The following is a 72,089-nucleotide window of genomic DNA, read 5'->3' on the forward strand; positions in this document are numbered from 1 at the left end:
GGGTGGTTGATCATGGAAGGAAAGAAAGTGGAGGAGACACTTGAACATGAGGATGAGTCAGCGAGGGGAAGCTCTGGGTAGAAGTGGGCGGAGTCCATTCAGGCTGCAGTGGAGGCCAATGGAAAAGAAAAGGGACATGAACCAATTTGACATTAGGCTAGAGCAAGATGGACAAGACAGGGCAGGTTTCCACCCTGGTGAGGATGACGTCAGAGGGGAAGAATCGGCTTCCAGCATTACAGCATGAGCGCTAGGGGAATGTGTGCAGAAGGAGGGCTTCTCAGTTTTACCTCAGGCTTTGGAGGAGACTTTCTCAGGAGCATTTGGGTTGAATCATGACTGTGGACAAGGAGAGTTGGCCAGCACATGAGGAGGGAAGATCGTCCTAGGAATAGGGCATGGCATACGCAGAGGCCTGGAGACTTGAAACAACGTGATGAAAACAAGGTGTTATCAATGTAAATATCACATGTGAGTGAAGGAGCGACTGGTGGCCAGGCTAGAGCTATGTTTGGGAGCTCTGCTTTATTTAGATGATGCCAGAACTCTCCTTTTAAAAAGCAGGGAGTCCCAGTTAATAAAAGCCAAGCTGGTTCTATGATTTGGGCTTGGGTGAGCTCCAAAAACACTTCCACCTTTTATATTTCCAGTCTCTAGTAGATGCTCAATAAAAATTTATTGAGCAAATAAAGTATGAATGATCCTCAGTCTTTCCTGTTGCCAAGCTTTGCTCATCAATAGGAATTGGATGTGTCCTTCAAAGTCTGGGCCATCAGCCTCCAGCAGCCTTCCCCTGCTTCAGACTTTCTGCTTCAGCTTTTAGTAGGAGAGAAGGCCTTGCACATTTTTCACATTTATGTTTCTTCTCTTCCCAATAAGATTGTAACCTCTTAGTGGTCAGGGATCATATTTTATGTAAAATAATATACCTGCAAGTATACAGCCCCTTAGGTACATGAAATTTAGTGAAAATACTGAAATGTCCCACCTGATAGACACCCTCAGCTGGACATAGGCCAATAGGTGGATTCTCAAATCTCTGGGAATTCCCCAGAGCAAGCCATTATGCAAAATGAAGATGAGGGAGCACTGAGAGTCAAAATAGGGGTGCCTCTCCATATGTTGCAAGAACTTCTTAGTGAAGGCTTTGAAAAATGCCACGCCCTAGATAAAGCTGAGTGTGGTTGGTTTTTGAAATCTGGGCTTTGGAAAGCCAGAAAGTCTATGAATGCTAAAAAATATTTTTTTTAAATTAGAGAGAGAGAGAGACAGACAGACACACAGAGAGAATTTTGAGTGTTCAAAATTGGAAAGCTGTATTTCTGTCCATGTTGCCTTCCAAGCTTCCTCCTAGTGTCAATGGAGGGTAGATTATGTTGAGTTAAAAAATAGCTCCCACATTCCAGCCACTGAGAACAACAAAGAGTCATTTTTGCTCATGCCCGCCTGACACAGGTGCACAGGGCCTTCGGTTTATCACTGTGACTGAGGGACCCAGGCTGATGGAGTAGCTACCATGTTGAGTTGCTGGTTACCATGGCAGCACAACCCACACGACCCCATCCAATCACAAGGGAATTAGGAAATGCGATGCTGTCTTGCTCCTGGAACTGGGGACAGCCAGAAACAATTAGAGAGCCATACTATCAGATCCTAATGACCAGGACACCAGGCAAAGACAGAGTTCCAAGCAATAAGCACGGGTGTTTTCTGTGTTCCATTTTCAGGTCCAGGCAGATTCCTAGGGATGTTAATAGCCTCTGCCAAGTACCTCCACCATAGGCCTGGATCGCTTGCCAAAAAGGGAAGCCTTTGCTGTTTGTGAGAGTCGGTGTGTCACCCAGTGTGTGACTCATCCGTTCTTGGTCCCTGTGCCCCTCCCAGGGCAGGAGCTTCTCCCAGGCAGGACTGGTCTGTCAGGCTGTGCGGTCCCTGCATACAGGGCTGGCTGCCTGTGCCAGGGCAGTGCCCATCCGGACTACTTCAGCATGGAGATCTGCCATTTGGGGCAGGATTGACTGCTTGGTGATACAGGAACCCAGCCTGCTGATTTGTGGTGAGATATGACAAAGGAAAGGCACTGACCCCCTGACTCCAGCTGCCAGGGATTGAGGCAGAGTTGCTGGTGACTTGTTGTTGGCCACAGTGAGTAGTCCCACGCCTTCCTTCTCCTGATGATGTTCTTTGGAGAAGAACTTCAGAAATGAGAAGCCAATTATGATTCTACAGTTGCAATGCTTTGTAGCTTGGGGTTTAAGAACATATAAAGAATTAAAAATATTAAACAAGGATTTGGTAACTTGGAGGCACTTTATAGAATGTAATCAGTGCACTGTGCTGCTAAAATATTTTTGTTTTCATTGATTACTCTCTGCTCCTCTGACCCTAGCTCCTCTGAGTCCAGGAGATTGGAATCCTTGAAGGAATTTTTTTGTGTGTGTGTGTGATCATCTAAAAATGATGTGCCAATAAGCAGGTTAATGAACTCTTTGTACAATAATGTTTCTCTCTTATCAAACTTTGGAATATTTTGTCTACAATTTTGAGTTATTATCAAAGACAGAACCAGACTTACAGTCTCCTTAAACACAGAGGGATATTTTTACACTTTCACACACACACACACACACACACACACACACACACACACACACACCAAAAACAAAACAAAACAAACAAACAAAAATACCTTGAATTTTTCTGTAACTACTATTCTATGGCATTAAGAATTCTTGATCCTATACATTATTTTTCAAAGATTGCTTTTTCTCTAAAGAAATGTAGTTTGGAGACATTATTCTTGGTTCATAAGCATGGCTGTATTGTGTCATTCTTTGTACTGGGAAGAGAATGCCCAAATGTCTATATTTTCATATTATTCTTTAAAATACTGTTGTAATTGATACTTAACTCTATTCCTTCCTTTCCTGAAGGATTATTTGTTGTATGTGAATTTTGAAAGTCTGGCTTTGTTTTAAAAGTCTTTATTCTTTGAATTTTGATACAATATGCTTTCCTCCCTAAACTAAACTTAAAGATAAAAGAGCGAGACTTCAATTAATCTCACATTATTTTTGGTTTACTGAATTCCCCCTTTCAAAGTTCACTCAGACTCTTATAGTTTGGGAAAACTGACTTATTTGTAGCTCAGGGACATGATTTCTAGTATATTCCTGGGAAAATTATTAGCCTTAAAATACTGTAAAACTTGTATTTTGTATCTTTGAGGATTGTATTCTAAGATCACACAGCCCCAAATCCCTTTTTGAGAATATTTGCATAATATAGAGTTACTGCATCATTGTATTTTTGCAAAATGAATGAACATTTGTAAACAGAAACCAAGACTCTTCTGCAAAGATAATGAGACCAGCTGCAAGCCTGGTCTCCCCAAAACTGGACTTGGGAGCAAGGACACAGGGGCTGAGGGTAGAATTATTTCCCCTGGGCCCAGATGATAAGGGGGTGCAGGGTCTACGGAGAATATTTCTAAATATCTATACTAATAAGAGGGTAGTATGCTCAGACAGCCATCCTGACGTTCTTCTGGACAAAGTCACAGCAGCTGTCTGAGGCTCAGGCAAACTTCCAATGGAGGCTGCTGCTGCCCAGTGCTGACCCAAGGCTCAGGCAAGCTGTGAATGGCTGCTGCCATTGCAAGGGCCCAAGGCTCAGGCAATGAGGGCTGGGCCAAGTCTTAGGCAAACCACAGTGGCTGCGAAGCCGAGGCTCAGGCAGCCTCGCAGCAGGCAGTGGCAGCAGCAGAGGCATGATAGGGGCATCGCCTTCTACTGATCGCCAGGTTGCCTCACACAAAGGAAGGTCAGACTGTGGCTTCGGCCCACTCCCCTAAGCTGTCAATAGGACATCCCCTGAGGGCTCCCTGACTCTGAGAGGGGGCAGGCTGGGCTGAAGAACCCCCCCACCCCCACCCCACAACAGTGCACAAATTTTTGTGCACCAGGCCTCTAGTAGCTAAATAAATAGAAGCAACTAAAACTCTGCCTGCCTTTTATTATCAGCATGCTGATTCTAAACTACATTATCAGCAGCAAAACATATCTTGTCACTTGGACAGAGCACGCCTGTGGCCCTGCCCCCTCCCTTTTTGATACAGCGCCTGTGTTGCTGGGATTTGTAGCTAAGCATGTTGTCTCATTATCTTTAATCCTATTTTCTTGGGACCTCATGTGTTTGTTTCTTTGTGTGTATTTGTTTTAATGTATTTCTCTTAACATATTCTCCATCTTTTAAGCCAATAAACCCCCTGGTTTTATTTTTGTTTAAGGGTTAGGCTATAGAATCTTCTTGCTTGTGTATATCATTTCTGAATCTGTTGATTTCCATGAACAAGATGGTACATCACACTAATTTAAGCCCCAAACATTATTTTATTATCATGATTTCAGGGTATGCACTATAGGAACCTGCGTGTCACAGGATCTCTTTTTATGTCTGTCCTGGGTGTATCTGCTTCATTTCGTACTGTCTGTCCTGTCTGTATTTGGGTTGTTTCCCATTACATATTACAGCATCTGGGGCTGTTTTCAATTCTGCAAGTTAATATCACCTGGGGAGTTTTTTAAAAAGCCCATTCATCCCTAGTCAGAATTAGGGGTATATAGATGTTCACTGCACTCTTTCAACTTTTCAGTAGTAATGAATCTAGTCAAAATACAAAGATTTAGGGGAAAATTTTAGTGTCTGGGCCTTACCACCAGTGGGCCTAGAGTAAAGTCCAGACTGGTCATTTTTTATAAAGATTTCCTAGGAATCCTCACGTGCAAGGTTGGAAATTGCTGCTATGCAATGCTGTCCTTGTCAGCTTTTCTAGAAGAGAGTGGGTCCTTTATCTTTTTGTTGTCAAAATTTAGGGGGCCCAGCTTGGGTCAGCTTCCTTCACCTAAGCCAGTCAGCAATGGCTGAGTGCGTTCTGTGCACTCAGCCATTGCTGACTGGCTTAGGTGAAGGAAGCTGACCCAAGCTGGGCCCCCTAAATTTTGACAACAAAAAGATAAAGGACCCCATACCCCATCTACACTTATTTTCCAGATAAGTGTAGATGGGGTATGGGGACAGCTAGGTAATAATAATGATGATAATAATAATAGGTGTTCAATGAATTCCTCCAACAGAAATGCACATTGAGTCCTGAACTCCTAAATTGGAGGACATCTGGCCAAAATTTAGGTGAACTCCTAAATTGGAGGACATCTGGCCAAAATAGCCAGAGCCATCTTACCATAGCAATCTTTTAAATCATGTCATTGTTTGAAAAGAATGGAATGGTGGAGAATTATTCTTTGTCAGTTTGAAAGTTGTGTATAGCAAAATACAAATTAAATATATTTGATAACAAAAATAAAAAGTTTGCCCCTTTCTACATGGGCCTTACAAATTGTTATGCATTAAATAATATATGTTAATAAATACCATTAAGTAAGGGCATTCCTGGGCCTAATGTAGCAGATATACATTTAATTCCATAACACATCTGGTCTTTAAAATTTCTCATATCCATAAAGAAATTCTCTGGATCAGTTAGGCTCTGAGTTACTCTACTTCCTACTCCCACAGTCTTGCAGGAGATTCTATTGCTGTCTTGCCTTTGAAGGGGCTGCCTCATGCCAAGGGTCTGGCAATAATTCTGAAAGTCCTATGCAGTCTAAAATGTCTTGTACTGGAAAAGAATGGCACTCTTCCTTCTGTACAAGCTTGGGCAAAGAGCCTTTTGTGATGGTCCCTAATGCCCAGGACCTCAAATTTCCAGTCCTCCTTGAGTCATCCACAGGAGGTCCTGTCACCTCTAGGGCATTGGGTTACCAATGACCATGATGTCTCTGTGCGTTAGTTGGATGATTTTGGTGGGGAAAACGAAATGCATAAAACTGATGCACAAGGGCTGAATGGTGTTTCCAGCTGGTTCTGAAAAGAGAATGGGGCTTCATGAAGCAAAAACTGGACTTCGGGAGAGAGAAAGACTCTGTGATTTCTGAAGGAATCAGAGCAGGAAGAGAGCGGAAAAAGAGTGCATGAAGATGGATGAGTTTTCCAGGCCCCTGGGAAGTGGCAGAGACTAGGCATGGTCCAGACAGTCTTTGCTTATTGAGGTGTTAAAGAATTGCTGTGATCTCTGTGGACCTGGTTAGTAGAGAGGAGACTGGGGCACAGATGTTCCAGTGTGGGCCAAGTGGGGCCAAGCCCTGAAGCCCAAAGGCCAGCATTGATTGTCTATCTCAGCAGGAACTAGCATAGAGGGAGGCCTATCTTTGCATGCCTCTCTCCTAGTGTTGATGTCAGAATATCATCATTCCTGAAGAGAATGGAAGACGAGAAGAAAGAGGAAATGCTGAATTGATCAAAAGAGACCTAGTTTAAATTGACGTCAATGGTCAATGAGTTACCTTGCATGAGAAAAATTACTATCATTGGATCAAATAAGGGCTCTAGTGCAAATTTAACTGTTAGAGTGCTAAAAAGTTACATCTGTTTCATGATTGTTAAATGTGTACTGCTACACATAGGGTCTTTGTGTACTTGTCCCAAGTATAGGCTAGAGCCAATTCTTCCTGCACAGATTGATCTAGAGGCCAGCTTCATCTGGCCAGTGTGGCTCAATGGTTGAGCACTGACTTATGAACCAGGAGGTCATGGTTGATTCCCGTTCAGGACACATGCCCAAGTTGTGGGCACGATCTCCAGTGAGGGTTGTGCAAGAGGCAGCCAATCAATGGTCCTCTCTCATCATTGATGTTTCTACCTCTCCCACTCCCTTCCTCTATGAAATAAATAAAAATATACCATATATATATATATATATATATATATATATATATATATATATATATATATAAAGAAGACCAGCTCTCCTCCAAACTGCTGGTTGTGCCTAAGAACCTTGTCTCTCTCACCCCAACCCTGGGTGTCTTGATCTCTATGACTGCAGTCCTCCTAGAATCTCATGTCGTAAAAATCATTTTAAAACCTATATGGTATAGAAGTCTCTCCCTGCCCAAGAACCAAATTGCAAAGTGTTTTTGGCTTAGACACATTGACACCTTGGCCATTCACTTATTCATTTAACATTTAGAATGAGAGTAAATTAACAATGTTTTCACACATTCAAAGATTAAGAAAATTTGCCATCAAGAAGTCTTCACTAAAAGAAGTTTGAAAGGATACAGCCCAATAAGAAGTAAAGTGAATATAGGGAGAAGGTATGAACTACAAGAAAGAATGTGAAATGTAAGGACCCCAAGGACAAATGGTGTCCTTTTTCCATTGATCTGGATGGAAAATTTCTTTCAAGTTTAAGCAATAGATAGTTCCTTGTTTTTATATTGTTTTTATTTTTTTGTTTTTTGAATATCAACTTGGGGGTATTTTTCTTTTTCTATTTATATTAGGAAATAATTATTAATGGCTCTTTCATATATATGAGTGATGAATAATTATTTTCACATATGTAACATAAATGAGAGAATGTCAAATGAGACAAAGTTCACAAAAATATCATAAACTATTTCAAAAGTAATCTGGAACTTCAATTTGCTGTCTAATAAAAAGTATGTCTGGCTCAATACATATGCATGCTTTATTATAGTTTGGTTATTAAGGCATTGAGTCAAGAGGTCCATATTATTAATCTCTTTCTTGCTGTGCTCATCAGAGGGAAGCCATTTAAGTTTTCTCACTTTAATATTCTCATTTTGTGAAATGGAATAGAGTTATTACTCACCAATGAACATAATTATGGGGACGTATGCTACATAAATATTCAAATTTAATGATTTTATGGCCATATACAGGTCAGAAATTATTCTTATGCAAAGAACTGTCAGATAACAGTTACCTTATAGCCATTATATATATATATTTATGATGGGCTCTTTTGCTTCTAAGTCTTCACTCATGCAGTGATGTAGCTCTGGGATGCTTTTGCAGAGTATTAAGCATTGCAGCCCGATGTGCTCCATGGTTATCAGTTATGGATAATGAGAAGATTTTAATAGTAAAAAAAAAATGCTGGAGTCCATTGAAATGTGAACAATGATAGAAGTGCTCTGGGAGAAAATTTGCATTAATGGAAATACATAAATCTTGAAATAAATTTTTCCGGCTAACTGCAACCTAAATATCAGCTTGACTGTCTCATTTATTTTTCTTCATTTCAATACTTACTTCTCCAGTATTTCCTTTCTCCAAATTCACACAGATACTTAGTCTAGAGACATCAATATCATCCTTTTCTCTGCTTCCTTTTCTCATATGCTTCATTCTCTAAACTTCTGCTTATTCTTTTTTTAAAAATATATTTTATTGATTTTTTTACAGAGAGGGAGAGAGAGGGATAGAGAGTTAGAAACATCTATGAGAGAGAATCATCGATCAGCCGCTTCTTGCACACCCACTACCGGGGACGTGCCCTCAACCATGGTACATGCCCTTGACCGAAATCGAACCTGGGACATTTCAGTACGCAGGCCTACGCTCTATCCACTGAGCCAAACCAGTCTCGGCAACTTCTGCTTATTCTTATATAGTTTATATATAAGTCTCTAGACTAACTATCCTGCTCTTCACCCCTTTCTCTTACTCCTTTGGTCATGAGATCTTCTGAATCCATCCCTACCATTGCTGTGGTTCCAGTCCTCATTGTCGTTCACCTGGACTAAGGATAGCATCTTCCCTGGCTTTCTGGATCTTGTCTCTGCCTTCTGACCTCTGTTGGCACTATTAGCTGAATAATCTTTCTAAAATGAAATGCTGTCATTTGATGGATCCTTGTTTTCCTTGGAAGAATCCTATTGTTTTATCTTGACACAGAATCTGCCTCACTTTGGCATCAGTGTACCAGTGTACCTTTAGGTGATGTGCTTTGTCACTCTCCTATCACACTTGTTGCTCCAACTTAGTGACCTTCTCAATCATCCCTGAACACACCTGGCTGTTTCACACTCCCTGCCCTGGAACTTCTGTTTCTCTGCCTGGAATACTGTTTTTCCTTCTGTCCTAGCAATGTTCTCACCAAATGCCATCTTATTTGTGATATTTCCCCAAACCCCTTTACATTTCTAAAGTATCTTACGTATACCTCAAGGAGGATACCTGTGACATTATGCCATTTATGTTATCTGTTTTCCTCAATTAGACTATATTTTCCTAAAGAGCCAGACCATGTTTTATTTTTCTTCATAACCATTGTCTTCTAAAGCATAAATTTTAATTTCATGAGAAAGGTCCAAGGTATGCCAATGATTTTTTGAGTGAATGAATGAAGAAATAAAGCCCAGAGAAGTTAAGTATCTTACCAAATGTCACAAAATCGGGGGAAGAACCCAGGTCTTATTACATGCTCCCTACCTAATGTGAAAAATGTTTGTTTTTCTAATTGCAAATCTAATTATTTCTAGAAAAACTAGAGGCATGATGAACAAAATTTGTGCAAGGGATTTGGCCCCCACTGCCACAGCTTCATCCAGAAGGTTGTCTGGTCTTATTGGCATATTATGCTTTTATTATTATAGATAGACTATAGAGAGAGGAACATGTGAAAAAAATATCTTATCCTTTTGGACAATTTGCTAACATTTTTATGTATTTCCAGTGAGATTCATATTTCTTTTAAAAAAATATTTGGAAATTAAAAAAACCTCAAGTATAAATATGACAATAACAAATTATCCATTTCTACCTCTAGAATTATCTGCTGTTAACATATTTGGTTCCATTCTATTTCTTGCTCACTTCTTCCTTTTTAAACCACTCTTTTGTTTTGGAAGAAATAATACATGCTTATTATAAAATAATTTAAAGAGAGAATAAATTTTAAAAGATAGAAGTAAAATAAATTATTCCCAACTTTTCTACATAGCAAGAACCATTGTTAATGATTAAATATTTTTTCAGATATTTTCTGTGTATGTTTGCTTATAGTAAGAACATGACAGATTTATTAATAGGTATAAAAAAAGTAGAAAGTAATGCAATTATAAAGAGCTGATTCTACTACATTTGTTATTTTAAATACAATCTAATAAATCTAATTTTATTTAAATTAAGTGGAGAAAAAAGAAACAAGTGAAACCTAAGGGATTTTTTTCTCCTTCATAATAATCTCTAGGTCTATTATTTTCTAGACTTTTCTAATGCCTAAGAGAAAGATTGTGAAATATATTGAAGATGGAGACAATGATATTAAAAAAAAAATTCTTAATTTTAAGCAGTGTGGATGTATTCCCTACTAAAAAGATGAGGTTTCAGCACTCTTGTGTTTTTGTTTTCCATTTTCCTTTCATCACTTTTAACACTTGCCTTTTACTTTGATATTGACCTTTTCTACCCTCTAAATTTCAGGGAGATGTTCTTGCATCATATCTGAATATGACTGCTTTATTTTGGCTACACTTAGTGTGCACTCTTCTTCAGGGACTGTAATTGTTCTTGCTTTAGATTATCTTCCTCCATCTCCATTAATATTACCTACCTCCTCTCTATTTGCATTCTTTTCTACTTTCTTATCAGAATGCCTGCTTCATTGGCTCCCGTCTTTCCTTTAGAGTTATACTTTCCCTGTTGCCTCTTCAGTTGCCCGAAGTCCCTAATTTATTTATTTCATAATATATTATAACTTTGATCTTTGAGGTTTTATCTCAATTGGTTATTTTTGACTTTTTTTTCTTGAAGTTCATGTATAATTAAAAAATCATTCAATAGTAACTTGTTCTATAGCTTGAACTAATTGTGTGTGTGTGTGTGATATTACCTTTTATGTTAGCCTTTTGGCCATCTTTCATAAGCTCTGCACCTTTGTGTTTTCCTTCAAGACTGATTCTTGATAATTTCTTGAAAGGGATTTAGCTGAGAAGAATAAACTGAAGAGAACTTAATAAAGAGATTTTTATGGAGGTGCAGGCTAGCCAACAGGAGATAATGGGGAACCAGGGGGCTAGCAAGAGTCTATTCCTAGACTGTAAGAAGCAAGAGGAGGGAAACACTAGATCCTGGTTCACACTGTGGCCTGAAAGAGAGAATGCCCAACAGGAACCATTCCCAGAAGAAAGCAGTCACTGGGGATGGTGACCACGGATGGAGGTAAAAGAGGGGATACGTACCCCCATGTTCCTATTCTCTCCCACTTCCCTAATCTGCTCATGATTTCCATTGGAATAATCCAGCTGAAAATCAGAGGCATGTGCAGAAGTTGGCTGTCGAGGTGGCCTCAGCTCTGTTCCTGAGATTCAGTTAAGTGCCTTGATTTAGGATTGACTCAGTTTTTCTGGGTGGTCTACTAATAGCTGATGTCCTTGAGCTCTGGTTTGTTTCTCTGACTAAGGACAATTCTGGAGTCTTTATTTCCATCAGAGAGAGAGAGAGACAGTCTCCATTCCTTTCCCCATTCACAGTATGTCTCCAACATCAAGTTGAAAAATTCTCTAGATAGAAGAGGAAAAATAAAAGGATTCTCACACTTGCTTCTCTTTAGATTTTGTGGCATTAATGAGATTTGTGGGGGAAAATTCTACTCTATTGTTTGACTAAAAGAGGAAAGAGGAAAGGAGAATGAAATTTAGAAGGAGATGTGCTCTGCTTCTACAGCTACTTCACTTCAACATTTTCAATTCCTTTTCTTCAACAGTTTTGAAGTTATTCCCTTAAGTCTTGCCCGTTTTCTCATGCTGTTGCAATTAGTGACATTTTTGCTGGTTTTCAACATTTTGTCAGTGTTGAGAAAAATATTCTATGATTCATTTCTGACCAACCATCTTACCTGAGAAATCCAACCAATGTTTTTATATGGATGTGTATATTTATCTTACACATATCTTAGTGACTGTTTTTTCCACTAATATTACAAAATTATAATACAATATACTGCTACCTCATACAGATGTTATCAACACTCTTCATAAATGTTGTTTTAATGTATGCAATTTTTTAAATGTTCACTCGAGGATATGTTTTTATAGATTTTAGAAAGAGAGAAAGGGCAAGGGAAAAGGAGAGAAACATCAATCATTTGCCTGCTATATACAAGCCAACCGAGGATTTAACCCATAACCTGCATATGGGCTCTGACCAGGAATCGAACTCACAACCATTTGGTGCACTGGACAATGCTCCAACCAACTGAGGCAAGGCTGTGCACTTTTAAATATAGATGCATCATTCTTTTCTATCTATTTTAATTATTTGGCACCTACTTTATTTTCATATTCATATCTTTGCTACTTTATATGCAACTTCCATTGGCAAGCTTATATGCTGTGCTTTTCTGAACTTAAGATTCCTAAAAGATAGAGTTCCAAAAATGCTGCAGTGTTGCAATAGTTAGGACTTACCTGCTTCTTTCAAGTTCATTTCCAAATATTGTAAGCTTTTATAGTCATTTAAATTTGTCCTGGATGCCTCTGACTATCAGGTTTGATTCTCTCTTGGTTTGGTGGTGACTCATGAGGTGGGTGATTCTCAGGGACAACTTTGTCAAGTGCCCAACATGGGTGCCATCTGCACATGCTCATTGCTATTTCCCTCTCAGATGTAAAGAATCGACGTTTCTCAGCACTGCTTGAAACCTGCATGCAAAAGAGGAAATTATCTAATTCAAAGAGTTTGTAGCCGAAACCGGTTTGGCTCAGTGGATAGAGTGTCGGCCTGCGGTCTGAGAGGTTCTGGGTTTCATTCCTGTCAGGAGCATGTACCTTGGCTGCAGGCACATCTCCAGTAGGGGATGTTCAGGAGGTGGTTGATTGATATTTCTCTCTCATTGATACTTCTCTCTACTCCTCTCACTTCCTCTCTGTAAAACATCAATAAAATATATATATTTTAAAAAAGGCTTTTAAGGAACTGGCCAAGGCTCAGGGGAACCAATGAAAATGCTTTAAAGTTTAAAAAAAACTAGGCTTTCAGAGAAAAGTGAGGGTTTTCTTAAACACATGGGAAGGTAGCTCTATGGGTGTGGTTTGGAACATGGAGAATCATCTTTGCTCCCAAGAATTTGGCCTGTTGACATAAGTCAGCCCCTAACTTTCTACTGTTAGGTTACCTCTGGAAAATCTGTTTAACTGTGCACTCACCTGGGATTACTACAATTTTAAACATATATACACTTTAACAACTCGTAGCTCAATTTTGAAAATGAAATGTATTTTAATAAATACTGCCTTTATAATTATTCAAAGTATGTGCACACATTTTTGGGACACTATATATGCTCCCAAAAATACACAATGTATTTTTTTTTCCTAGACATGGTAATCTGTAATTTTACATTTCCAGTGAGTACAGAAATGAAGGTTGAAGATGGGGACAGAACAGTAGTTAAAAGAGCTCTAGATAGGAATCCAAGGAAAGTCAGGTTTTCCAATAACTTGGGGTGTGACCTTGGGGAAGTCACTTACTAGTTGGATAACTTCCTCTGTGATAAAAATTGGAAAATGATAACTTCCTTGTCTATCTCATAAAACTTTGTGATGTCAAGGTAAAAGTTATATGTGAAAATTTTTTGAAAATATGAGCCCTATTTAAAAAATCAGCTTTTTCTTATTTTAGAAAAGCCATATGACATAATGAAAAACATCACAAACCTGGGTTCAAATCACAAATATGCCACTCAGTGCCTGTGAGGTTGGGCAGGGTAAACTTTATTTTAGAAAATTATAGAAGTAACTTCAGTTGTACAGAATTACTTAGTGGCATTAGAAGAGCTAATGTACACATAGTGCCAGACACTCAGTAAACAAACAAGAGCTTTGTTTTATTCTCTTCCCTTCCATAATGTCTGCATTCAGGCAGGAGAAACGAGACTGGTCATTGACTAGAAGTGAAACAGTGGGATGGTTAAATGATAGACGTTATGGAATCTTTCACCCCTGAGATCATCTGATGTGTATTCCCACAGTCTGTCTGGGAACCTTGATAGCATTTTGTTGAACTCACTGGATGCCTCAGGAATTCATTACAAAACCTAATTATGCAAGTGGTAGCCTCAGACTGTCTGCTGACAAAACTGGCGATTGAAATACTCCTGGGTGGCTGATAAAGTTCTGTCTGGAGTTTTGTTGACCTTTGTTTGTGAATGCTGTGATTGCTATTTCTTTCTCTTTAAAAAAAAAATATATATTTTATTGATTTTTTACAGAGAGGAAGGGAGAGAGATAGAAAGCTAGAAACGTCGATGAGAGAGAAACATGGACCAACTGCCTCCTGCACACCCCCTACCAGGGATGTGCCCGCAACCAAGGTACATGCCCCTGACCGGAATCGAATCTGGGACCTTCCAGTCCGCAGACCGACGCTCTACACTGAGCCAAACCGGTTTCGGCTATGATTGCTATTTCAATAATTTCTTTCTAATCAAGATTGAAGAGATCAAGTTGTAGAGTTTTTGTTTTGCTTTTGCTTTTTCCAAAATCACTCTATACAATTGCTCTGGTTGCTGTCGCTTGTGTGGTTTAATGTGTACAGTTGTGATTAACTAGTCATTACTCATAGGAAAGGAGGACAGGGGGAAGCCAAACATTATAAGCATGTCATTGGGCAGCTTCACCAAGAAGCTGCAACTTTGCACTCCCCAGGGAACCACCAGCTTACTTCCTGCAAAATGCTGGGGGAAGGGGCTGGGCAAAGGAAAGATAAACACATGCCCAGTGAAGTTGGGGTGACATGGGGAAGGTACTTGCCTGTCAATCAAACTTGGAGACAGAGATGGTTGGCCAGAAAAGGCATGGCCAACTCCAAGCCCACGGAAAACTTGGGAATGTATAATCTCCTAGACCAGTGGTCGGCAAACCACAGCTTGTGAGCCACATGTGGCTCTTCTGCTCCTTGAGTGTAGCTCTTCCACAAAATACCACGGACTGGGCAAGTCTATTTTGAAGGGGCGTTAGAAGTTTAAGTTTAAAAATTCTGGCTCTCAAGAGAAATCTCAGTCGTTGTACTGTTGATATTTGGCTCTGTTGACTAATGAGTTTGCCGACCACTGTCCTAGACAAAGGAATTCTCTTTCCTGTTGCTCTGGTTGCTTTATACTCCTGGCTCATGGGTCTCTTTTGCATCTGCTTCTTTGCATTTGCCTGTGCTCCCTCCATGGCAAGTGGTCCTGTGGACCCCACATGAAGGGACTAATGGACAGTACAGTTGGCAACACGTTAAAATAGCCTGATGCTGGAATGGACCCCTTCTCCAACATGGAAAAGAACTCTGGACACTGGCTCTGATTTTAGCTTTACTGAAACCACAGAGACACTTCCATGATTGGGCAAAAGGAAATGGGACTTTGGAAACTCAGGGGTTTAATTCCATGCAAATAAACAATCACTCATTCTCCAGTGCAAGTCTTAGAAAAATTCCTTTTATTGGGATATAGGAAGAATTCTAGTCCCAGCAGCAACCGGGGGAGAGGAGGCCCTCTCCTGTCCACTAACAACGTATTGTCTTTCTCTCCATTCTGTCTTTCGCTAATGAGCTGTGCCAGTGGCCAGTCAATTACATGGTTTTGGGACGGAGGACTTCAACACAGGGTGGAAGAAATACTTAAAAATTAAATTGCATCCAAAGATGAGAATTGTTTGTTTGCTTTCAATCTGAAACTTGGGAATACTATTTATCATTTCTATTCCACTAGTTTGACTCCTAGGGTCTGCAGGTCACTAGGGAACAAGTCCTATCCAAGTTCCCAATCCTCTGGGGGTGCTTCAGAAGCCCCACCACACTATGACTTCTCAAGGTGGTAAGGAGTAAGAGAAGTCATCCTTATTTAATATCTAGCTGTTAGGACACTGCTTGAAAATGAGGGGGTCACTTTCTCTTTGTTGAAGAAACATATAAAGGAACACCTCGAGCACCTTTTTCAGATTTGGAAAGCAGACAACAGAGAATGGGAGAATGCATTCTAGGTTGGATGGTTGGAAATAGCTGTTTGCAATCTGACCATTGTACTCTTTGCTGTTCCTTTCTACTTTTATAAGGGAGGAGGGAGTGTAATCCAATTTTTTAAAAATCCCAACATTTTGTATTTGGCACATTTTACTTGTCAAAATTTCAGTGCTGATATAATCTTCTTCTTCTTCTTCTTCTTCTTCTTCTTCTTCTTCTTCTTCTTCTTCTTATGTGTGTGTGAATCGAGTTTTTTCAAGTTGTATGTTTTTTAGAAATTAGCCTTTTCTGGAGTGGATGTCTATAATGAATGTTTTGGCTGGGGCTACATGAAACCAACATATTCAAACATTTGTTTGAGAGGGAAGTTACACTCCAGCTACCCCTGCATTTCAGAAAGATATGGGCTGACTAAGGAAGATGGTCTGAACCACTAGAGACCTATGGCTTTTCACATCAAATCGGGGATGAAGGCTCTGGGGGCTGGTAGGGTAGGAAGTGGTCACAATATTTGACTTATGCATCTATTTTGCCACCATAGCCTTTTGTTTCATTTAAACACTCTGTTTTCAAGGAGTTGGGGGAAAAAAGTGAATGTGAGAAAGGCTTAAGGTGAACAAATCTGTAAGAAAAATGGTTCTATTTAAGTTCAGATTAAACTATGCCATTTTCTTTAAAGAGCAATCGGTTTTATAAGTAAGATACAAAAAAGTCAACTTTAGAAAAGGTTCTTTCTAGTTAAAAGAATTGAAAAAATGTTAAAATTGCTCTACTTATTAGAGTCACACTAGTGCTGAACCTTGGAGAAATACAACATTCTAAATTGTAGTCCCAGTTCTTCTATGAGAAGGTAGACCTGGATTGTAAAGAAAGATGTTAGAAAATTCTGGGCCCTAGGTAGCAGCATAACTATCAAAACAAGCCATTCTACACAGCCTGGTGAAGATCATTACCACATAAAACACAAAGTGCTTATTTTGTCATACGCAGACACATAATTTTAGTAATAATCAAAAAGCATTTTACTAAAAATTAAATCTTCAACTATAGTAACAATTTAAAACAAATGACAAGAAAATAAGCAAATAATTTTTCCCAATACAATATTTTAAGCAAACAGAATTGTTTTCATATTGATTTGTCAACTTCAAAAATAATTCAATGCCTCCTCCTTAAAAAAAAAATCTATTGAGTTTGGGCTGAGTAGTGCTAACTCTGAGTTTGTTGTCTTGAATCATTTCTTAAATCATTTTTAAAAATTTGTTTTAGCTAAGAGAAAGGACATTCTGTATGATGAGAATTTTAATATAAAGTTCATGCAATTCAGAAAAACATGGACTCATGCTCAGATTTTATGTGAATTGTGTCAACAAATTCACCATCAGGTTTTGTTTGTTTGTTTGTTTGTTTTCATCTTTGATTATTTTACCCAAATCAGTAACTGATTTGGTGATGATCCTGCTAAGTCACATTTGATGACTGAGTTGTAACCTGGGAAGTCCATCCATTGAATAGACAGATTAGAATACAGGATGTAAATATGGCTGTGATTTACTTAAAATTGTATGGCCATTTGGGTTGCTACTAAATTCTTTAGAAGTGATGATCAACAAAGTAATCCTTTTGCTTAAAGAGCTATAGACCTTCAGAAACCTAAACTGACAATGATCTGAATCAGATAATACAAAATATTTCAAATAATCATTAGATTTCAATGGAATTTCAGCTAGACAAGTATTTCAATGTAAGAAACATGATTTAAAAATACATTTTGCCTAAATCTTTAAAATAATGGCATTGTTTGCTATAGTTTCAGGCGTATAAGATGACGTTTGAAACGAAAAAAGGTCAACCGAAAATTGGGGGCAAAAGACCAAAATTGCACAAAAATTACCTGCAGATCTTGACCGCAAAGTAAGTCTTTTCTTTGAAGTGGGGGGTAGCCTTATACAGCGAATATAGGCCTAAACCTATGTTTTAACTGTAAAATTAGGGGGTCGTCTTATACGCCGGAAAATATGGTATTATGCACAGTTGGGATAAAGATTATTCTCTTTTGGCCTTTATTGACATCCAAGTCTTCTGACTTCTTCCATCTAAAAGCAAAGAAACAGAGCCCTGGCCAGCGTTGTTCAGTGGTTTGAGCCTCACCTATACACTAAAGGATCTTGAGTTTGATTCCAGTCAAGGGCACATACCTGGGTTGCAGGTTTGTCCTCTCCCCCGACACACCCTCACTCTCAGCCAGGTGTGTGTGAGGCAAACAATCAATGTGTTTCTCTGGCATTGAAATTTTTCTCTCCTCTGTCTCTCTCCCCAACTCTCCCTTTCACTCTCTCTAAAAATCAATGGGGAAAAATATCCTCACTCTGGTGAAGGTTAAAAAAATAATAATAAAAGCAAAGAAGCATCAAATGCCTTTCAAAGAAGATCTCACTCAGGATGAAAAAAATTAAAATAATTAAAGTTTAGAATTGAAGTTTTTAGCTTACGTTAGTCCTCTATAGAGAATAGACCTGATGCAAATTGTCAGCTCTTCCCAACCACCTTCCTCTTGCTCTCCTTCCCTCTTCCTTTATTGAATATAGTGTGTGCCCACCATGTGTATCCCACTCTTCCAGGTGCCAAGGAATCATTTCAACATCAGTTTTGGCAGAAAAAAGTTGTGACCTAAGTATGAAACACAGCTCCAGGGTGAGGTGGGAATGAGGCTAATAAGCCAAGGCTGGTGCTTAATCTCCTTCAAAATGTATTTCTAGGATGAGTCTGCACATAGGAATTCCAACTCACGTTCCATCGTAGCCACCCACATGTTTCTCAGCCCTGCCTAACCCAGAGAGTGAGCCATCTTTCCCGTTCCCTGGACATGGGCTGCTATTCATCACATCTGGGCAGGTAGCTTCCTTTGGAGACATTCCCACATGATGCATCACATGCAAGCCGGCAGCAGAGGCTGGAAGTTATCTCAGCCATTGCTTACACCTCCCAGTGCCAGCTGGCGCTCACACATGCAGCCTCCTGGGGAAGTCAATGGATGGGAAACCACAGGGAAGCCACCTCTGGGGCAGGGGCTTCTGAGTAGACAACGCTAAGGACAGAACCCCATCTGATAGGCTGACTGGATCTGCAATGGCATGGAGTTTTGAAAGCTTCAGATTGGAAACCTTTTGCCTTTGCCTTTATTTTTACAGAAGCAAGAAAGGCAGCTGCGTTGAAGACAATGACTCATACGTTTTTGCTGTTCTGCTTAGTGTTTCTTTTGCCCACAGAGTCCTGCAGGACATTATGCCAGGTAAGAGGACGGAGGTGGGGGGATGAAATAGTGGGGAGAAGCAAATGGAAACCTAAAACACGGCTCTAGGTTATCTGAGATGAAGTGTAGGGAGAAGATGGTGATAGAATGGTTCAGCCAGATGAAATTGCAGTTGCATCTAAACATGTACAAGACCCATTTTAGCCAAGAGCTGCAAATTATTTTTCCATCAACTTTTCCTATAAGTTCCTGAGATACAACAGGCTCAAATGATTTAAGGGTGATAATCTCTTCTTTCTATAATTTTTGATGATGAGGTTTTCAGTTGCTAGTAACTAGAGCCACTTCCTTAGGGACACTTGAAAATGTAGGTGTGGTGAGGGTCACACTGACTGAGAGAGATAGTTAATGGCATTTAGTGTGAGTAGAACCTAGGAATGGTCTGGCACAATAAAGCATTGTCCCACCACAAATGGCATCTTCTTTGAGAAACCTGATAGTGATCACCATGGATGGGCTGGAAGGGATAAAGGGAAACTCAGGTAGTCAATGGCTAATCAAAATCTAACTGGGATGGAGTTTGTAGCAATGTACTATTTTCACATTTTGTGGAGCAGTGAGCCTGATGGCTCTCTCTGGAATATTTTTTTTTTTTCATATACAAGTCATTTTAATTTTCCTATTAGTTATTTGCTTAAAATAAGGTATGGGGAATCATTGAGAAAGAGAGAGAGGGGAAAAACATAAAAATAGTTTGAGCTTCTTGAGAAGATAATATTATCATTGGGTCACGAGATCTGAAAGAGAGCTTTGAGATCAACTGGCGAAGCTACACTTCTTTATTTTATCAATGGTGTGGATTGTGACTTGTTTGAGGTTATATACCTACTAAGCTAAAGAGCCACACCCAGGACCCTTGTCTTCAGATTCTTAGTTTCTTAATCTTTCCATTTTAATATGTACTTGCTTAAAAAAAAAAAAAGTGTGAAAATGTATTATATGCAGCTACAAACTCCCCATCTGGAGGGCGGGGGTGGGCAAGAATGGGTTGACTTTCATATATGTTTTCTTGAGAAGAGCCTCCTTATACCTAGGAAAAAATAACTAAAAATTATTTCTGAGTTTCCAAATGATATATTTACTTTACTCTCTGTGTACTCTGTCCTTGTGTGGGAATTTTCTCCATGACTCCTCTTCTCCCAACACCGAGCTGGTGCCTACTTTCTGCGAGAGATTAGAGACTCCTTCAGAAAGACCTTTTCCAGGAGGCATCCCAATCCCCACAGTGAGGTACTATTTCCTCCCTTCATTTTCTCTTCTACATTTTCCTACAAGACAGAACTTGAAGAATAGTCAGAGTTTCAGAGGTTAGCTTTGTTTTCTTTATTATTGGTGATCACCTTATCAGGAGTATCCCATCCTTTCATTCTGACTAAACAAGTTGCTGGATGCTACTCCTCTCCTGACCTGACTACTAACTCAGGCAGCTCCACAGGTTTAGCAGGTGGCAGGTTTTGAAGTGTGGTTTGTTTTTTCCCCAATATCATGTTGACAATTGTTTGTAACTGAAGCTAACATAGCTCCTATTCAATGCCACCCAAGAAATCAAATGACCAGGAGCTGTGCATGGCTGTGCTTTGACAAATTAACTAGGAAGAAGTGAATCAGGTCCTTCTCTTAAGAAAGCAGAGTTTCCAGGATTCCTTGTAAATAGCATAGAACAGCCTTGTGCCCACACATCTGATTACTATTGTATAATCTGACTTCACTGTAGTCTGTTTAATGGGTCAAGTATTATCAAGAGTGGTCTATTCTTGCCAAAACCAGTTTGACTCAGTGGATAGAGCATCTGTCTGCATACTAAAGGGTCCCAGGTTTGATTCCGGTCAAGGGCATGTTCATTGGTTGCAGGCATATCCCCGGTAGGGGGTGTGCAGGAGGCAACTGGTTGATGTTTCTCTCTCATTGATGTTTCTAGCTCTCTATCCCTCTTCTTTCTTCTATGTAAAAAATCAATAAAATATATATATTTTTAAAAAGAGTTGTCTACTTTTATGTGCTTTATTGAGGCATATTAGAGATCTTGACCCTCTCAAGATGGACTTATGACATCTTGAGATGCTTATACTTCCATACACTCTCCTCTGCCTTCTCCACTTGGACATGGGTTGGCTTGATGGGAAGAGCAGTATTGTAGGAGTAGGAGAACAGAGTTCTAGTACCAGTTCTAAGAGGAATGCCCTAGACCAGCGTTTTTCAACCGCTGTGTGCCGCGAGATGTTGCCTGGTGTGCCGTAGGTGCAGACAAGACAAGAATTTTATAATTTTTCACTATTTTGTTTACTTAATATTTCATAATAAAGTAATTATAAAATACTTTCTTTGTGTTTATTTGATTCCTATTCAAGAGAATTACTTTATATATAGTCAATATAGGCACAGAGTTAAATTTTTTAACATTTTCTAATGGTGGTGTGCCTCGTGATTTTTTTCATGAAACAAGTGTGCCTTTGCCCAAAAAAGGTTGAAAAACTCTGACCTAGACAGCCTTATGCAAGTCAACTCATCTATCAAAGAATCACTTTCCTTATCCGTACAATAAGGGGGTTGGACTGGTTGATCAATAAGATCTTTCAAAACTCCCAAAATATTATTGTAATGTTCTTGTTTAGTGAAAGGCCTTTAGCTGCTCCATATATATATACTAAATCTTTCTCTTGATTATGAAATGAGAAGTCATCTTACATCAGTATTTTGAAGGATTTGTATTCCAAAAATCAGAGATACTTTCCTCACTTTGCACAGACCTGAAATGCTCAATTCAGATTTTCCGTAAATTCTCATTTGGTAGAGAAAACATAAGACTCAGCTTTGTTTCCTGATATTGTAGAGAGAAATAATGTTGTGAATAAGAAAGGGATATGAACTCCAAGTGTTAGTCACACAGCTAAGTCATTGTATTTCCAGTTCCTTCCCAATGGTTGAGATCTAGGAATGCAGGTTGGAGTAATTGTACCAGGGCTCTTTCCAGGTCCTAGAAGGAAAACTTCTGGTCAAGAAACAGGAAGATTTAGACTCATTCTCCAAATACACTGACATGCATGTTCATATATGTCAGTATATTCAGACATACTAATATGTATGTATATTTATATGTACTAATCTAGCTACTTTGAGAGATATGAAGCACAATTCACAACCCATGCTAAGGATCTTATAACCTAATTTAGAAAATAATAAGCATATATAAAAATTATTAGATAGTATTACAACAGGCCAGGTGAGTAGTGCAAGTATTGAATGAGTGGTGTGGTAGCATGGATAATAAATTTTTATAGGAGTAAGAGAGGAAGAGATGTAACATCTAGAACTAGATTGGGAAAGACTTTTTGGAGGAGGCAAACTTGAGCTTCATGTGTAATAGCCATTCCCTAAGTCCATTTTCAGAGAATAATGATAGCTAAATCTTAAATACCACTTACAACATTGAAGGCCCAGTTCTCAGTGCTTTTAAATACATGATCTCATTTATTCTTCATAAAAATCATCTGAGGCAAGATTATGAAATTGTAGTACTACAATTCCTACCCTGCTTTATGGAAGAGGAAAGTGAGGCTCAGAGAGATGAACTTTCTCAGGACCTCAAGTGGCAGTGTTGGGATTTGAATCTAATGTTCTGTTCTCAGAGTCACCCATTGACCACAAAGTGACACTGCTACTCAGTGAAGGGTACAGTGTCATACAGACAAATGAGAAAGGAAGGTCTTCTAATAAAAAAAGGTGAGAATGCTCATGGTAGGAGGAAGCCAGGTTTTGGGAGAACCACTCTTAAAAAGAGAATATAAAATGACAAGTACAAAATTTAGGGAAAAGTGAATATTTAGAAAGAATGAGAAAAAGAATCATAACAAACTTCAAATTTAGAATAATTACTCAGCATTGTTCAGTAATAAATTCAATAAAATAACAATATTTTTATTAATGTACCATCCACATATTTGTTCCAAATTTTTGGCTGCAGACTTGCATATCAATAATTTTATAATTTTTTTCTATGGAGAGACTAGATTACCCAGTCTTTCCTCTAGCATTGCTGATTAACTTTATTGTTCTAGTTTAGAAAAATAGCTTTTAGCTTCTGGATTCATTATTAGTAATGGCATGAAAATATGTAGAACTGTTGTGAATTTTGGGAAAACCTCAACAAGTATTTTTTTTTTTATATGACCTACAGGGTTTCAGGGCTTTTAGAATTTGCTTGTTCTGTGACTAATTGTAAGTACTTCTAGCTAGAATTAATACCACTTATGTGTTGATGTTCTCATTGTCATGCAGAAATGCTGCAAATTATAGAAGTACTATTAAATCCAGGCTAAATGTATCCCCAAACTCACTTATACTTGTCCAGATTCCATAAATAGGTACAAGCTCTCTAGTGCTGTCCAAAATGGGGGAATATGAATGGGGAATTTGGAGTGGCAAAAAATAATGGTCTGAGCAGATGCTGGTTAAACAGTGTGACTTTTGGCGATGTAATAAAACATAGGAGCATGTGAGCCCATGGCTAGATCCTCTCTCAGTGCTTCAAAGGACCATACAGGCAATGAATTCTGAAGCTTAACCTTCGTGAACTTCCCAGTAAATCTGCCTCTGCTCATGATGCTCCTGGATAGAATGTAGACCATCCTTACCAGAGCAGAACAGGGGATCCTACTGAACAGCCATGGGAGAGATAGCTATCCAGGCTAAAGGGCAGAGAGAGTCAGAGGCCACATGTCCTGGCCTCAGCTTCTGGTGGCGTCCTGGTGTCACAGCTGGTGAGGATGTGACTGTTGGCTTGTGACTAAAGTGAATCATTGGATTGGCTTCTCACCAATTGATTTTTATTTTCTCTCTCTAGGCTGCCAGCAAAAGCAAGGAGAAAGTGCCCGCCAAGCCACACGGTATGTTGGTAGCAATTACTAATGAAATGAAAGTTTTACTGTCCATCTGTAAACCCTCTGCTCCATCCTGGTCTTGGAATTATTTACTATAAATTCTTTAGATTGAGCCAGCACAGGCTGGGGCAGTGGCTAGCAGAGGTCTGTGAGAACCTAGTGATGATGTAACTGATTACAAAGTTCCAGAGTTGGGGGGTTTCTTAGAGAACATCAGTTACAATGGCTTCCAAACTGTCTCCTCCTGGAGGGGACTGAGGAGGTGCTCAGGGTGTTCCTGTGAGATGTGAGAGGGTCCTAGGGATTGACCCGTGGGCTCTTCCCACTCATTTCAACTGGGCCAGTGTCACTTTTAACTATTTTTTTAAAAAAATAAGTTTTTATTGATTTCAGAGAGAGGAAGGGAGAGGGAGAGAGAGATAGAAACATCGATGAGAAAGAAAAATTGATCAGCTTGCCTTCTGCACACCCCCTACTGGGGACTGAGCCTGCAACCTGGGAATGCACTCTCACAGAGAATGGAACCAGCAAACTCCTGGTGCATGAGACAACGCTCAACCAACTGAGCCACACCAGCCCGGCTATTTTCTCCATTTGAGTTCAGGAAAATATTTTGTTGGAAATAATAGTAGTTTGTCACTGAAATATAATGTGTCCCAAAGAAAGTATGCACATACTTTGAATAATTATAAAGGCAGTGTTAATTAAAATACATTTCATTTTCAAAATGGAGGTATCACTTATTACAGTGTGTATACATTTTTTGGGGACACCCTGTATATGATGGTCACTGATCTACTTCAATCTTCCTCCACTTTACAAAGTCACCTGATGTCCACAGGATTTATGTGCCTTCATGTGGCAACACCTGGAGCCCTGAGTCCATACCTCTCCATCTGATGCTAATGCCTTTTATCTTCCCAGGTGCATGTGATGGGGTCTGTGTGGACAATTCCCATTGCAGTCAACCTTGCCCTCCAGATACTTCGGGAAATATGGGGTTTTTATGTAGGCGAAATAAATGGCACAAGATCACTGATACCTGCCAAACTCTTACCGCCTTCAACATCTTTGAGGTAATAATATCTTTTCTCTCACATGCAAAGTGGAGCCTCAAATTAGCAATGCATGTTGCACTCAATAAGAGAGAGGGACAAGTGGTAAGTAGAGGAGCTTGCAGCTGAAAAATAAACAACTACCTGTTCTCTGTACATATATACTGGAATGGCGTTCCTAACTTTGGGCATCTAAAAGTCTGTGCTCCAGTCTCCCACACTTTCCATGACACAAAGGAACCAGATCGCTTAGGCCAGAGCTAGCAGAGCTGTCTAGACTCCTCAGTTTACTCCTCCACATCCACTCAGCTCTTGAATACCCCAAAGCCCAGCTACTCAATGTGTCCTTCACTGGCCAACAATACAGGGCATCTCTGAGAACTTTCAGACACTGGGCAATCGTGCTCCAGTCGGACCTGCTGAATCCATGTCTGCATTTTACCAAGCTCTCCATGTGACTTTGGTGCTCAGTAAAGCATGAGAAGAGAGCTGAATCTGGAGGGAAGGACTTCATTGTCAAACAAAGGAACACATTCCCACAAATACTTAAATTGTTACATATTTTAAAAAGTCCAATTCTAGTAAATAAAATTAGTTCAAATGGCCTTTCTTCTTCCTTTGTTTCCTTTTCTCCTCTATTATTACCTTTCTGAAGGTCAGCTCCTGCTTCGTTCAGGGGAGTCAATGTTTGGCCTCTTTCATGCCCTGGCAACATCCTCATCCCCTGTTTTGGGGTATGGCCGGGGGAGGCAGTGGATCTATACCTGACTTCAAGAGGTTGCCCATCCCTGATTTGAAGGAACAGGGCAAAGTACACATGGAGACCCACATTCCATATGTCCTGATATTTAAATGCTTTCAATCAAGTCTACAAACTGCTAAATAAAGCAGATTCTGTCAGCCTCCCATTCTAGAATCCATCCTGCACCTCATGGATGGTAGAAGGCCAAGGCCACACATCCATAAGCCTGAACACAGGTGTTCCTTTGACACATCTCAGGCCTACAGATGGCCTGGTCCCTCTGTGGCAGCACAGACTTATGGAAGGCCCTGGAAATGGGCTTGCTGTTGTCACATAGAATAATCAGGTGTCTAGAAGCAGGGACATGGGTTCTGTGAAGGCCCATCCTCTAGGCCATGGGTTCCTTGTCCTCTTGAAAAGGAAGGCTGGAGAAAGGGTTCCACTAACACAAGGTTTGGCAATTTGGCAATTTTGTTCTGTATTTATTTATTTATTTATTTAATTGATTTTTTACAGAGAGGAAGGGAGAGAGATAGAGAGCTAGAAACATCGATGAGAGAGAAACATCGACCAGCTGCCTCTTGCACACTCCTTACCGGGGATGTGCCCACAACCAATGTACATGCCCTTGACCGGAATTGAACCTGGGACCTTTCAGTCCACAGACCGACGCTCTACTACTGAGCCAAACCGGTTTCGGCACAATTTTGTTCTGTAAAGAGCCAGATAGTAAATATTTTTGGCATTGTGGGTACTTTGGTCTCTGTTGCAACTACTCAACTCTGCTATGGTAGTAAGAAAGCAGTGAATGTTAGTAAGTAGGTGACTGAACAAGCTGAGTCCCAACAAAACTTTATTTACAAAAAAAAACCCAACACAAACAAACAAACAAACAAACAAACAAAAAAACAGATGGCAAACCTGTGGCCATAGTTTGCTACTGCTTAAAGTGTGGGACCCAGAGCCTGATCTGTGGGGAAATGCTATCACTACTTTTAGTCATTCTTCTCTCTTGGTGTTACAGTTGATTCATTCAAATCCAGTTAAGAATTTCTATTTTTTTAAAATATGTTTATGTTTTGCCCTTGGGAAGAATCATAAGTAAGTTTAAATAACAGTAGAAATGTACCCATGTGCACAATATGTGTACACAGAAGGGGTGTGGAGGCATGTGCTAAGAATAACAATTGCTGTTTGGATATAGGGGTGGGGGTTCAGGAGTAGGCAGCTGTTCAAACACCTTGGTGTTGGGCAGGTGGTTCCACAGCAGATGTGACCTTGACAATGTAAAATAGGAAACCATTATGCAATATACAATTGTGTAATAAGGCTGTCCTACATTGTAGTAAAGGTACTTTTACATTGAAAACAATAGTAACATGATAACAAACTTTCTTTTTGCCATTTCTTAGGAGGATTTAAGTACAGTTCCATCATTTGGAAGTACTGTATACTCAAAGGAATATGTCGGGAAGTCTGAGACCATTGCAGATAAGTTGATGAAGAAGTGTCCGCAGGATTTGTCCTGTGTTATTAAGAACATCCAGCGTTCTCCCCGGATACCAGGAAACATCGCTGTCATCGTGCAGCTACTACACAACATATCGACCATGCTGTCAACAGATGTGGATGAAGCAAAGATGCAGGTGAGTGGCCTTGAGCACACGGGAGAACATTTGTGTTTTCTTTTTTCTTTTTCTTTTCTTTTTTAGGGGTGGAGGAGGGGTGGGAAAGGAATGCAGGTTTAGTTGGAGCTTTTGGGTGTTTGAGGAGACCAGGTCTTTCACTTCAGTATTTCCATTACTGGTAAATGTTTAAAATAAATCCTTATTACAGAAAAAAAAATTAATGAGAAAAGTGAATACATTCAATCAACAAGCATTTAAAAAGAACACTTACCAAGTGCTGGATTGGACATTGAAGCAAGCTTTTCCAGTGTATGTTTTGACTACTGTGAATCTCTAAGAACTGTTCTAGGTCCTACAGAGAGGAAAACATTTATTTGTGAATCAGGTTGTTAAAATGGAAAATAACTGGGTGCCCCAAAAAACAACCAGATAGGTCTGCTGCAGAAATGTGAAATGGAATTGGACATGCTTCCTTTCTGTTTGACCTTCAAAGTAGAGGATAAGAAAAAGGAGGTCCAGCCTCTGGGGTCAGCTTCCAATGCGTCAAGTTGCCGTACAAAGCCCTGCACACAGTTGGGATTTAGTAGATATTAATTACATAGTGGGTGCTCTGGGCAGGGTAGGCAAATTGCTAGTGTCACCTCGGTGTGAAGTGGAACAGATGATGGAAAGGAACACGGTGAAGGCTTCCCATTTGCCTGTCTCACAGGAAAGCATCACACAAGCAGGGACAGGGCGCTCCCTTGTAACTCTATCCTCCAACTCAAACTTGAGCAGTATGTGAGTCACGTGGGTTTCTCATTAAGATGCTCATTCTGATTCACAAGGTTTGGAGTAGGGCCTGAGATTCTGTATCTTTAAGAGGTTCCCAGGGCATGCTGTAACTGGTTGAAGGAGCACAGTTTATAAAAGTGAAAATTAAACACGGAACTGCCATTTGACCCAAGGATCCCATTTCTAGGAATATATCCTAAAAAACCTGAAACAACAATCAGAAAGAATATATGCACCCTTATATTCATAGCAGTCCAATTTACAATAGCTAAGATCCGGAAACAGCCCAGTGCCCATCGGTAGATGAGTGGATAAAAAAAAGCTGTGGTACATTTGCACCATGGAATACTATGAAGCAGTAAAAAGAAGGATCTCTTACCCTTTGAGACAGCATGGAGGGACCTGGAGAGCATTATGCTAAGTGAAATAAGCCAGTCAGAGAAAGACAATTATCGCATGATCTTCCTCATATGTGGAATCCAATAAACAAAATAAACTGATGAACAAAATAGATCCTAAGACATAGAAGCATAGAACAGACTATGGAATCTCAGAGGAAATGCAGGGGAGGGTGTGTGGGCAGATGGGAAGAGATCAACCAAAGTACTGTATGCATATATGCATAACCAGTGGACACAGACAATAGTTTGGTGAAGCTCTAGGATGGGCTAAAAGGGGTCAATTGGGGAAGAAGGTGGACATATATAATACTTTCAACAGTAAAGCTTTTTTATATATATATATAAAAAAAAGTAAACCTTGAATGTCCTGGCAGATTCAGACAGTATCTCAATACTAATGCCGGTTCTTCATTGACAGAGTTACAGCATCATGGCCAACCACATTCTTGACAGCAAAAGCATCTCAAACTGGACCTTCATCCCTGAGAAAAACAGCAGCTGTGTGCTCCTGCACTCAGTCAATAGCTTTGCAAGAAAGCTACTCATAAATAAATATCCCATCGACATATCGGATGTCTTTATTCATACTATGTGCACCTCCATAACTGGAGATACCAAGGGAAAGAATTTAACTTTCTCAATGAGAGTTAATGACACCAGCAGTAGAGTCACTGGGAGGGTGCTGATCAGCAGGGAGGAAGCCCAGAAGGTACGTTCTCCTTCCCAGGTCGTCAGCATTGCATTTCCAACCCTTGGAGCCATCTTAGAAGCCAGCCTTTTGGAAAACGTCACTGTGAACGGACTTGTCCTGTCTGTCATTTTGCCCAAGGAACTTAAAAGAATCTCACTGGTTTTTGAAAAGATCCAGAATTCAGAGGACAGGAGGACACAGTGTGTTGGCTGGCACTCGTTAGAGAGCAGATGGGACCAGCATGCCTGCCAGATGATTCAGGAAACCTCCCAGCAAGCTGTGTGCAAATGTAGGCCAAGCAAGTTGTTTACCTCCTTCTCCATTCTTATGTCACCACACACCTTGCGGAGCCCCATCCTGACTTACATCACATACATAGGCCTGGGCGTTTCTATCTGCAGCTTGATCCTTTGCTTGTCCATCGAGGCCTTGGTCTGGAGCCGAGTGACGAAGACAGAGATCTCGTATTTACGCCACTTGTGCATTGTTAACGTCGCGGCTACCTTGCTGATGGCTGATGCCTGGTTCATCGTGGCTTCCTTTCTTAGTGGTCCAAGGACACACCACAATGGATGTGTGGCAGCAACATTTTTTGTTCATTTCTTTTACCTTGCTGTGTTTTTCTGGATGCTCGCGAAGGCACTTCTTATCCTCTATGGAATTCTGATTGTTTTCCATACACTGCCCAAGTCAGTCCTGGTGGCATCTCTCTTTTCAGTGGGATATGGTTGCCCTTTGGTCATTGCTGTTATTACAGTTGCTACCACTGAGCCTGGCAAAGGCTACCTTCGGCCTGAGGCCTGCTGGCTCAACTGGGACATGACCAAGGCTCTCCTGGCCTTTGTGGTCCCAGCTCTGACCATTGTGGTAGTAAACCTGATCACCGTGACACTGGTGATTGTCAAAACCCGGCGAGCTACCATTGGCAGTTCCATGTTCCAGGAGGTGAGAGCCATCGTGAGAATCAGTAAGAATATCGCCATCCTCACACCACTGCTGGGCCTGACCTGGGGATTTGGAATAGCCACAGTCATCGACGATAGCTCCCTCGTCTTCCACATTCTCTTCTCCTTGCTTAATGCTTTCCAGGTAAGTTCAAACACTTCTGACCAAGTCAAAAGTGAGAGAATTTGGAAAGAACTTTTGTGATCAGGAGGGTGTGCCATCATATCTGTACTAATAAAAGCATATTATGCTAATTAGACTGGACAACTGAACGAGCTTCCAGACATCATTCTGGATGTCCTTCCAGACAAAACCACTGTGGCAGGGGCCAAGGAAGAGGTGGTTAGCGGTGATTGGCAGGCAGGCAGAGGCAGTTAGAGGTGATCAGGTGGGCAGGCAGAGTGGTTAGGGGCAATCAGGCTGGTAGGCAGGTGAGTGGTTAAGAGCCACAGTCTCAGCTGGGACCGGTTTGGCTCAGTGGATAGAGCATTGGCCTGCAGACTGAAAGGTCCCAGGTTCAATTCCAGTCAAGGGCATGTACCTTGGTTGCAGGCACATCCCCAGTGGAGGGTGTGCAAGAGGCAGATGGTCGGTGTTTCTCTCTCATTGACGTTTCTAACACTCTGTCCCTCTCAATTCCTCTCTGTGTAAAAACAATAAAATATATTAAAAAAAAAAAAAAAAAAAAAAAAAAAAAGAGCCAGCAGTCCCAGATTTCGAGAAGAATGTTCAACTGCTATTTTAGGCCTGATACCAGCAATTGGATGTCCTCTGAAGGGTCCTGGATTGGAGAGAGTGCAGGCTGGGCTGAGGGGACCCTACCTTTCTGTGCCCCCCCTCACCCTCCCCCATGGCCCTGTGCATGAATTTCATGCACTGGGGCTCTAGTTTATTTATAAAAGACAGTGGATTTGGAATAGCCTATTGAGTCATAAAATAAACTTTTGTTTCAGAAAGGCCTGGATTCAAATCTTGACTCTCCCATTTACTAATGTGTAACATTCTCCTGGGATATTTGCTTAACTTTTCCAAGTCTTATTTTTCTCACTTATTAATTGAGTATAATCTGCTCACTTTATAGTAGTTTTTGGAAAATAAAATAAAATAGTGAATGGGACAACACCAAGTAGCCTAACAGTAAGCTGAGTTTTAACCAGTTTAGAAATGAAACAATAACACTTCCCCCAAAATCTAGTTATGTAAGTGGAAGTATTTACATATGCACATTCACATTTTATTCCATTTAGAATGTTTAGTTATCATTGGAAACCATCTTTATGGTATTAAAGATAATTCCCCCTATCCTTTCCTCTCTTACTTCATCTCTGTGAATGAAAAAAATGTCCACAGTTTCATGCACATCTTTGCCAAACTTTCTATACTTACATATAAGCATATTTTCACATAATATGAGTTAAAAAACAATGCATAGTATTTTGAAACTTACTCTACCACTTAAAAATACATTCTAGCATTTTGCCAGGCTATGTCTCCTTAATGGCTAAATATTATTTAACATTCAACAATTCCCTTCTTGAATGAAATTTCTTTTTCATTTTTTTTCTGTCACAGTGCACTAATGAGTCAAAGTTTATTATATTGAATGCTAAATATGTAAATAAAAACTAATTAAAAAGAAGGCTTTTATTTTTATCGACTTCTAAAATATTTATTTTCCTGAATGTTTTTTTTTTTATTTGGAAATTATAGAGATTTTATGTCAAATTTTTTTTTCACTTTTCTCTTTAAAAATTTAAATACACATGATTTTATTTACAATACACATTTTAATGTCTTAGAAAACAAAGCTAACAATAATAGGGGTGCCTAATCATTTGAATCTCTGTTGTCGCTTTTGTGCATTTCCATAAAGTATATTAATTGTAACCTATACTTCTTATATAGTTCTTAATAATTATCAATTCCCTTGCCTATGTTTATGCAGCTCTTCGCTGATAGAACTGGGATAAAAACCTAGTGTTCCTAAATTTCTGTTCAGCATATGCAGGAGCTATTTGTCATCTATTTAATGAGTTCATGTCTTAGTCCTCACATTTTCCTTACCTTATCTCCCTTGGGCCATCTTGACTGTGTTTTTCATTTTGTACTAGGTTGTGAGCACTTGTATTTTGGTATCATAAGCTTTTTTCCCTGTCATAACAGGATCAACTTGTAATTTAAACTCAGTTTCTACCTTGATACCTGGCAAGGAGGAGGGTGGGGCTCATCTAAATACCAATACCCATGGGCCAGTGAGAAGCTCAGAGCAGGGTTTGGGTCAAGGCCAGACTCCAGGACAGGCAGGAGGCAGTGGTGTTCTGGAGCTGGCTTGTACTGACCAGGAGAGCTAACTACTGTATTTTCAACAAATTTTCAAGGTGTTGTAAACAGACATCATTAAATTATGTAGAATTACAATTAAGTAAATTAGTTTCAAATTGAAGGTCAAACATCCTCCAAATGAATCCCTCTCTAATTGTTTTTTTCTACATTCTGCTATGCTCTTGAGGTTATTTGAATCTGCTGTATCTGTATGGTGGAAACACTGAGAGAATGGATGTGCCCATCTCTTCCTGACTCCATGGTCAGCTATGTCATGTTGCTAGATTTAAATCAACCATGGTGGGAGCCATGTGGATGAAGGTATTCTTGGGAGGAGAAGAGAGCCACAGGTCCCAAGAGGTGGGAGACAGAAACTACTGAGCAGGAAGAAGTGGGACAAGCAGAGTCTTAGGATGAACCGAGATGAGGGGCAACTGTGGCTGATGGAGCAAGCAAAGAAAAAAGACCATAAATATCCCAGGAGACCCAGAGGTGTAGGAGAAAGGCTCTTTGAAAGGTTCTTGGTCCTAGGCTTGTGGGAGCACATCCACTGGTTTTTAAACTCAACCATCCACTTTACTAGGGAAGGATTATTACACATGGTGGAGGCAAACACAGTTTACAGCTGTGAGTACTTGAAACACAGAATTTGTTCTTATATTATCACTTATTAATTATTGTATTATGTTCCATATGAACACTGTAAACACACTTTGGCCCCACCCTGTACAGTCAGTTGCTGCATTGTCTCGGTACCACTTCTAGTTGGTATCTTCTCTTGTTTTTACTGAGAGTAATTGTGGGCTCGGTAAGATTTGCAGACCCATATAATACGGGGTGGCTTATGAACAACAAAAACTTATTTCTCAAACTTCTGGAAGTTTGAGAAGTCCAAGATCAAGGCATGAGCAGATTCGGTGTCTTGTGAGAACGTACTTCCTGGTTTCTAGATGGACAGCTAAGAGGGTCAGACAAAAAAGCAATCTAAGAGAAGCACCCTAAGCTCGGAGCACTTGCTGGACTGGCTGAATGGAGAAGTATAGTTAGTATGTTTGGAGGAATGAATTAGCTTCATGGCCATCCAGGCACTGGTCGCTGTGAAGTCCTCCACCTCTCAGCTAAGCTTTTGCAAATCATGGCAGCAGTGGGTTTGGTGTCATTCCTGCTGATGACAAGCTGGCTATAACATCTTTATTATTTTGTATTTCACCCATGTGCCTCAACAGGCCTCTGCCTGGGTAAGGGTTCATATTTGATTATGCAATCAGAGCAACTTAATAAGGATGCGTAAATCATAGGTCATTATCTTATTTCTCTTCTCGGATGAGTAAAGACCTGAGTATTCACACTTTTAAGAGAAACTTTGTCTAATCAATATTGCTGTCTATCACATTTTGAAAGTTGAGTCTGAGCTTCCCTCTCCTTATCTGCAAAATAGAATGAATACTTTTCCTTCTTCCCAGATGGTTTTGTTCGGCTACATATAAAAAAAGACTAAAACTTAAATGGACTATAATGATGGAGGAACAACCTCCATCATTATATTTTTTTATGGATGATGAGAGATATGAGAGCTAATTAATTTCCTCTATATTATATTTGAATCACTTATTTATGAGCACCTATTATGTGCTTAGAAACTCAATCTGTTTGGAGTCTTGGTTTTTCTGATGATCCATGTACTTAATTTTTCTTTGCAAATTTTATAACAGTTTTTTGTTGTGGATGGGGTAAGGAAGTTGAGGGTATTAAATAAAGCTGAGCATGGATACTTTTTATTTTATTTTCTGTGAAAATATCTTTACTAATTATTCAGGGATTGTAAGGCTGCCATCCATTGCCTAACATCTCCTGGCTATTGCATGGGCCTTTATATTCTGATGGGATACACAGCTCCTGATAAATGTAAATCACTTTTAATTTGCCCAAATTAAAGAGAAATTCTTATAATATGTTTATACGAATTGGGGACCTTGGTCTGTTTGGTTTTTTGGGGTACCCCAAGTGCCTAGAACATGGCTGGCACATGGAAGACACACTATTGATATTTGTTGAGTGGAAGAATCTAGGTATTATGACCATAAAATGAGTCACAGATTGAATCATATGGTCTGCATTTTTGTTTTGTTTTGTTATTAGTTTTATCAGTTTCAGAATAGGAAATGATAATGAATGCTGGTATTTCTTGTTATTATCAATATTACTTTCTAAATTGCTCTTCTCCACTCTTCTCTTTTTCTCAGGGCTTCTTCATCCTGGTGTTTGGAACAATCCTGGATCCAAAGGTACCATTAATTTTTCTTGTTTTGTTTTTTCTGCATTAACAATACTTGACCCTGAAATGCTCATTTGTAAAGCCAACCTTTTCAGGGTCTTTCATCTCAATTATTTGTACAGACACTTGAACAGGACATCACTGCTCTTTATGATGCAAGTAATATCAGCCATCTTTCAGGCTCTTATGGGGCTATGCATATTATGTACACTAGCTCTAATCTTTAAAACAATCTTGGGCACTCCTATTTTCAGTTTTATGGATGAGGAAACAGACTCAGAGTGATTAAGTAGTTTGCTTCAGAAACCCACTCTAACTAGTTGAAGCAGAAAGGAATTTACTAAATCACATAATATCATCTTGGGGAAGGTATCTCTTTGGATTGGAGACATGGAGGTTACACACCAGGAATAGTCCCCAATTTATAGCACAGAACTGCTCCACATGCAACCCTTTCTCTACTTTGCTGGACACAGAAGCACAGGTCGCCAAGCCAATGTCAGACTTGGATGCTGAACTAGAATTGATGCTACTGCTGTTTCAGAGATCACCTCCATCCTGCCTGCTGAGGGCCACTGGCACTTGTTTTTTGAGTTTTCAGGTCTGATTGGCTGAGCCCAGGTCACATGGCTGAATCTTAGCTGCAAGGGAGGCTGAGAAAGTGAGTTCATGTCTTCTACCTAGAAGAGCAATGGATTGAAGGAAGGGGATTCTCCTTCAATCCATTGTATATGTAGTGGATGGTGAAAACAATAAACCTAAACAAATGAGCAAAACACCAAATATTTGCTTAGACTTCTAAAATTACCCTTTTCAATTGTACTATTCTATCTCTAGAAATAAGAAAAGCAAATAACCCTCTCAGATGTAGATGCAAACATCTTTACTACAGGCTTTATTGTTTACTGTTTAATTAATTAATTGTATTTTCTACGCTATTCTACTAACAATTTAATATGAACGGTTTAAAAAAAAAGGCATTTCACAACGGTCCTTTCATTTTTCTCATGAAGATACTATAATCTGATATTCAGAGGTGAAAGTTTGACTATTTGTCTATTAATATTGATATTTGTTTGTACTAGTTGCTTGTAATTGAGAAGTTTTTTAACTCTCATGAACCTCAGATTATATATATATATGTATGTGTTTTTTTAAATATATTTTATTGGTTTTTTATAGAGAGGAAAGGAGAGGGATAGAGAGAAACATCAATGAGAGAGAAACATCTATCAGCTGCCTCTTGCACACCCCTGCTGGGGATGTGCTCGTGACCAAGGTACATGCCCTTGACCGGAATCCAACCTGGAACCCTTCAGTCTGCAGGCCAATGCTCTATTCACCGAGCCAAACTGCTTAGGGCAGATTATGTGTTTTTTTTTAATTAATCTAAAACAATAAATAGTATTTGTAGCCAGAGCATCAGAAACATTATTATTAGTAAACATGTATTAGGTATTATGAGGTGTGCAAAAACCTCTAAGACATGGAAGCATCCATCAAGAGCAAAATCTTATCTCTTTAAAATTATAATGTGAAAGGTAAATACTAAAAGGTGTTATATTAATTGACAAAAAGTTATACTGTAGTCCCCCATATTAATGGGGAATGCTTTCCAAGATCCCCAGTGGGTTTGTGAAACCATGGATAATATCTATTCCTACTTATAGTCTGTTTTTCTCCTATATGTACCCATATTTTAATTTACAATGAAGTTTAATTTATAAATTAGGCACAGTAAGAGATTAATAATAATAACTAGTAATAAAATAGAATAATTATAATAATATATTATAATAAATGCTACATAATATGACTTTTTCTTTCTTTCTTTCTTTTCTTAAATATGTGTTTGTTTGGCCCCAAATTGCATACTTTTAATCTCAATACATTCTACTTATTGAACACAAATTATTTTATTTTTCCTTGTAACTATGAAAGGGATACAGGAAGCTGATTACAGACCACATGGCACCTGTGTTAATCTTCCAGCTCTAGAGACAGGAAGTCTGAGATCAAGGTGTTGGCGGGTTTGGTTCCTCTTGAGGACTCACTTCTTGGTTTGCAGAAAGCTGTCTTCTTGCTGTGTCTCCACATGGTCTTTCCTCTGGCACACATGCCTGGTGTGTCTTCTTTTTATAAGGACACTGTCCTATTTGATTAGGTCCCTACCCTTATGACCTCATTTAATCTTTTTATTATTATTTTATTTTGACTACCTTATTATAGTGTACTGACTTTTTCACTTAAAGAAAACACTTTATGGCTCTCTTTGGCATATCTGAATCACCAACATCACTGCACATGCCTCTTGGGGCTATTATTAAGTAAAATACTGCTTACTTGCACACAAGCACTGTGATACTGTGACAGTCAATCTGATGACTGACATGATTAAGTGACTAACGGGTAGATAGTGTATACAGCACAGAGACACTGGACAAAGAGTCATATCCCAGGCAGATGGAGCAGAATGGCTGGAGATTTCATTACACTACTCAGAACAGCACACAATTTAAAATGAATAAATTGTTTCTTTCTGGAATTTTTCATTTAATATTTTCGGATCTTGGTTGACTCTGGATGACTGAAACTATGGAAAGCAAAACCACAGGTAAGAGGGCACTTACTGTGTATACCAGCAGTCTTTACACTTTTAGGATCAGTAAAAACCAGTGGGCACATATCCCCAGACATGCTTACAGGGTATGTATTATACACATTATGAAACATAGAGTTGAAAAATAATAAGAGAAAAGAAAATAGAGGCTCCAGTATGTCTTTACATATCACAATGGACTTTAATTTAAGTACATGGACTCCACTCCCACCCTGGGCAATGCTCTTACATCTTTGGAGCCCATGTATGACAAAACCGCTACATTTCAGGGCAGGGTGAAGTAAGTATGAGCTAGAGGGCTTTGGTATATATACACTGTGAAGACAAAACTTCTATTGGGCCTTGGAAGGTGAGTAACACTTTATAAAGCAAAAGGAAAGAGGGAGTAGAAATAACAAGAGAGTGCCTTGTGCAGTAGGAGAGTTAGGGAAAAGGAAAGGATGATCTGAAGTCAGGGGACTCAACTCCTGGCTGGCTCTGTCTCAATAGTTGACTGACTGCATGCTACATGATCTCAGAGTATTAATTTCCCTGTTGTACCTATTGTACAGGATTATTTCTTGGATAAAATGAGATGACAGGTGTGAAAAGCACTTGAACGTTATAAAACAAAATATAATTGTTACTTATTATTCTTATTTTCTTGATTCCATAGTTCTTTGCTATGTTCCCCCGCCCCCCCCCCCCCCCATTTAAACCATGGATAGGGCCTCTAAAAAACATAAGTTTAAATAGTGGGAAAAAATGTAGAAAATGTTCAACTCTTCAAGTACTCCCCTCAAAATACTTCCAAAGCTAATAATCCTCAAACTGGTGGCAAACTGTATTTCTTAGCCATTGGGTTCACTTTCAAGGCCCTGATTATAAAACTCCTGTATAAGCTCCACTTTGCTTATATCTCCCACCTCCCCACCTTTTCCCAGACCACTTCACCAAGTTACTAATCCCTCCATTTTCCTCCAATAGGACCTGGTAACACACTAAACTATTAGCCAGGCCCCAAAACATGTTGATTTCTTATCATCTTTTAATTCTTAATTTTTAATTAACTATCCAGATAAGAGAAGCCTTAAAAGATCGAGTAACGTCTGCAAAACGGATCTCCAGGATATCAGAGGTAAAGCCTTCATGTTCATTTTCTCACCTAAAGGTTTGACAAGATAACAATGCTGGAGTCTCTGGCATATAGGGTGTTGCTAAAACTGTCCTTTAATGCTCTATGGTATGGAATTTTTAAAAGTCCCAGGTGAAGCTATTAAAATTTTTCTCGAGTCCTGGGAACACATCCGAAGAAATAAAACTCGACTGCAATGCATTCAGAGAAGCGTGACCAAGCATCAGGGCCAGGAGGGGCGAGCTGCACACCACACAGCAAGAGAGCAAGACCTGAAGTAGACGAATGAGAAAAGATTGAAGTCTCAGGTTCCCATGACAGCTCACTAGAGTCCCGATGACTCTAATTGGTTGAGCCAAATCCAAAGTGTGAAAATTCAGAAAAATAAATTCTGATCCTCCACAAATATCTATTTAATAGCTTGGCTATCAAGAGGGGCCACCAGCCATGGTTACTGGACTTGAAAAGTAAGGTTAGGGGCCTGTTCAGTCCTTGGATGGTATATATGCCCTTTCATTTATCATCACTTCCTATAATTTAATAGCCATGAGGTATTGGTATACAAGGTGCAACCTGGGAAAAACTGAAAAATAAATAAATAAATAAACAAACAAACAAACAAATAAATAAATAAATGGCTTCAGGGTTGGCCCCCCAAAAGAGGAGCTTCAGGGTTGGCCCAGGGAACATTTCCAGAAACAAGGGAAGAGACGATATGGAGTTTCCCATGCCAACATCTGGTGGGATTCAGGTGGGCCAGCATGGGCTGGTGTTGAAGAGGATTTTCAGGCAGAGGGCTGACAGGCCATTTGAGGGGTCGGACATGCTATTGCCCACTTCCTATAATCCTTGCCTTTCCATTCCCTCTCCTTTGCTTTCTTTAGCCCTCTTCTTTTCCTTCCCTTTATTTTTCTATCCTCCTTTGCCTTACTGTTACCAAAGCTTTGACCTTATTTCCAGCCCTTGCCCTTTATACCTGGGAGATTCCTTTCTACATTCCTTTTTTTTTAAAAAAAAATAAAATAAATAAACAACAAAGTAAAAAATATAAAATGACAAGGACCTGCCCCTCCAACCTCATGCCAACACCACCATGTTTTTCTGAGAATAAAGCAGTGGTAATAAAGCAACAGTCCTCTAAAATAATAACAACAACAATAATGGTATTCTATCAAATAAAAGAGTAATATGCAAATTGTTCTGCTATACCCACAAGCCACACCCACCATCCAATCAGGAGTGAGTATGCAAATTAACCCAACCAATACGACTTCAACCATTGAGTGAGTAGGAGGCTTAGGCTTCCTGGGGAAAGGAGGAAGCTAAGCTTTCTACCTGCTCTGGCCAGCCATGGACTCCACTCAAGCTACAAAGTTACAATTATAGAAGATAAATAAATCCCAGATACCAGGGCCTCCACTTGGATCGCCGGTGGTATGTGGCCGGCCTTCAAACCACCACAGGCCCCTTGCCCAGATTGCCCCATGCCCCAAGGGAACCCCCACCCTGATCCAAGACACCCTTCACGGCAAACCAGCCAGTCCCCTCCCATGCATCAGGCTTCTATCCTCCTATCTAATAAAATAATAATATATAAATTGACTGTCACCCCAACACACAAGATGGCTGCCCCCATGTGTTCAAAGATGGCTTCTCCCATGTGGACACAAGATGGCCAGCAGAAGAGGGCAATTGGGGATGAACAGGCCTGCAGGAGAGGGGAATTGGGGGGGGGGGGGGACTAGGTCTTCAGGGGAGGGCAGTTAAGGGTGACCAGGCCTGCAGGGGAGGGCAGTTAGGGGCAATCAGGCTAGCACGGGAGTGGTTAAGGAGTTATCAGGCTAACAGGAAGAAGTGGTTAGGGGCAATGAGGAAGGCAGGCATGTGAGCAGTTGGGACTCAGCAGTCCTGGATTGTGAGAGGGATGTCCAATTGTCATTTAGACCCAATCCTAAATGGGCAGTTGGACATCCCTCTAATGGTCCCAGATTGGAGAGGGTTCAGGCTGGGCTGAGGGACACAACCCCCATGTATGAATTTTATGCACAGGCCTCTAGTGTATATATAAAAACTAAGTGACTGTTATGATCAAATGATCAGACAACCTGATGACCAGCTGGTAGCTATGACATGCACTCACTATCTGGGGACAGATGCTTAATGCTGGAGCTGCCCCCTAGTGATCAGTGCACTCCCACAGCCAATTTCCCATGACTGGCCAACCTTCCAGGGTCCCTTTCTCCAGCTGCCCCGATCGCCAGCCAGGCCAAGGGACCCGACCTCACCAGTGCACAAATTTGTGGACCAGGTATCTAGTAAAATAAATAAGAGCCCAGACTATGTGGCTCAGTTGGAGTGTCATCCAATGCACCAAAAGGTTCAGTTCCCAGTCAGGGAAGATACCGAGTCTGGGCATGGAAGGCAACCGATTGATATTTCTCTCTCAAATCAATGTATGTGTTTTTCTCTCTCCTTCCCTTCCTCTCTCTAAACATATTATCTGATGAGGATTAAAATTAATAATAATAATAATAATAATAATAATAAAGCAATGGTACTCAAACTTAACCAAACATCAGAATCAATCAGGAAGCTTCAAATAATGCTGCCTGGGTCCCAGTCCTGGAGATTCTCATTGACTGGGTCTGCAGTGTGGCTTGAGTTTTGGGTGATTTTAATGTAGTCAAGGTTGAAAGGCACTCATCTAAGCCTTCCTGTAGTGTCTTAGCATCATAAATATTTTCTTCACACCAGTACACCTGCTGTAAGTATTCCCTACTACCTCACTCTGGTCTGCCACTGTGCTCTCAGAAGAGAGGCATGACTTTTCCAATCCCTTCCCATTTAGCACGGCTCCTATCCTTATGTATTTTCAGTATTGATCCAATTCAGCCACCTCAAGGAAATTCTGTTCTTCAATGCTTTGGAAAAACAGTAAATATAAATATTTTGTATTATTTTGCATTATTGTATATATACTATATATATATTCAATTATATATATACACACTATTATATATACTATATATGCTATTTTTTATTATTGTGTATATATATATATATATATATATATATATATATATATATATATATATATATTGATTTCAGATAGGAAGGGAGGAGAGAATAATTGATAAGCTGCCTTCTGCACACCCCACACCAAGGATTTAGCCTGCAACCCATGAATGGCACCCTGACCTCCTGGTTCATAGGTCGACACTCAACCTCTAAACCACTCTGGCTGAGCAAAATAGTCATTTAAAAAAAAAAAAAAAGATATGTCAGGATCATATCAGAACTTTATTATCAGCTTTTTTTTTTTTTTTATTGTCTGAGCCAGTGGTATTCAATGCTGGTTGCACCTAAGGAATACCTAGAGAGTTTTTTGTTTTTTTTTAATACCATTGTTCTGACCAAACCCACAGAGAATTTAGCCAGAAAGTCTCAGAGGTAGAACCTAGCCTTTTTGTTTGTTTGTTTGTTTTTAAGATTTCCAGTGATTCTAAGTGCTGCCAGGGTTAAGAACCACTGGTATATGTACTAAGTAAATTTATCCTAACCTCTTGCAGTACTTCCCTCTCTCTGACCACTAGTTTTCTGTCATTGGAAGTTAGTTTCATAAGCCTTGCTCAGAGTAAGTAGGCTTGCCATCTGTTTTCTCTTCCCCTGCTTTTCAGACCTCTGACCCCTAGGTGGCAGTCTTCTACAGTCCAGGCTGAACTTGTGAGACCTGCCTGGAGTGTCAGCCCATGTTCTCAGCCCAGGCTAATCAATGTGTTTGTCTGGGTTCATTTAATATTTGATGTGATGAGTTAGTCTACGCTCATGTGGTAATAATTCTATCAGTCAATTATTGTATTGCTTATCTTAAGCAACATATGCCTAAAGCACAGGGTATTTTAGTCTCAGGCCCATCACAAGGGGATGACTGTAACTTAGATTTCAGCAGGTCAGTTAAAAAGAAAAGATTTAGGTGGTAGGAAATACATTCGTGTTGATCTCTCCCTTTAGTTCACTCAACTACCTTCTCTCATTTCCCTCCCAAGCTAGAGACTACTTCTTGAGAAGGAGGGGGGATCTCTCCTGCCAGCCTATTCCTGTTTTGTATTCAGCAGTTTGAACACAAACAAGGAGAGGAAGGAAGTGAAATGATAAAAATAACTTGCTGTAGGTTACAGTTCTCCATGTGCTTTGGATATTGTGATCATTGAAAACAGAGCAATAATAACTGAAATTATACTTTTGTCTTCAACAGAACCTTTCTTCTGATTTCTCTTGTCGCCACACCAAAGGGCCAAGTTAACAAAGTAGGCCACACTCCTAACTTGGGAGGTGAGTACAAAGCAAATGGGGTCCTATATACATGCTACACATAAGACATTTCTTTGGTGGGGGGAATCCTAATTTGATTAATTCTGATTAGAAATGATTTTTGTCTTGATTGAAAGGATTCACAATCTGTTCTCATCTAGCTAATGTAAGAGGTACATTCACACTTCTGGTTCTTCCTGTGAAACCACTGGGCCTATCAGAGAATGCTCTTAAATCAGCATGAGTGTATTTAAGAGGAGAGTGAGCAGGGGTGCTGGCTCCTCATAGCTGCTCTCCTCAAACCCCCTTTTCTAGTTCTCTAGACCCAGGACATTCTCTGTGACATCAATAATATTCCCATGTTTCCCACTGTGGGAAATATTTCCCCTTGTGTTAAATAATCAAGGAATTATGATACACACTATCTATGTAAGGCCTCAGGGATAATGTAAAAAGCACATTTGCATTTGAGGATAGTGTCTGAGACACTATACAGAGACACAGAGAGAAACACAGTAAGAAAGGGAACCATGGGGGAGTGGGGGGAGGGGAAGAATAGAGATACTAGCACTTATCAAGTGGCATGGCAGCTCACTGTTGGAAGAGAGCTGTCTAGATACACAGATGTGTGCAAAGGGTCTTCCAATTGCTGGATCCATGGCCCTGTAGTTCTAGAGAGAGAAGACTAGACAGGGAGAGGGAGATACCCAAACCAGGACACCCACATTCACAATCAGGAAGAGAGAGGCACTCAGATGTATCTAGAGAGAGCCCACCACTCCTACCCCAACACATCCAGGTTCCCACAGCCTCTGGTGCTGAGACCTTCTTCAACAGCCCAGGGCCTTTTACAAAGAAAGAGATATTTCCCAGGAAGAAAGGAAGTGGTCCAGCTTAAAGAAAAACAAGGTTTTTAACTCAGCACTTGAGGCAGTAAAACAAGCCTGTTCCCTGGATTCTAGAGGGACTTAAAGGCAAGAGCGTCTCCATCCACCAAGGAGACTACCCAAAGGGGGCTTATCATTCCAGAAAGAATGAACTCACAGTACGGTTGGTGTGGGGCTTTGGGGTCTTGCTGCTTGTACATTAAAGTTGTGATTCTCTGTTCTTGACAAGGTCATACATTCCAGGAATGGCAGAACCCCCAGGAGAAGTGTGTTTATTCCTGTCGTCTGGCCTCCGGGGAGTATGAAGACAGCGTGTAGTGCTGCTGATTGAGGAGGGTGTGACATACAGAAAGGATGGAAGGCCCCTCTGTCTACTTCTGTGCTGCTAATCGCCTCTCCCTCATCAACTGTAAACACAATAATGCCATTCTGGGCATCTACAGGGAATAGAAAGACAATGTGGGCCACAGCAAGACCTCAGTCTTGTCGGGGCCTCCGGAAGAGCACTCTGGCTCATCTTGGCAAAGGTGTCCTGGGATGTCGCCTGGTTGGATTCTGTGGGCTGCTGAGGGAGGGGCCCTCAACAACAGTTGGGCTGACACTAAGTAGGTCATTGCTGGTTCTTTGTACAAAAGGAATCTTACTGCCAGCATATTCCACTCCTCCAAATTTAAATGGGTTGCATGGTCAACCGGGCTTGGCTTTCAATGCAACTTTTTTGGCTATGAACCAAGTGAAATAGGTAGAACTTCTGAACCAGAAAGATGCTCATTTTAAGTTAAGGAGACTGAAGCCTAGAACAATGGGTCACAGGTAATTGAGGCTTGAGCCAGAGGCCAAAACCCAAGTCTGCAGGCTTCCAGTCCTGGACTTTCTCTAAAAGCAAGGCACTACTGAAGGACTCTGTCTACTCTGACAATATGATTAACCCTCACCAACAACAAGTTGGGTATTTTTTTTTTTTTAAACCTGAGATGAGAAAGGGGAAGTATCATGTTTCAAGTAGAGAGCTGCTCATTTTCTTATCTTTGTATGTAAACAAATTCATCATTCAAATCAGGTTCACCTGATAGGAGATCAGTATTATAGATAGAAGCCCTTTTAAAAATAAAATAAAATAAAATAAAATAAAATAAAATAAAATAAAATAAAATAAAATGCTCCTTTATAAAATGAGTATACAGGTTGATGCATCAGAAGAAAATGAGTGGATAAAGAAAAGGGATCAATGGGTAAGTCCCTAATTATTCTACCAGAAGCCTGCATTAATGATGTTACATTCATAAAGACTCACTTTGTGAATGAGTGGGGCCTCTCTCTCTTCCTCTCTCTTACAAAATATTTCCTCTAAGTAGGAAAGTTTGATAAAGTAAAACTAATAAAGAGGTCCATCAAAAATACACCAACCTGGAGAAGGAGCCATCTTTCAAGTGGCATTGCTCATGTTGGGGCGACAATTGCCCCTGTCTCAAATGAAGTCAGAAAGGACATTCCCAGTATTTCTGTAGGGTCTCTTCAAGGCAAGGATGTGGATCAGGCACAGTGCGGGTTCTCAATGCACAGATTTCAGTGCAAAGAAATGTCCATTACCCAGAGTGGAAATATGGAAGTGAGGAGGGAAATCTCATGAAGCCAAATAGCTATAAGAATATGAATCTGGAACTTTAAAAAGGACTGGGTCCAATTTTCTCATTTTATAGATGAGAACTCTAAGCATAAGAGGGTGAGGGGGGGGGAGGGAGGGAGGGAGAGAGGGAGAAAGAGAGAGAGAGAGAGAGAGAGAGAGAGAGAGAGAGGACATTAATCTGCATTATGCATTGAGCAGTCACATCTAGCATGAAAGCACATTCTACTCCAATGTACTCACACCCTGCAATAGGATGGCAGGAAAAACATTCTACCTAAGGCTTATTATTAACCAAGAAAGGCCCCTGGATGCTAAGAGAGAAACTCCAGAATTATTTGGGAATTCCTTGAACAAGCTGTGCACTCTCCCCTGCAACCCACCCCCAGTCTGCTCCATCCTGAAAGATGTCAATACACTCACACAGACCAGCTTGGTTGTGGTTGACCCTGGGTGGAAATGCATCCAATGTCCTGTCCACACCTCACTGTGTGGTCCCTGGTCAGGTGGCTTAAGGGAGTGACTGGTCAGGTGGCTCAAGGAAAAACTGGTGCTAACAGTGTCTAAGACAGATGTATGGTGAAACTGCTTTGGCAGTTATTTAAATTTCCTAGACTTTAATTTTCTTACCCATAAATTGAGGGAACTAGAGCATACCTCACAGGGTTGTTGTAAAGATTAGATGAATAGTTGTAGATAAAGAGTAGAAGAGTACTTGGCAACTAATAGTTGGCCATTAAAATGTTAGCAGTTTTCATTAGAGCACCTGTGAATTCATGCTCATACATACAAGCAAGCACGCAGCTATGACCATGAGTTTGATTGAAGATACTGCCATGGGAGTTAGTCCCATGACTTCTAAATAAAAGAGTAAAGTATTTGATTCAGCCAGTAAAGTCTGCTGAGCTTGCCATTGATTGACCCTTTCATCCAATGTTACCACAGTCATAAGATTTAGTGCCTTGCCCAGGAAAGAGTATACATAATGGGGCTACCCAGGGCACCCTGCGTCTGAGTTCTGCTTCACTCTTTGCCTTCTCTGTGAAGTCTCTCCTGACTCGTCCAATCAGAGTGCTGATTCTCCTCTCCTGGTTTCCTGTAATATTTATGATCTGTGCCATTCACTTCCTGCCTAGTATTTATTGTGCTGCATTGTTTATTTTCAGTATTTTTTGTGTGCAAATATTTTCCAGATAAGACTGTAAACCTTTGGCGACAGGATTACTCATCTTTGTGATTTACCATGTTACTGGCTTTTGTATGTCCAAATGCAGAACAAAGTGCCGTACCCATACAATGTGTTCAATAAAGCCCTTTGATTACACAACCAATGGTTTGATGATACTGAGTTTTCCAGTTACCACATGGCCTGGCACTAAACTGGCAACCTCAATGAAACTGACCTATTTCCACAAGTGTCACCTCCCTGATCTTCCTCACTATAAAAGATAGAATCACACGCCTTTCACTTCCCCTGGCAAGATTGAAATGGCGATTTGCATTGAATTTTGGGGTCAAGAAGATATGTTAGTAGAAGACACTAGAATAGGGATGTGTGGGGCTATTTAGTGATATGAAGGACAATACAAATTGGCTGGGTGCCTGAAGTCAGGTTATATGGCGTTTCCTGACTTTTCCTTCTGGTCTAAAGTCTCCATGGCCATGGCCCCAGGTAGAGGCTTAGTAAGAATTACTTGGCACTGAAACCGATTTGGGTCAGTGGATAGAGCGACGGTCTGCAGACTGATAGGTCCCAGGTTCGATTCCGCTCAAGGGCATGTACCTTGGTTGTGGGCACGTCCCCAGTGAGGGGTGTGCAGGAGCTGGTTGATGGTTCTCTCTCATCGACGTTTCTAACTCTCTATCCTCTCTGTAAAAAATAATTACAGAGAGGATACTAACATATCTTCTTGACTCCAAAATTCAATTAATTTTAATATATAATAATAATAATATATAATAATAATAATAATAATAATAATAATAATAATATATTTTTAAAAAAGAATTACATGGCCCGGTCACTAAAAAATAAAACAAAAATTTATTCGATGCTAAGGCAGGGATTATTACTGATAGATCGCCTAGGCTTTCCCCCCCCAAGTTCAACATCAGTACAGGCAAAAACATGATAGCCTTTAAACATTATCAACAACAGTGGCAGGACCTTTGCTTTGCATCGCCCGAATTCTAATTACTACCAGTGCCGTGGATGCAAACAAGAGTCTGATCATCTGAGATAAAGGCGAGAAATTAAAAGACAAACAAGTGACTCATTATAATGGCTCTGCTTCAGACAAGAGAAACCTGTAATTTCTCTTAGGCGTGCTTGACGGACCTAGGCGGAGTGAATCACAGACTTACACAAGACTTGAAACCACGGCCAGTTTTCCAGTTCTCACGTCGGCCTCTCACCACGCGCGGCGGGTGTGCACGGGGTCTCCTGGATTTCCTCTTCAAACCATGGAGAAGAAGGACCGAAGCCCCTGAAGGGGGACCGTGGGAGGTGCCGAGGCAGGTGCGCGTGATGGTGGGACACGGAGGTGGGAAGCTCAGCGCCGACCTGCCTGCCGGGCTGCCGGATCTCCTGGAGGCCGTGAGTACACCTGCCACGCCAGGATTGTCTTTACTCGTGTTCCAGAGCAGGGAAGAGTGTGATTCCGAGTGGTGTTTTCTGAAATGCTTGATTATGTAGGGATCTTTCCTGACATTCTGTAGAGAACAACTAGCTCAAGGTTAGAGTATTTCCTGTCTCCTTTACATGTGTTTTTCTTTAAAAAGCCATGTGTAGCCCAGTTGGTGTTAGGGCATCATCCTGATTGGATCCCCAGTCAGGGAACGTACTAGAATCAGCCAACGAAAGCATAAATAAATGCAACAATAAGGCGATCTCTCTCTCTCTCTCTCTCTCTCTCTCTCTCTCTCTCTCTCTCTCTCTCTCTCTCTCATCAATGAATACAAAAATTAAATAAGTAAATGAAATTAAAAAAGTAATTTGTTAGGCTCTAATTGCTCAGTCCTAAGAGTGAAAGTGCAAAACACCTAGTCAGGCAATTAAACTGCCTGTTCTCCGATTGCCCCCTTGCTTGAGCAATTGGATGAGCAAACCAGCTAGCAATTCCCTTCCTTTAGGCTGAATGTAAGCTAGATTTTTAATTTTTATTTTTTAATAAATCTTTATTGTTGAAAGTATTACATAGATCCTAGATTTTTAAAATAAAGCACTCTCTATTAGCTTGTTCTTAAGTCCTTGCAAGTTGATATAAGGACGAAGCAGTCTTTATATCAACTTATAAGGAAATATTTCCTATATTCAAAGTTGCTAAAAGGCACCCTCCTCCTTTTGAGTGGCCGCTAGTGTGGCACTTGATGGTTTATGTCTCTTATCCTCTGAGGTCAATTGTAGGAACGTAAATATGTTGCATCACAGGGTGCGATTTTTTTAGTGTCAGCACTCGAGTGACGCTTTGTTCATGGAGCAGAGCAATTGCTTAGTATGTCAGTTTCTTTAAAATCATCTGAGCATCACCATAGTTGCTGAAACCATGAATGCCTTTGAACCCCGAAATTATGTGATTCTTCAAACTTGTCAGGATTTAAACCCACTCTGCAATTCTCAGGAAAGGTACTGAGCTACAGAGAGATTGGCTGGAAGCCGTCTACAATAGCCCGGGATGCGAAGATTCTGGTTCTAATAGATCATTTACATCTTTCTTTCCGCCAAGGCTCGTTATGAACCGGCTCCTCCGGGGCCAGGGAGGAGTGGCTGCCTGCATACTGTTATTGAGGCCAACAAATTCACCAACAACCGGCTTGGCCATCTGGCTATAGAATCAGAGTTCTAATTACACTAGTGGCATGGATGGGACATACAGTTATGAAATTAGGCTGCAGGAAATGAAGCACAGATACACACCCCCAAATGTGGGTCACCTAACTCTTCCTCCAGTTAGCCCTTTCAGAACTGGTCTTTCTATTCATGAGACTGGCCAAGAAGTATGAGGTGAGCTGCTGCCTGGAAGTTAGCAAACAATGGGGAATATGCCCTCCCTGTCACCTTGGGGTGAAGTTCAATGAGGAGAAGCACTTTGGGAAGTTGTCCACTTTGTTTACAGGAATTACCATCGAGGTCCCCTCCAGGTGTTGTTTTGCATGAAGAGTTTTGAGAAGTCAGACCTTGAGAGGTCCTCCTTCCTCCCTGACTGCAGTTACAGTTTACAGGCTGTGGATTTTCCCATTTTCTTTTTGAGAGTCCTGATGCCAGCTCTCACTCAGCGTGTTGAGACAGGTCGGGGGCCTCTGGCTGCGTGAGTCATCTCCTACAACTGCATCTGAAAGAAGCTCCAGGACCCACGCAGACTAAGTGTAGTTTTGAATTCCAACTCATTCAGAAACTCAGCTCTAAGTACAAGGAAGCTGGGGCCAATAGGAGCTGCTTGCACTGCATGCTCATGGCAGACAACACTCACCAGGCCTGACATTGTTGCTTTCTGCCCCTAGGCGGGACCTTAATCCTTTTTAATATAAGCTCCAGGTAAAAGGAGGTCCATAGTAGGCTGGGAGCATTTCAACTCAAATTACCACAATCCAAAATTATCTAGAGTTGCAAATATGTTTGCCTGCCCCTCTGAGATTGAACAGTTGCCCTATGGTTTTAAAATGAACAGTTTAGCCCTGGCTGGTTGGCTCAGAGGGTAGAGTGCTGGACTGTGGACTGAAGGGTCCCTGGTTCAATTCCAGTCAAGAGCACATGCCTCGGTTGTGGGCTCAATCCGCAGCTGGGGGTGTGCAGGAGGCAGCCAATCGATGATTCTCTCTCATCATGGATGTTTCTATCTTCCTTTCCTTCTCCCTTCTTCTCTTAAATAAATAAAAATATATTTAAAAAATAAAAATAAAACCAACACTTTAGAAGCTGCCATCCCTTACAGTCATTCATTCTTTCTCTTGTCCACAAATGTATCTCTCATGTACCCTATGCTCTGGAAGGTGCAGGGGACAGAAAAACTGTCCACTGTATTCACATCTTGACAAATGGTATCATGATTTATTTTTATGTTTTATTTTTGCCTATTCCACTAACTGCGGCCCAATTCCTCTTAGGCTCTGGGGCTAAAGTAGTGAAGTCTTGCGCTCTGTGGACCTACTGTCACTTTGGCTTAGGGTCACAGCAGTGGTGTGGGAGGCACCTGTTGCTGGGAATTCCCTGGGAGGAAGATCCTGAGATACATTTCTTCTGGGACAATTGTATCTATTTATATTTTCCTTTAAGTCTCTGAGGCCAGCAAATGCTATTTTCTCTCTGTTAGATCAAGGAGCCTGGCTTCCATTCAGTAGCTTAGAATGCTGTTTATTATCAGGTAAGAGTCATAAGTGGGTGGTAGTGGATAATCACACATTTGGCGCAGAGAGGGGCGGGTGGTGGAAGCAGGGATGAGGAATTCGGGACGTTATTTTCCTAGGTCCCGAGAAGCTATCAAACCAGGTTGCTTGTTGCTTTTATGGCTGAAATGTCATCTTTCAGACACTTTGGGAACGGGATGCAGAGTTGCCTTTATCAGTTGACTAGCCAAGAAGCTGGAGGGAACTTCTTTGTAAAGGTCAGATACCTCATTATATACAAAACTACCACAGGGAGTCCTTTGGCATCTTGCTTCCTCTCCCTCATTTTTATTCTCGTTTGTGAGTCTGTCTTCCCTTCCCTGCTGATCATTCCAAACTTCTGATTGCCAAGCCACTTGGTGCCTGCCTTCCCTCACCTCTCCACTTGAGGCATCACGTTTCAGTATACCTCTGCCTCGTTTCACAGATTAAAGATGATCTGTCCACAGCCCCTTTCTTTCAGGATTTACTAAAGCCCAGACTTACTTGCTAGTGGGCGACTGTGGTCCAGTGTGAGTAGCTTAGGAGCTCACAGGGAACTGGCGTGTGGTAGGGGCCCAATAAATGTAATGGAGTCAGAGCCTGGCTAGATTAATGTGTTACACTCCATGGTAGCAATGTGTCCTCAAATAGCAGCCTTAAATTCCCCAAAATGCTTTTGATGATCAACTAAATTTAGCAAAACCTGGGTCAGTCTTCTTACTGGAATGGCTCTCAGAGTCTTTGCTATGCATCTGTGTGGGTGAAGGGGCAGCTGTGATGCTGGTATGCGATGTTTCCCAAACTGATCTGATCTTGGAACCCCTCAGGTCTTTGTGAGATCAGTGATCCAGAGAATCCACTTTAGGACACATGTTGGCCAAATATAACAGACACAAACTCTGTATTGTTTTCTTACTAAGAGTAAAGCAGGTAAACTTATTGAATTCAGAGAATATTTAAGTCAGCGGGTACCAATGTCCTCAGTTAAGGTTTTCTTCCATTTTTTTTTTTTAATTTAAGTTTGGTGGGTGTTACAAACTGTTGGCAAACAACTGGTGGGTCCCAGGCATAAACATGTATTATAGCATTATCCTGCCAGAATTACTAGTTACTGTTTTTATTTTCCTCCATTTGGGTATGAGGATCTTGATTGATTGATTGACTGATTGATTGTTAATATCCAAAGTTTATTTTATGAATGTACATATGGGGGTCCATAAAAATATGAGACCCTGCCAAAACCGGTTTGACTCAGTGAATAGAGCATCGGCCTGCGCACTGAAAGGTCCCAGGTCCAATTCCGGTCAAGGGTATGTACCTTGGTTGCAGGCACATCCCCAGTGGGAGGTGTGTAGGAGGCAGCTGGTCGGTGTTTCTCTCTTATCGATGTTTTTAACTCTCTATCCCTCTCCCTTTCTCTCTGTAAAAAATCAAAAAATATATATTTTAAAAAATATATATGAGACCCTAGGACCTTGATTTAAATAGCCACTGACAGTTCGCTGAACAGTATTAAGCCCAAGGAATTTGTGGAAATAAGGATTTCACAAAGACACAGAGTTTTTGCTAAATTGAACACACTGTAGAATCAGAGGTTAGTGAATGGTGTAAAGGTCATTTGAGCATAATGCAAATGGAGCAACTCTGATTCTCCGTGTAGGAGAGGACATCACAGTGACTCCAGCCACTCTTCTCTAGGAACAAGCAGAAGAGTTTGTCTCGGTGAGATTCACATTGAAAAGCTTCTTCTGATGGCATTGCCATGTTTGCTGATATTCTCTGTGCAATCCACACTCCTCTTGTCACAGTTAATTGAATATATTTAGATCTTGTGTCCTTGTTCTTTTATTTCCCTCATTATTTCAAGAGACAACATACTATAAGCAGGCACTGTCTTAGGTATTAGAGAGGCACCTTATTTGTATCTGAAGATATTTTTCAGTTTGGAATCATGCAAAACTCAAAGTTCACTTGAACCGCTAAATCTTTAGCAGTGATAAATCTAAGAAAGTGTGCTTCCTTCACTCTCTTCCATAAAATACCAACCTCAGATTTTGGATTACGCTGGCTTCTTTTTAATTTTTAAGAGGTTTTCATCCTCAGAACCCTCTGCAGAGCGCTCTGGCTTTTGGCCTCAGTCATTATTGGATTCTGATGGGAGGGCTCCCATTCAACTCTTTCTGGTAGAAAAAAAAAATAACATAATTGGGCCTAACTTGAAAACATCTACCCATCCGGCCCATGCTTGCCAATTAAACTGGACAAAAATAAAAATGTTATAACATCATAAACATTTACCACCCCTCCCCCACACATTTATGATAACTGAAGGAAATTTACCATATAATTATCATACCAAATGGTATGTGGGTTACCTACAGTAGACTATAATAATATGAATGATCAAGTATCAAATTCATTAACTCAAACCCCCCAAATACTCAAATGTACTCAGTTCCAAGTTTGTGTTTCTTATGGTCATGCTTATGATTTATTTTGCATATACAATACTATATTTCTGCAAGTATACGTTGCTGCAACCTTTTACAGTGGGTTCAGGTCGACGCACAAATGAAAACACTATACAAGAAATATGAATTTAGAAGGCATGGGGGCCAGGTGGAGACCTCTCTCTTGGAGAGGCACACTGAAACCTGGCCTTATTCACTTTTGATTCAGTTTTGGATACACATCTTGCCCTCAGAAAAGCACAACAAACAGGCCGCAGACAGACCTCTCTAAGGTCAATAAAGATCAGTAAAGATCAGTAAGGTTCAGTAAACCTTTACTTTGAGGCGATTAAGTCAGGAAATTGCTTCAAGCAGCCACTATCTCAACACAGCCCTACTAAGTCCAAGGTCCATCAGCCTTCTGAGTTCCTTGGTGCACGCTTATGACAGTATTGAGAAAGCAGTGGCTTTCCGCATACATTTTTAGTTTATGTGAATATATAAAATGCATTATTATTTCCTAATGTTCCGAAAAGAGTATAATGATCTACATAAAATGTCATGACTACTGGCCCTGGTACTTGAATTCTTTCAGGATCTTCACACCTTGAGGCCCTAGCACTGCTTGGGGAAATCTTTTTAGACTCCCTAGTTCACACAACATCTAATCACATCTCTAGCAAGATAAGCTTATGCAAAGTTCCTATACTGGAAACTTAGAGTAAAAGTGGCCCTTCTATGCAGCCTTAGATAGAAGGCACCATTGCTTATAAATGCCTGCCATTGGCTTTCCTTCCCTCATCTAACTGCATTTCAAACCATCTCCAGGTAGAGGAGAATTGCATTTATCTTCAGCATCATTCCTATTATTTGGTTCTGAATGTAGGTATCTTTTCTCCCTGATACATGTACCCAGGCAAGGAAATTTCAACATAATTGTAAAGAATAGCAAAGAGAAAGGATCAAAATTACCACTTTAATGGGAAAAGTGAACAATTTTCAACTAGGTAATGACAATAAAGTATTGTGCTAGTTGTGTGGCTCTAATTTTTTTCAGTTATATATGGATATATATATATATATATATATACACACATAAACATATATTTATCTGTATACACTGAGTCACAATATAAGATCTCTTTCTTATTGTGTCATATTAAAAATTTGTGCAACCTACAGATACACAGATGAAACACATGGATACATTTAAGACAACCTATACTGGTTTTTCAGGTACTTCTTTTTGTGATCATCATTTAAAAATTCATCTAAATAATATTTACATTGCAAATTGCTTAGTGTGCCCATCCACCAATGAGAACTATATAAATGAGATCTTCTTTCCACCTACATTATAAGATCAGGAATTCTGCACACATATCCCAACACTTATGTAAGTCTATTATCACATTTTGCCGGTCAATCATTCTGCTATATTTACTTTCCTCTGCCCAGACTTGCTTTACAAGACATTAGTATAAATCAAAATACTTTCCCCTGTTCAATAGTTAGGAACTCAAAAATGATTTTAAACTCAAAGACATTTTGGAAACTTCCATATGAGTGCCTGTGTCTCATTATCTCAACTGAAGGCTCACTGGAGTCATGAAAACCATCTTAGTCTTGACTCCACCCAGGAACTGTTTGACTGCAGATCAGTGAGTTTCGTCTGCTGCCGGGCCACAGATTGCCTTGGGAGCCTAGAGAGATCAAAGTAAGTTCATGTCCATTTGACCATAAAGGGATTTTTCTTTTCTGAAGACTAGGTGTCTGCCAAGCCTTATTCATTAGGTACGATATATTTTTTTTTTAAATCAATTATTTATTTATTTATTTATTTATTTATTTATTTATTTTTACATATTTTATTGATTTTTTTGCCCCCCTCCCTCCCTCTCACACATCCCCTCCCTCCCCAGAGTTTTATGTCCATTGGTTGTACTTACATGCATGTATACAAGTCCTTCGGTTGATCTATTATCTCCCCCAGATCCTCCTCCCCTCTCCGCTGTAATTTGACAATCTGCTTGTTGCTTTACTGTCTCTATATCTATCTTTTGGTTCATCAGTTTATAATGATCTTTATTATCCACAAATGAGTTGGGGTCATGTGGTGTTTCTCTTTCATTGATTGGCTTATTTCACTCAGCATGATGTTCTCCAATTCCATGCAGGTTTCTGCAAATGATGAGAATTCCTTCTTTTTTATGGCAGCATAGTATTCCATTGTGTAGATGTACCATAGTTTTTGGATCCACTCATCTGCTGAGGGGCACCTAGGCTGTTTCCATATATTGATAGCCTCTCTTCCCACCATCAGTTTGACTTTTCTTTGTTCCCCACTGGACACCTTTAAGAATAAAGAGATTAATAATTCTCCACCCAAACTGAAAGATGAGACAGAGGGCCGAAAACCAGGACTACAGGCTTTATTAGAAGAGAAGGACTCCTGCCGGGCTGTCCCACAAGAAGGGAGTAGCCACATGTGCAGAGGGGAACACGCCTTTTGAGGGAAGGAATGGGAAGGGATGGGGCTTAGGGTATTCAGCACACGCTGATTGGTGGTCTAATGTACAGTCCATATAAGGTGTCTGGTTAGGTGCTCAGGAATATCCAGGCCACAGGTGCAGTTTACGTCATACTCCATCCATTAGTTAGGGGAAGGAGGATCTATCACAAACCACCTGGTTGAACTCTTGCCTCCACCATTTTTCATATGAGTGACTTTGGCTCATAGTTGTTCAAGTCTTGTGCCTTAGTTTCTCCATTGATAACATGAAATCTGTAATAATATACTGTACCTCATGATTACATGAATTTACTGCAGTGAAAGTGCTTAGAACAGTGATTAGCAAATAAAAGTTCTTGAACATTTTATTATTAAAGAAAGTTATGGGTTAAATAAGAAATGCTGCCTTGGTGAACACATTTTTCCTGGTATTTCCATCATTCCTACTACTGTTTGTATATAGGTTAATAGTTAATAGACAGTCTTCTTTTTCCTGAGGTAGGTTGTTTGGTATAAATATCTCAAAGTACCCAGTGGGATTACTCAGTGGTTGACTTTTCTGTGAAGTATTGTGCTAGTTGGGTGGCATTATCACCTTCAGCAGGCTACACCTTCTTTCTCTATTGCAGGTGAAGATCCTAATGTGTGAAAATGAAGTCCCAGTCAACCATGATTTGCTGTTTAATGTTATTCCTGACCACAGAATGTTCTCTTTATAGGGCCAAGATCCACATAAAAGTAAGTAGAATGTTCTCACTATAGATCCAAAATCGCCATGGGAAAACTGGCAGTTCGTCTAGATGGCTAGTTTTATGATAAATAACATGTCATATTAAAGACATTCCAAATGACTGCCATTTTACTCTTACTGACAGTAGTTTTCTAGAGACAGGAAGAAAGAAAATGTGGCCGAAACCGGTTTGGCTCAATGGATAGAGAGTCGGCTTGGGGACTGAAGGGTCCCGGGTTTGATTCTGGTCAAGGGCATGTACGTTGGTTGCGGGCACATCTCCAGTAGGGGGTGTGCAAGAGGCAGCTGATCAATGACTCTCTCTTATTGGTGTTTCTAACTTGCTATCTCTCTCCCTTCCTCTCTGTACAAAATCAATAAAATATATTAAGAAAGAAAGAAAGAAAGAAAGAAAGAAAGAAAGAAAGAAAGAAAGAAAGAAAGAAAGAGAAAGAAAGAAAGAAAGGAAGAAAGAAAGAAAATGTGAGAAGTGGCTGGGACTTGCAACAGTAAAGTTTTGAGGTACAATAGGGTACAACAATATAGTAGAAAAATCACTTTCCAACCATAGAGAACGTAGAGAGGCAGCAATTGAAAGAAGAAAGTACAGTCATGAGCTTTTTAATGATGGGGATATGTTTTGAAAAATGCATCGTTAGGTGATTTAGGTCATTGTGCAAACACCACACAGGGCACTTACACAAACCTAGATGGTACAGTGTATTACCCACCTACGGTAATGGTGTACCACAGTCATACACATAGTCCATCACTGACAAAAACATCATTAGGCAGGACATGACTGCACTATCCTGGCAGCTGGGTAGTTGAAAGATTTAGATTCAGACCTTAACTTTGTTTGATTCTTGTTAATTACACAAGTTGCTTCACTTTTCTGAATTTTATCAATAATTTATTTATCTATAATACAATATGAAGGGTATTTTTTCCCTTTAGATAAACTTTATAGTTCTTTATAGCTATACAATAATTTGTGATTCCATTATTACAACCTAATACTTACTTCTAGTATCAGTTCATTTCTATTTTTCTCAATATATGATACGCCGGAGTACATGCGCTACATTTCACAGTTACAGTGAAGATAGGCAGAGGAAAGCTTAGTGCTGAAATTGTCATCTGTGTGGTCTCTCTGAATACTTAGACTTTCCGAATGATGGATGCAATCCACTAACTTGACTTTCAGAGCCCAGGTGACCAGCATCAAGGTTCTAGCCCTTCTTGGAGGGCAGCGTGCTCCTTCAGCAAGTTCTTGCGGTATCAGCACATGAACCTGCTGCATTTTTCTTCCTAGTCCTGAACACATTTTCTCTTCACATCCACGTGGAGCCTCTAAGTTAAGATGAGTGAGGAGAATTCCATAGTAAAGAGGACCTCTGGGAATTTGTGTTTTACAGGATGGAGATAAATGGCAACATCCTGAAGAGAAACCCAAGACTGGAAGGATACAAGGTATGTGGCTACAGAACAGTATTCTTCTTCCATTGCAAGCATGTCCCCAGATCATGAGTGTTCCAATAAAATATAAAAATCTCTAATAAGTTGTCAGTGGTTACCAATAGTGATAAATTTTCTTACAAATATACCCTTATCCATAGCATAGTCAATGAAGAAAGTTGACAGATATTCACAGATTCTAGAACAGTAGATAAGTATTCATTTAAAAATACACTAGGAAAATCCGTTTGAACTAACAAGTTAACAAGAGGCAGAAGAGGGGAAAAAATATTATTCATTCATTTTTTCATCCAAATATATTTTTGTATTGCTTAACCATATGTAATGTTTTGGTGCTAAGAGATGTGTTGAAGTGATGTTAGATAGATATTGTATTAGCGAGACTGGTCACCCTTGAGAAGTGAAAGAAAAAATATAAGTAATTATTAGTCATAAAATAGTGAAATCATGTGATTCTTACCCAAATAATGGGAATAAACTGGATTCTGCACATTCATGACCAACTCTATTTTGGTGGCAGATTAATTTCTACTTAGATATGGAATTGAAAATAGAAAGAAGAGAAAATTGGAGATACTTTATTGAACATTTTTAGTCGAAGTGCTGCCCAAGATGCTGTTACTCATTTAATGTTTGTAACAACACCATGGTATCATCTCCAAATCATATAAACTGACAGGCACTCAGTTTAAATAACTGCCCAATTGATACACTGGGTAAAACCACTTGTTTCCTTTCTCTGTGAACCAACAGAGCCATTCAAGACATAAATGTGGGTGTATTCTTATCTCATAGCCAAATGGTCACCACATTATACTGATGTCAACACCTTCATAGCTCTCAGCCTCATTTACTTCTTTCCATTTCCCTGCTATCATCCTAGGAATACTTCAGCAGCTTCATTCCTGGGCTCTCTGCCTCAAGTCAATTCTCTCTACCCATGCACCAAAATAAGCCTACCATCACGTTTTGTAAATAAAGTTTTATTGGAACCCAGCCATGCCCATTTATTTGCATATTTGCATAGACTGTATAGCCCACAGTGTTGAAACTATTTACTCTCTGGTGAGTATAGTCTTATTTAGCAATTAAAAATATAGGATGTCTGGTTAAATTTATATTTCAGAAAAACAATGAGTAAGAATGCATGGGCCATATATACCCTAAAACATTATTCATTGTTTATCTGAACATTTTCCGTTGTCAATCCTCATGGTATTTGTGGATTCTGTATTTGCAAATTCCCCTATTCTTTTGATATGTATTCTTAATCTCAAAATCAATACTCACAGTCCATTCTCCATCACTCACAAAACAGCAACAAAAAAAAAAACAAAAAAAATTGAGTTGGCCAGGTGCATGTTCCCAGCTGAGGTTGAACAAGTGATGCTCTGCCTTCTTGTTCCAGCTCTCTTACCATACACATTGTTTGGGTGGCCTAAGTAATGCCAGCTATTTTGCTTTTCTGTTGTTGATCTTGCTGTTTAATATGGCCCCAAGAATAGGGCAAAGTGCTGTCTAATGTTTCTAACTGAGCTGTGATGTACCTTCTGGAGAAAATACCTTTGTGCCCTAAGCTTTGTTTATATGCTACCATGAGTTATAGTACTTATTGTCCATGAGTTCAATGTCAGTAAATCAACTCTTTATTATATAAGGTTACTTTAAATAAAACACACACATAAAACAAACATATAGCCGGAACCGGTTTGGCTCAGTGGATAAAGCTTCAGCCTATAGACTGAAAGGTCCCAGGTTCGATTCCAGTCAAGGGCATGTACCTTGGCTGCAGGCACATCCCCAGTAGGGGATGTGCAAGAGGCAGCTGATTGATGTCTTTCTCTCATCGATGTTTCTAACTCTCTATCCCTCTTTCTTCCTTTCTGTAAAAAATCAATAAAATATAAAAATAAATAAATAAATAAATAAATAAGCAAATAAATAAATAAATAAAACATATATTGATACTGATCTGTTGAAAATTTTGCAAGCAGAAGATCCTAGAAACCTTGTATTCCCCTAGGAATGATGGGAGGATGGCTCAGTATTTGTTGACTCAGTGTTTATGGCAGCAACTTCATAGAAAATACCTATTGCAAATAATGAGAATCGACTGTATCTGAAAAGATTAACATATATCTGAGCTTCCTGTGTTTTATTTGACATTTTTACGATCCTTTACAGAAAAGTGTGCAGATTCCTGCTCTATGCTACTGTTAATTATTTTTCAAAAACGAATTTATCTTGTTTTCTGGTAATGTCCATGTTAGCACAGCATTCAAGGTCCTTTAGGAATTGACCACTGCTTCCCTCCCCCTCCTCATCTCTGGCCACTCTCCCCTCAGATGCTCTGAGGTAGCCTTTCTGAAAGACCTGTGACCCTCCTTTCCACCCACTGCCTAGACATCAGCTTCACAATCTGCCTGGCAGGTCTGTCTTGTTGCTGAGGACCCAGGTTAATATCATCTCCTTTGGAAGCAACTTAAAATCCCCAGTATGAGTTTGATGCCCCCATGGAAGTATGGAACTGTTAATTACTCTTTAATTACTCTCTCTCTCTCTTTCTCTTTCTCTCTCTCTCTCTCTCTCTCTCTCTCTCTCTCTCTCTCTCTCTCTCTCTCTCTCTCTCTCTCTCTCTCTCTCTCTCTCTCTTTCTTTCTTCAGAGAAATGCCATGGACCTTGCATCACTTCATCCAACTGCAGCCAGCCCTGTGCTCAATCTTTTCGTGGAGAAATAGGATTTACATGTAACCAAAACAAATGGCAAAAATCAACTGAAACGTGTACAAGTCTTTCTGTGGAAACGCTCTTTCAGGTGATGTATTTGCATTTTATTGGCAATAGGAGCCAATCCCTCAGGAGATGGTAGAGGCATTTTTAACATGTCATATAGAGCATGAGTCTCAGATTTAGGAAAATCTACAGAATAGGTTAAATTTGTCTCTTCTTCCTTACCCAAACTCAGGTTCTCTCCTCACTCTCCACTATCTCCCTCTCCCTTTCAGAATCATTTCTTAAAAATAATTTCTTAAAAATAATTTCTTAAAAATGGCCCTGACTGGTTTGGGATAGTGGATAGAGCATCAGCCTTCAGACTGAAAGGTCCCAGGTTCGATTCCAGTCAAGTGCATGTACCTTGGTTATGGGCTCATCCCCAGTAGGAGGTGTGCAGGAGGCAGCTGGTCAATGTTTCTCTCTCATTAATGTTTCTAACTCTCTATCCCTCTCCCTTCCTCTCTGTAAAAATCAATAAAATATATATTTTTTTAAATCAGATCTGAAACTCATTTACGTAATGGTAAATGCTTGGAGGATAAAGTTTTAGCTCTTTTTTAAAAATATGTTTTTATTGATTTCAGATAGGAAAATAGAGGGAGGGAAAGATAGAAACATCAATGATGAGAGAGAATCATTGATTGGCTGCCTCTTGCATGCCCCGTTCTCCTCCCCACTGAGGATGGAGTTCACAACGAAGCATGTGCCCTGACCAAGAATCAAAACCTGACCTCCTAGTTCATACTCAATCACTGAACCATGCTAGTTGGATAAAGTTTTTGCTCTAAATGTGGATTTGCATGTCTCTGGACTACCTAATTAATCAACTAAATGTGCCTAGAGCCCAATTCATTTTCAATTTTGTTCTAATACTTTCAATAACTTGCCCAGAGTAATGAGTGACCCAAAAGGAATAGTAATGCAGTGGAAACAAAAAAAAATCTGAGTTAAAAATGAAAATATTCTGTTTTATGTTCTTTCACTTAAGCACCATGTAAACTTACCTTTTCTCTAATCCCATAGAAGCACATGTATCTCTGCCTTTCGTAAATCTTCAACTGTGACTCTGTAAGGGTCATGGAGACTCTGCCACTTAGCATAGGTAGAGGTCTTTGCAATCCAAAGGGAATTAAATGAAGTGTATTATTGCTTTGACTTATCCAAAGTCACATTCTGGGAGACTCTGGGTAAACATATGAGGGAAAAAAAGAAATAATTTATTCTAATTAGTGAACTCAGCTTTTTGAAATTGCAATCCCATTGTGTTCCGTATTTGACTTGCCAATATCCAACACCACCCTTAAATTCCTCTTAATGTGGCTCCTCTTAAAAATATAATAATTATTGGACCAATTTTTTTCTAGAATTTCTCCACATCTCTGGCGAAAACTCTTAGAGTCTTGAGTTAAAGCCTCGGTCTTCAAAAGCAAACTCCAATAGGAAAAGAGATCTCTGTGGGAATTTTTATACAATCTCCTGCCTGTGTGAGAATTTCACCTTAACCTGTCTGTAACTCTTAGCATCTAAACCACATTTTAGGACCCCTTGCTTCTGGTCTATTTTCTTCATGTTGATCATTTTTGTGACTTTATCTCATTCAGTCTGAGGCATGTTAGGTGTTTATTAATTTTTAATAAAACACCATTTTTTAAAAACAGGACTCGAAAAGTGTACCACGTCTTTCCATCGCAGCGCCTTCCATGACCCTGCCCATTCTTGACTTTCACGCTCCTCCGGAGCCCCTGAAGAGCGTAGCGCAAGGAATCCTCAGGAATTGCCCGCAGGACTACGCTTGCATAATTGAAGCCGTGAAATCCTCCAAAGCCACGTCTGGAAATATCGCATTTATTGTGGAGTTACTAAAAAACATTTCTACAGACTTGTCTGTTAATGTTACCCAAGAGAAAATGAAGGTAGATATTCTTTGTTAAACACCGATCATGATCTCCCCGCAAAGCTTGCACTTTAATAACAGTTTCAAATATATTTGCAGGGGAAAAACTATAACCACCACAGCAGATATAACATTAACAATTTTCAGTTCAGTTTTTCACATGAATTCATTCAGGTTTATGGAAGTTGTCAAAAAGTCTGAACATCCCATATAATAAAAACCTAATATGCAAATAGACCCAACAGTGGTATGACTGGTTGCTATGATGCACAGTGACCACCAGGGGACAAATGCTCAATGCAGGAACTTCCCCCTGGTGGTCAATGTGCTTCCCCACAGGGGAGTACTGCTCAGCCAGAAGCTGGGCTCACAGCTGGTGAGCAGTGCTAAGGACCCCTCAGTGACATCCCATGAGGGGTCCTGGACTGTGAGAGGGCACAGGCCCTGATGAGGGACCTCCTTCCCCCAGTGCACAAATGTCATGCACCAAGCCTCTAGTTTTTTACATATGTTTGTTGTATAAGATTAATATTTGCAGAAACATATCACATGGTGATAGCAGTGAGCAAGATCGTGTTGACTCAAGCATTTCCAAAATTTTATTCTGGAGAACATAATTGTTCTGAGAAATATTCAGGGAGCTACCATTTCTAATAGGGAGATGCAACAAGTATAGGGACTCTGAATTAAAGCTAAGTAGGTTTCCTTCTTTAGACCTTTTAATAAGTAAATGAACTTTGGCACACTTTATAGGAGTGAGTGATATAGGAATATGTATTTCTTACACTTAAATTATTATAGAATCTATCCCCAATCTCCTTCATTAAATAATCATTAATATCATATGGGAAGCTTGTGTTATATAGACTGCAGTTTGGAAATGCTGCCCTGGGCACATAAAAAAAGCAGATAAACTTTATCTGTGATACATTTTATTTTTAACATCCTTTTACTTTATCTTCCCTGTAGGCTTATCAGCATGAGATTCAATAAATGGGAAATTCCAAGAGAAATATGTCCAATAAGATCAGATCATTTGCCTCAACATTTTCAGATTTTAGAAACCAACTTTGTGAAATAACGTGTGAATCCTTGCTATCATATCCACTTTTCTCCATTGCAGAGCTACAGCGAGGTGGCCAACCACATCCTCGACACAGCAGCCATTTCAAACTGGGCTTTCATTCCTGACAAGAAGGCCAGCTCAGATTTGCTGCAGTCAGTGAATTTGTTCGCCCGGCAACTCCACCTCCGCAATGCATCTGAGAACATTGTGGATGAACCCTTCATTCAGACGAAAGGGTTTCACCTCAGCCACAATACGTCGTTGGAGGAAAGTTTCAGATTCTCCGGGAACGTGAACAATACACCAGAGGAAATCTTAGGAATGATAGAGATTCCCAAGCATCATCTGTGGAAGCTGCCACCAAATGACTCCCAAGCCATCACCATAGCGTTTCCCACCTTGGGGGCTGTTCTGAAAGAAGAGCACATGCCCAATGTGAGTCTTCCCAGGCTGGTAAATGGCCTGGTTCTTTCGGTGATTTTACCAGACAGATTGAAGCAGATCATACTCACGTTCGAGAAGATCAATAAATCCCAGAGTGCTAGGGCTCACTGTGTTGGCTGGCATTCCAGGAAAAGGAGATGGGATGAGAAGGCGTGTGAAAAGACGTTGGATATCAAGAACAGAGTGAAATGCCGGTGTAACTACACCAATGCAGTGATGTCTTTTTCCATTCTAATGTCCCCCATATCGATAGATGACAAAATCCTGGATTACATCACCTGCATTGGGCTCAGCGTCTCCATCCTTAGCTTGGTTCTTTGTCTGCTCATTGAAGCTACGGTGTGGTCCCGGGTTGTTGTGACAGAGATATCATACATGCGCCACGTGTGTATCGTGAACATAGCCGTGTCACTCCTGACTGCGAATGTGTGGTTCATCATATCCTCCAACTTTAGCAAAAAGGCCCGGGACCACAAGTGGTGTGTTGCAATGACATTTTTTAGCCATTTTTTCTACCTCTCTCTGTTTTTCTGGATGCTCTTCAAAGCTCTGCTCATCATCTATGGAATATTGGTCGTTTTTCATAGGATGATGAAGTCCCGCATGATGGTAATTGGTTTTATCATTGGCTATGGGTTCCCACTGATCATCGCTGGCACCACAGTTGCTATCACAGTGCCAGAGCAAGGCTACATGAGACATGATGCCTGTTGGCTTAACTGGGACAATACCAAAGCCCTTTTAGCATTCGCCATCCCAGCCTTGGTCATTGTGGCCGTGAACCTTCTTGTGGTTTTGGTTGTTGCCGTCAACACTCAGAGGCCCTTTATTGGCAGTTCCAAGTCTCAAGATGTGGCCATAATTAGAAGGATCAGTAAAAATGTTGCCATCCTCACCCCACTGCTGGGACTGACCTGGGGTTTTGGGATAGCCACTCTCATCAAAGGCAATTCCTTGGTATTCCACATAATCTTTGCCCTGCTCAATGCTTTCCAGGTAAGTTCCAAGAGGGAGACTTACTTTATTAATTAATATTATTAATTAATATTTCACTGACAATATGTTATTTTCTAATTTGTTATTCCAACAAAAATGGCTGTTTTAAAAACATAGAACACAAAATATTTCTTCCATTTCCCTCCATGTCTTAGGGTCATTTAGATGTGGCATCTCTCACCCTGTTGTTTATCAAGTTACATTGAATTGGTCAGGCTCTGGTTGGGTGAAAATTTCCTTTCTTCTCTCCTTACTGAGCCACCTGTATCCCTCCTAAAGTTTCCATGGCAGAAAAAGTTGACCCGCACTTATGGAGGTCAGGAATGTGTGAGGCTATACTCACGTCTCATGCCTCCGAGCAAGCACAATGTTTATCCTTTCTCAAGTACTTTGAGACCTCAGTGAAATGAATCATTTTCCATGGTGTGCCATTCTCTTTGAGTGTTAATCAGTCAGGGGTTCCCATGCCTCTCTCCCCTGGGATGTAATTGTAGGTTGCCATTCATAGGACTGAATCCTACCATGTTTTACCTGATCCTAGGAAAGTCACTTCTCTCAACGTTCCATCTGTAAGATAAAAAGATGGATCTAATATGATCTCTATTGTCTTTTATTCCTTAACATACTTGATTGGCACGATGATCCATCTAAGAGCTGTTTCACTTCATTTGGCTGCTAAGCTTACTCATGTGGGAAACTGTCATTGGCCAGACTGCTTCCCTTACCTATGGTAACAGAAAATCTGGCAAGTTTATATTCTTAATTATGTTTTAAATCAGGGGTTGGCAAACTATGGCGTGTTGCCTGTTGTAAATAGTATTATTGGAACACAACCATACTCAATCATTTACATTTTGCCCATGGCTGTTTTTGAGCTACAATGGCAAAGCTGACACAGTGGTAACAGAGATTGCATACCCTGAAGGCCTAACATATTTATTATCTGCTTGTACTAAGCAAAAAGGAAAAAAGAAAGTCTGACTAGTATTTAAATAATAACTGCATAATAAAGTGTTCCTATTAACATGTCATTGCTACTATATTTAGAAATTTGGTACAAAATACATATAAAGCAATGAATTATATAACTTACTCATAAGTATTTAATAACTATAGAGACTATTTGTTTCACTTGTTCCCTTGCATTACTTTAAAGAGAAACCTTTGACTTAAGCGTTGTTTTGTTGTTGTGTTGTTTATTTATTTGCTTGTGTTTTGAAATCAAAAGCTCTTAAATTCACATTATACCTCCCAACTCTGGAGGATTTTCACCAGTTACTCTGGTGACAAATGGCTTCATCCTATTTTTACTTTGCAATTTAATTAAACCTCAGAATGTTCTGTGGTTCTGTTCAGATCATTTACCAGTAATTGTCTTTTTTCTTGATAGGAAGAAAAATACTAAGACACTCATGACTCACATTTTACAATTTCAGTCTTCTGAGCAATGGTTTTTCACCATGAAAAACCCAGATTCCCTCTACTCTCATGGCAAGATGCAGATTTTTCTTGGATGTCAACTCCCAACATTTAAAAAGATTGGCTTCCAATGATTGTGACTTTATAGGTGACCAAGTGTTTAAACTTGAGGAGACTCTGACCTTATTGGTTTCTGTAGTTTCTCTTTTATTCAGAAACTTCTTCCACCAACCCAGAGAATTTGGTATGAAAATAGTCTAGAATACAAGTTTCATTTTCTCAAGATACCTTTTATTATAGTGACTTTGAGTTGCAAGATCCCATGTCATGTCTCACTGTCATCATGAGGAAGAACAGCTCACTTAATATTTGGGAAGAAAGTAAACAGATTTAATGAGGTTGAAAACTCTATCCTACATTGATAGCCACTTAAGAAATACCAACCATTATCATGCACAGACATGAAGGTAATCCTCTTTCTTTGAGGTGCACTCAAGAAAATATACATCAATACATTTTTATATAAATCAGTGGTAAGTGAAGTTTTGAATATCTGATAACATCCTAGAAGATATCAAAATGTATGGTATGAATATAACAGCTGGGATGTTGACCTCAAAACTCTCCCTCATACTTCTGTTGAATTTTGCCACAGGGGTTCTTCATCTTGCTGTTTGGAACCATTATGGATCACAAGGTAATTTGAATTTGTTTCACTCATTGTAAGTGATTTTCATATGACTGAGGGAAGCAAGAGGAAGAAGCAGGTTTAATCAGAGAGCATGGTTCAGGGGAGTTGAGTTAGAGGGCGGGGTTAAGGGCATCAGCTAGGAGAGGTAAAGGAAAGAACTCTATTCTCTCATTCCCAGCACACCATCAAGTCAACAGGAGGCTATATGTGAACACAGCTGATGAAAACAATTAAAACCATACCTACAATTTAAATCTTAATAGTAAACCTCATTAACCACACCTTCACAATTATCTAAGCATTATTATTTGCCAAACACTGTGCTAAGCCAGCTGATGCTGCTTCTGCCAGTGTGACTGGTCCCAAGTTCTAAGGCATGAACTGGGTATTGGGGATATTGTCATTTCTTCACTGTCATTGGTTCTTCAGATAAGAGATGCTTTGAAGATGAAGATGTCTTCACTTAAGGGGCCAGCAAGAGTAGCAGAGGTAAGCCTCTCTCTTTTGGTCTCAAAACTGGAGGGTCAGTGTCCTCATGCACAGACAAATATTATAGGTTAGTATTCATTATTTTTCAACACAGAAAATCATTAGGTCTATCTTAATTCATTCATTTCTTCATTCAAAAAATATTGCAGTGTCCTGCTAAAGCTTAAGTGAAGCATAATATATACTCAAGAGAATTTTCCACATTGGATGTATTTCAACCTGACATTTGGACCACTAAGTTGAGACAACATGGACCCAGTATCATATATTCATAAAATGCTAGTGGGTGGAAATGAGAAATAAGTCAGCTTACTCATTTCATAGGTAAGGAAACCAAGGCTCAGAGAACTTGAGACTTGCCCAAAGCTATTCAGCAAACCATGGGAATTAACATTCTGCTTGCTCAGGATTCTTTTAGTAAACCATATTCCCTTGGATTAATGTGTCTGTGTTCTTATAGATTTTGAAGATGACTTTTGTCCAAGCTACTTGTCTTTTAAGATACCAACTAAAATTACTACATTGCTATATTAATTATAAAGAAGCCATTCATTCAACTAACAGTTTCTCAACAAGAACTACTTCCTTAAAAACAAACAAATAAACAAGTTTCTGGACACAATAGGAATCAGCATTAATGGTTAGCTGATATTGAGTATAACTTTTAACATAGTTCACCAGTTCTATGATAGACATTCTCTTCACTTTTTAACATTTCTGAAATTGGAATGTATTTTACTGTCAGTGGGATGTTATAGTTTAATGGGCAATTTCTTTTTCTTTCTTGGTGGGACATAAAAATAAAAATAATGATGTAGCTTCCAAAGTTAGATTCAGTGAAAAATGGTAACTTAATTCTGTGTAAATGTGTCAATGTAGGTCCCTCTCTGTGTGTCTTCATTTTTACATGTTTATGTCTAGGCAGGCATATACATACATATAAATATATGTGCATTTGTGTCAATGCAATTACTCATTGACATCACTGTTATTTTTGTTCATATTTAGAATGCATCGTTAAGTCCAAACAATGGATCTAAATTAATGAATCGTTGAAGATGAGATGTGAGTATTAACAACTCAAGGAGAAACTTCAACTGCAAGTGTGACAGACCACTCAGTGCCCTTTGTGAGCACACTCGTCCCTACTCAGTGATGCTGGAGTGAGGTGGGAAGGAAATAGATGGACATAACCTTTCAGAGAACAGAAACTTCTTGATCGACCAGCACATAAATGGAAATATGCACATCTTCTTTAAAACCTACAGAACCAACTCCAAGCACAATTGTTTCTGTCCTCAATGAGAGGCTGCTGTCATCATATCTGCACTGATACAGGATACACCCTTGCTGTCCACAGTGCTCACACACCTAATACCATTTGGCCAGTGAGTGGTGACCTGAACAATAAACCGATTGTCCAGAAGAAAGACTTCATTGATTGAAATCACAAAGCAACAAGCCTGTCTCTCCATAATGAAGTTAAGGCCAGAACCATTCCTAAGCAGGCTCGGGTGGAGTTATAGCAAATTAGCTGTCTACTCACAGTCAACCCATGAAACATTTCTACACAAGGAAAAACAAATATTAGGCATCCATGAAGGGAAGAAGAAGTCACAAAATGGCAGACTAAAGCCTGAGAGGGATAGGGAGATGTGGACAGGAAGGATCAGTCTTGGTACGGTTTCATCTTAGAGAGTTTCATGGCTTTTCTTCATGGATATTCATGGGTCTCAGGTTTTGTTTGTAAGAGCCACCTGACAACAGGCACATCCTCTTTTACATTCCTTTTCATTTTGAGTCATGGCCCATATATTCAGCAATGGGGCAAGGCAAAGGCAAATCTTAGGGAACTAAAGAACCCTAAAGGGACGCCCTCTGTTCCAGATTCTAAAAACCTGATGTGCTGGTGTCCAGAGAGAGAGAGAGGGAGAGTAAAGAGAGCTTTGTTATACACATTGACTGGCATATGTGGGTGCTGGGAAACCAGAGGGAAACACTGGCATATTACTCTTAATTAAGCATCTTTACATTTGAGTTTTTATCTGAGCACTTTAAAAGGGAGGAGGAAAAAATTTAGTAGAACTTTACAAAGGTTAACTCTCCCCCATTTTCTAGCCTCTAGGGTGGGATATTATTATTACATTTATTGATTGCATTTAAAAAATATGTTTTATTGATTTTTAACAGAGAGAAAGGGAGAGAGATAGACATCTAGAAACGTCGATGAGAGAGAAACATCGACCAGCTGCCACTTGCACACCCCTTACCGGGGATGTGCCCTCAACCAAGGTACATGCCCTTGACCGGAATCGAACCTGGGACCTTTCAGTCCGCAGACTGATGCTCTATTACTGAGCCAAACCGGCTTTGGCTATTGATTACATTTATTGATCATCTGAACTAACTCTCAATTTACTATTGAGAGTTAGTTCAGATGATCAATAAATGTAATTGATAAGTGTAATAATTTATTATTGAGAGTTACTTCAGATGATCTGTTAAAGTTGACCTTCCCATTAAAGTCCCAGTTTGAGCTGTTAAAAAGTTCATTAGATTGTCTCAGCAGGAGGCCTTTTCCTCCTGGGTGTTGTATATCCAGCCATTCTAGAGAAGAGGAGCATGGTTGTGGTCTTATACCCAGCTAGTGGCTATAGTAAAAGTTGGGGGGAAAACAGTAGAAGCCAAGATCAGGAATTACACTGCTTAGTAGAACTGAAAATGTGCACAAGGCTTAGACCCATATTAGGAGGAAGTGTAGAAAAGAGATAGGAATGCACTAACAATTCTCCCCAAAAATATCCACAAAAAATTTCAACATCTATTTTTGAACCTATGAGTGTGTATGTGTGTGTGTGGGGGGCGGGGGAGGGGAAGATGAATTAAAGGTATCTTCCTCTCATGGCCCAGGGCCTCATAAATTGTAATTGGGACTATGCTTTCACATCTGGATGCATGTGATATCAGAAGAGTTCAGAAACAACAGTTGGCACCATGGCAGACCATGCTGGGGCCCAACAAGCATTAGAGGACAGAAACAGAAAATTCATACTAAGTGATCCTTCCAAGTCCAGAATGGAGAGCTGACACCATGAGGGAGGTTTTTCAGCAGAAATCAGAGATTGGGCCTCATCCACAGTGTTTAAAGTGGAATTACAGCTCAGTGACATGGGGTATATGGTAAGCGCAAGGCAGAATCACAGTCCAGTACAAGGCTAAACCACAGGAAAAAGGTCATATATTTCAGACTTTAATTCAGAATAAAAAATCAAAAATTGATGGGGTTCTCCTAAGGTGAGCAGAATTCCAGTGGCAAGAAATGGGGAGGGAGGTCAGAAGTGAACTAGCAGAGAATTATTCCCCCTGAATATGAGTGGTCACTTTTTAGATTCTGGTGACCTCAGGTCAGATTGCTCTTAGAAACATGGTTGGGACAGGAGGGGCCAGGGTCAGGAATAGACTGCAGAGGTGTGAAACATAGTGGTTAACATTTGGTGACTAGTCTTTAAAAAAGCTATCTATTGACCAATCTTATGACCTACCCTTGACCTGAAAACCAGGCAGTTTGCTTCAGGTGTAGATTCTAATTGGGGGACCCCAACATGGGAGGTGTCTTGATGACATTTTTATGATGAGGTGATAGCCACATGGAACCCTCTGCCTATTAAAGGACTACCCATTCATTTAAAGGGTGGTCCTTTAATATGACCTGAGCACAGCCAGTTTCATCCAGTGTGATTTCAGGGTCAAGGTTCTGTTCCTCTAAAGTCTCTTCCACATATTTGCTTATGCCTGAAATTCACCTAAAAGATTATAGAACTCTTCATTCCACTGTGAGAAATGTGACATCGAACAAATACCTGGAGAGAAGCAATGCTGTTTCCTATGTAAAGTTGTAAGTTCAGAGCTGCAGAGTTATTTCAGATACCAAGCTTAGGTAATAGAGGAGGGTGAGCAGGTGCTGAGCACTGAGTTTAAGGTTGAGGGAGAACCTTGGAGAATGTTTAAGGCACAGACCAGTAAAGCTGGGAGGCTAACCTTTCTACTCTGTGGCCTCAAGGAAATTGCAGAATATCCCTGTACCTCCATCCACTCCTCTGTAAGTGAGTCTAATAATAGTCTATACACAGCCCAGGATGGTTTCTGGAGTTGGTGAGTTAATACATTAAAAACTGCTAGAGTAGTGTCTGGTTCAAATTAAGTGATCAATAAGCACCAGCTATTATTCTTTCTGTTAACTAGAGCTTCCACTGTTTTGCCTAAGCTTCCCCATTTCTCATGGATGCTTGCTGCCCTAGACTGAGAGCTGAGTTTCAGGAGA

General features: G+C 40.0%; 2 protein-coding genes across 30 annotated transcripts in view; both read left to right on the forward strand.

The window, feature by feature from the left end:
- Positions 1-1,912: 1,912 nt before the first annotated feature.
- Positions 1,913-44,952, forward strand: ADGRF2 (adhesion G protein-coupled receptor F2). Of its 12 annotated transcripts, none has more exons than XM_036413867.2 (9): positions 1,913-2,145; positions 19,071-19,171; positions 24,033-24,075; positions 24,994-25,145; positions 27,279-27,512; positions 29,088-30,449; positions 34,871-34,912; positions 38,580-38,639; positions 44,064-44,952. In XM_036413867.2, the coding sequence occupies exons 2-9, from the start codon at positions 19,100-19,102 to the stop codon at positions 44,163-44,165; spliced, it is 2,067 nt and encodes a 688-aa protein (XP_036269760.1). In that variant the 5' UTR covers positions 1,913-2,145; positions 19,071-19,099; the 3' UTR covers positions 44,166-44,952. The 12 variants fall into 12 exon arrangements, 10 of the variants coding, with proteins under 10 accessions (XP_036269760.1, XP_036269764.1, XP_045428615.1 ...); XM_036413869.2 differs by lacking the exon at positions 1,913-2,145 and adding an exon at positions 2,157-2,476; XM_036413871.2 differs by lacking the exon at positions 19,071-19,171.
- Positions 44,953-47,812: 2,860 nt separating this feature from the next.
- The window catches only part of ADGRF4 (adhesion G protein-coupled receptor F4), a 24,894-nt gene continuing 617 nt past the window's right edge, over positions 47,813-72,089 (forward strand). The window contains exons 1-13 of one of the 18 annotated variants that reach the window (XM_045572646.1): positions 47,813-48,054; positions 56,414-56,522; positions 57,933-57,987; positions 60,658-60,809; positions 62,428-62,682; positions 63,787-65,169; positions 65,449-65,485; positions 66,149-66,155; positions 67,242-67,285; positions 67,458-67,486; positions 67,709-67,768; positions 68,777-68,833; positions 72,011-72,089. The exon at positions 72,011-72,089 is cut by the window's right edge and continues 617 nt beyond it. In XM_045572646.1, coding sequence (XP_045428602.1) covers positions 56,436-56,522; positions 57,933-57,987; positions 60,658-60,809; positions 62,428-62,682; positions 63,787-65,169; positions 65,449-65,485; positions 66,149-66,155; positions 67,242-67,285; positions 67,458-67,486; positions 67,709-67,768; positions 68,777-68,824 — 2,157 coding nt within the window. In that variant the 5' untranslated portion in view covers positions 47,813-48,054; positions 56,414-56,435 and the 3' untranslated portion in view covers positions 68,825-68,833; positions 72,011-72,089. Of the gene's footprint in view, positions 48,055-54,842; positions 54,990-56,413; positions 56,523-57,829; positions 57,988-58,876; positions 58,965-60,657; positions 60,810-62,427; positions 62,683-63,786; positions 65,170-65,366; positions 65,426-65,448; positions 65,739-66,148; positions 66,156-67,241; positions 67,286-67,457; positions 67,487-67,708; positions 67,769-68,776; positions 69,550-72,010 lie in introns of those variants that run through there. The other 17 variants (XM_045572653.1, XM_045572652.1, XR_004983658.2 and 14 more) reach the window with 17 other exon arrangements.

The sequence above is a fragment of the Pipistrellus kuhlii genome, unplaced genomic scaffold (assembly GCF_014108245.1).
Source record: "Pipistrellus kuhlii isolate mPipKuh1 unplaced genomic scaffold, mPipKuh1.p scaffold_m20_p_5, whole genome shotgun sequence".
NCBI classification, from domain to species: domain Eukaryota; kingdom Metazoa; phylum Chordata; class Mammalia; order Chiroptera; family Vespertilionidae; genus Pipistrellus; species Pipistrellus kuhlii.

Excerpts from the sequence above, each read along its gene's own strand:
- ADGRF2 (XM_036413865.2), top strand. The coding sequence starts at position 19,009 with ATGGCATGGAGTTTTGAAAGCTTCAGATTGGAAACCTTTTGCCTTTGC. Across the intron at positions 27,513-29,087 it reads TGGATGAAGCAAAGATGCAG|AGTTACAGCATCATGGCCAA; the intron begins GTGAGTGGCCTT and ends CTTCATTGACAG. Across the intron at positions 30,450-34,870 it reads CCTTGCTTAATGCTTTCCAG|GGCTTCTTCATCCTGGTGTT; the intron begins GTAAGTTCAAAC and ends TCTTTTTCTCAG.